Genomic DNA, 72,089 nt, shown 5'->3' with positions numbered 1-72,089 from the left:
AGGGATAAATATCAATAATCAGACCACTAAATTCAAGGAAAATGCTACATGTTTAGGATCTAAGCTGATAGATCATATACATCTTCAATAAGAGTCATAGTAATTGTGATTATCAGAAATCTAGACCTGAGGAATGTCTAATTATTTCAAAATAGAAGTCATCCCCACATGAGTTACCAATGACTACCATTAGGATCTAAGGTATTATTTATCTCATCTATTATTCTTCACGTACTTCCAGTCTTGAAAATTTACATACTAGAATATCGAATCAAATGGAAAACGCATTCTAAAGGTGAACCATATTTCCAAAGAATAAGATAAAGAAGCCTCCTTGAAGGATCCATCAACATGTAGCCCTAGCAATTACTGAGAAAAAAATTCATATGTAACACTATCACACTAGGACCATTCAGCCAATTATAAATGGAAAAGCTTCATCAGTGAACCCAAGCTCATTATTAGTTTTGGAGTTAGGAATGATGTGATAGCAGAGGTCAAAACATTAAACTGGAAGATAATTGAGCCTTGCTCAATACATCTGGAAAAACTGAAATATTCCTCTACCAAGCATCCCCTGCTTTAGTACCATCCCTATTTTTTTCCAAACTCAAACAATTTGTACAAAACTTGAAGATAATTTGTACAATTTTTTTGTACGTCAGCTATCAAAATTCTCTCTATCTGGGAATGTTTATATATTTATCTCCTATAATTGTATACACAAATTACCATTAACAAACACTGTGATAACTGAGTTATTCAAGAAAGACAAGATTTATGTCTATCAAAGAAATCAATCAAGATTCATACTAATCTAAATTCTAAACTGTGTTTAAAAGCCAAATTTCTTATACCCGTGAGCGCGTAACAGGCGACGCTGCTGAGCTGTTCCACATATAGAAAGCAATGACAATAAACTGGCCCTTCTGATCCTCACAGGCTGCCCTTTCCTTAAACCATCCAAAGCGAAATTCACCTCATCCATATGTTCCATCATCTCACCACACTCTTGTGTCTCCATTAATGTCGCTGTGGGGCCCAGCGATGGCAATCCCAGCTCCTTAGATTTCACCTTCTTCTTCTTCTTCTGTAAAATCCCATTTTCCTTACCCTTCAACTTCTTCGGTTCTAGTAAACCCCCATCAAATTTCCCCAAACTACCATTCTGCCCCAATTCGTCGGATTCTTGAGATGAATTCAAACTATAAGGCTCCCAATCAAACACCTTTTTTACCTTCTTGGGATTCCAAAAATCCTCATCCCTATCTTCCTTTCTTGAGGGCAAAATCGTCAATTCCTGAGATGAGCCGGCGGCATCATATGCGTATGGATCTGAATTATTCAAGTGAACCGAGTCTTGAGATGGAAACCCAAAACTGTAAATATCTTGAGAACCTTCTTCTGAAACATCACCGTTTAAGCCTGAATCAGAGTAGTTCCGGGACATGCTTCTACTCCGCCGGCCGTACTTTCTAACGATCATTTTCCGAACAGAGAAATCAATTCAAAAATGCCTATAACTGGATCAACTGAAGAGCAAAAGAATTGAGGTATTTTTGTAATTAAAATCGAAAATTTGGGGTAATTTGGAAGGAGTATTAGGGTTTATAGAAAGTTTTCTTGTGAGCTTCGTTTTGGGTTTGGTATGATTTGAAAAAACGAAGATCAGGACCTCGATGCGTGTGAGAGAGAAATTGGATATTTTTAGACAATTTATTTGTTGATTAAAATAGATGCGTTAATTTTGAAGTAGGTTTATTTACGAAAAGGACCAAGTTGTGGGAGCAGGGTTTACAAAGAAACGAAGGATCTGAGCCGTTGGTTTTGAATTCTGAACGTTAGATTTTATGAACGTTGGTTCGAATATTTTGTGATAGAGGGTAGTTAGGTAATTTGAAGAAACTTGGAAGACGTGTCCCGTGGGGACCGTTGAATTTATTCGTATTACTTCAACTTGCCGTTAATTTCCGTTAACTCATTGAGAAAATTTGAAAGCCCACAGAAGTAGCTGAACGAAGCCCAATATATCTGAATTTTGAAAAAGGCCGAACAAGCTTAGTAAGTTCTTTTTCACCTAAAGTCCATCATTCTTTGTCATGATCATGAACTATGTCACAATCACAAATTAACTTATTAGGGATAAAATTATTACAACTTGAAGTTAAAAAGGTTTATTTGAATAATATTTCAAATGAAATAATAATTTTCAGTTACAACCTAGCTCATGTCATGCTCAATTTAACCGACTAGGCAATAGTATTTTCATTGTACTATTGTTGTAAGGAATGAGATGTAAGTGACTAAATTCTTCTTCTAATCGTATATTAGTATTTTGCATTATCTAAAGCGCCCATTTTAATGGGATTTTGGATGGATTGGTAGGTGGTATTTGACGAGCTCAAACCCGGTGTATAAAACTTAGGCTCGCTAGTTAAATATAGTATAGTATTAAATCGTCTTCACAGTGATTAGTTTAAATAATGTTCGAATAAATCTTCAGCTTAACACTATTCAGAAAAATAAACCGTTGATTTTGAGTTATTACCGAACTAAGAATAAAAACTAAGATTATCGATTGTGAATAATAATAGAAATTGAGTGACTCAGAAGCAACGATTGAATATCAAAGCGAAAAATAATGGTTTTGACAAGATATGTGATCAACTATTATTATGTGCAACTATGTGATATGTCCATTCTTAACTTTTATTGACTCTTTCGATTTCAACAAATGATTAGGCTATCTTAAGGATTCAAATTCTTCTTCCGAATGAATTAGAGTTCACTACATAAATAATTATATATGTTGTGAAAATATGCAATAATACGTTGAATGAATGATCTTACGAAGAACGTCTCTCGACTATTCTTCTAAATTGGGTCAATTGATAACTCTACATGCTCTTTCGACTACCTATGAGAGTCGAGAAATCAAACCCAAACAAGATAACACAATGCGAATTGCAGCAACATTTCTCTTTCGATAAAGTTACCACAATTAACCTTGCAGTTCAAATAGAAACTCGTTCAACGAATTTAGACAACTAACAGAAAAGCAAACCCAAAACAATAGTCAAAACGCAATATCCGTCAATAACCGTAAGAAAGATTACTCTATAGTTGAGAAGTTGTTCATCGGAAGAGTATTAAGAGAACAAGAAAATATTACAATCCCCAAAATCAAACAAACTTTCGTATTGAATGATTCAAATGAAGTATTCAAAGTCTATGTTGTTTCCATGCCTTCTTCTCTCCAAAAGCTGCTCCAAAATCTGAGATACCTCATTTTGGGATGAGCTAGGCTCCATATAGGTCAAAAGGATGCCTCAAAATTTACAAAAATAGGCCTGACTAGAATTTTCGGATACGGACGTGCGGGGCCGCGCACCTGGGAGTATGACCGCGCTCATGGCCGCGAACATCTGGCAGACTTCTGTGGTACTTGCGCATTTGGGGTTGCTCGTGTGCGGCGGCTCATGAGAATTTCCTCATTTCTCAACTTGTTGTCCTCCCACTTCGTGCACTATTCGTCCATTGATCCCCTTTGCACCACTTGTACTGAAAGGCAACATATTATATCAAAATCAGACTAAATCTCTATCAAATCAACCAAATCAAAGATACAAAGCGGGCATAAATATTAAGTAACTTTAAGCTTATCAAACACCCCCACACTTAGCTTTTACTCGTCCCGGGCAAATCTAAAACTAAATTGCTCCTAACACTACAACCACCTTAGTCAAATGGCCAGCCATAATCAACTAGATACCATCATGTCATCACATTCAACCTTAACCCCGGTCATGACATCCCACTAGTGTTGTGGTCAAATTGGCGCCAAATCCTTAATACACCTCACAAGAAAAAGACAATGCACATTCACACACCAATTGCAAATAATAGCCTAGGGCAATACACAACAATCACTCGCCCTCACAAAGAAGTGAATCATGCCTTCAAGAGTACTATAAGTTTGGCTATCATGTAACTCTCCACTAATGTATGAACAATCTCATCTAGATCATGTAGGACTTTGCATTTGGTCGTAACGTAGGCTATGGGACAGGTTAGATATAATCTGTATATGAGTATCTTCACCTCTCTAAGCAACTTTAATACCTACAACTTCATGCGTGACCTACACCTTTTACAATTACAATTTCCCCCAAAGTTCCAATTCAAAATAACACCTAGTTCACATTTCTTTAAGCACAACATACAAGGACTTTACATCAGTAGGGGATTCTTCACTTTTATTTCTTTACTCAATGTGAGCATATCTCTTTTTTTTTGCGCAATTCCCTGCTCTCGTAAGTTCCTTTTCACCTAAAGTCCAGGCAAAGCAATGTTGAACACCCAACATTGCATTTTACAATAAGTCACCATTCTTTGTCATGATCATGAACTATGTCACATTCACAAATTAACTTATCAGGGATAAAATTATTCTTATTTGGTAGACAACTTGAAGTTAAAAAGGTTTATTTGAATAATAATATTTCAAATGAGATAATGATTTTCAATTACAACCTAGCTCATGTCATGCTCAATTTAACTAACAAGGCAATAGTATTTTCATTGTACTATTATTGTAAGGAATGAGATGTAAGTGACTCAATTCTTCTTCTAATCGTATATTAGTATTTTGCGTTATCTAAAGCGCATGTTTTAATGGGATTTTGGATGGATTGGTAGGTGGTACCGTGGTAGCACGCATATACACTATTAGCTTATTTCGTATATGATAATTAATGATATGGTGATTCATATTTTTTATTTTTTATTTTACTTAAAATAGTCAAATGTTGAACTGGCAATCTAATGGAGTCTTTGTTATAACAAGGAATGAGAGTTTTATTTGACTCAATTACTTATTCCAATCTTATATGGGATTATTTTGTATATGAAGCTACATCAATTTCCATAAGATATCAGCTGAATACCGCCAAAGGTTATAAGGTGGTGATAAGTATCTCGTCATTCTTAATTAGAGGTCTCGAGTTCGAACACAAAAATAGATTCGCCTTTGATAGGGAGTGATTTACTGCCTTCTCCCCTAAGCTTGACTTCTCGATGCGAATCTAAATAGTTTCTTTTTTAACTATACAATATGTAAAAAAATAAACCTAATTATCACTATTAGGAGATTCTTATTTAATTACCTAACATATCTATATTTACTACGCAAAGTAAAAACCTAGCTCCAATCTTCTCTATTTTAGACTCACATCTTCCTCATTGTTTCTCACTCTCTCTCTCTCTCTCTCTCTCTCTCTCTCTCTCTCTCTCTCTCTCTCTCTCTCTCTTTCTCATGCCTCTATCTCGCAGCTTGCATTGACATAAAAAAATTATTATACTTCGAGTAAAAACATATCCAAATCCGATAGAGTCAAACGATAACGTTGCAACTACTATTTGACCAATTTATGGGCTATTTGCGAAAATGATATTGTATTCAATTATGCTATATCATTAGTCCCAACGTAAACCTCTACCATGCTAAACTTAGTTATTTTTCATAAGCTTTATACACACGTATATTGATAAAGTCATTGATTCTCTTGGATCAACTAATCTCCAAAAGTTCAAAGTAAACAACAAAATCATCATAAGAAGCGCCAAGAACTCCAGAAAAATATAATAAATAGATGCATTTATACAACAATTAGTAATACTTTGACTTATGCATGATGACTTTGCTAGAGTTTGTGTCGAATTAAAGCCCAATGTATAAATAAGTTGTATGTTGGGTATATGTCAATTGTATAGTCAATGTTCAACGAACATGTAGTAATGTATACACGATATACAAAATACATATAAATGACTTACAAATATATATACAGTAACATAATTGTATGAAGTTGAATATTTTACGAGATTGTACAGAAAAATAATTTTGTATGTGAGTTATATTTTGACCAAATTGTTATTGTTTACCCTCAAAATCGGATAACAATTAAATTTATACGCGATTTTAAGGATACGTGATCTAACTTGATACAAAACGAGAAATTAGATTAAGATTGAAATTAATGATAAGAAAAGTAAATCCAAACCACACAAGTTGAACAATCCTGGCCTTGAAGGTTGATCACCCTCGAGTCGAAAATACTACAATAGATGTCGGAACAGAGTAATGAGATAATAATAACTAGAAATAATAGAATTAAAAGTACAACACCCATCTAAGTCTCCCAAACATGTAGCGTTGTTACACCCTGTGTGTCCCAAGGTGACGTATAATGAATATGAGACTTGTTAACCATGATTTGAATGAGTTTAAAGTCATAATATGACTATATATTATGTTTGGATAAAACATATAAAGTTTGAAAAAATCGGATTAAAGTTGCTTTTGGATTGTCTATTATGCTGCTGATTTATGGAGTTTGGAAGGATAAAAAGGGCGTGGAGACCCGCCACGTGTGGTAGGGTAGTAGGTTGGTCGCTCATCATTGTAGTTACAGGCTAATTGATAACTTGTTGATTGGGTGTATTATGGTATATTTGGGGTTTTGTTGTATTGAAGGTCCCGAATTGTAATTAGGTTGGTTTTGAGTTGCTGATTGTATTATGTTTTTATCTCGCCTATAGTAGGCTGGAAGGAGCAGTAAAATCATGGGAAATGCTGCCCGTTTTATTTTAGAATCGAGTTATCGTTTGAGATACGTAATATACTATCACCATCTAAATTGTACACGCATTTCTTTGTTATAGGGTTGGCGCGCTAGTTGTCATAAGCTTGTTGTTGGGTTGCATTGACGACTTGAGGTATGTTAAGGATATCCCTTCTTTCTTTTTGGCATGACCCAAATGATACAAACGAAACGAGCAAAATACGCAACTTTCATAAATGACTATATTCATAGAAATACTAGGGGTGTTTATATTCTTGATTCCCTATATAAATTATTATATCCTCTATTCATGGGTCTCAGAAAAATACGTATTTGACCCATGACCAGAAGACGTTATATACGTGTATATTATATGTATATGGGATATGGGAAAAGGTTACAGCATTATATACGCACCACCACCTGATCAGCTGGTATATGTTGATGATTTTGCCCACAGTGGCCGGGATGATACGATGGGATGCCCTCAGAGGCTTGATTATGTTATGTAAACCTATACATATGCATGATACGACATTTACATACACGTGCATGACATTATAAATGTTTCAGGATTCACAAAGTTATTTAGACTCACAGGTGGAATTCTTTACCCCATGTTTCATCTATGTCTTTTATGTACTGATTTTTATGCTTTACATACTCAGTACATTATTCGTACTAACGTCCTTTTTTGCCTGGGGATGCTGCGTTTCATGCCCACAGGTGCAGGTAGACAGGCTGACGGTCCCCCTTCTTAGGATCTTTGATCAGCGAGAGTTGGTGTGCTCCATTTGATCCGGAGATGCTTTGAGTTTTGGTACGATGTGTTTGCATATATATATATATATATATATATATATATATATATATATATATATATATATATATATATATATATATATATATGGGTACGATGGGGCCCAGTTCCGTCCTTTATACAGTTGTACACTCTAATAGAGGTCTGTAGACAGTCATGTATATTTATATAGTATGTGGCCTTGTCGGCTCGCCCTACAGTATATATATGTATGTATATATGTCTTTTGGGCATGTTTTCCCACGTTGGTTGTTCATATGAATTAATAGTTTATTTTCAGACGTTATGCATGACCTACACTTATTTCACGTTTATATCTTAGGCGAATGTTTAGGGGTGCTCGATAGGTAGAACTAGGGCACTCGTCACGGGCCATCGGTTTGGGTCGTGACAAAAGTGGTATCAGAGCAGTTCTGTCCTAGGGTTGTCTACAGACCATGTCTAGTAGAGTCTTGTTTATGGGTGTGTTGTGCACCACACTTATAGACAGGAGGCTACAAGATATTTAGGATGGTTACTTTTCTTTCTTATCTTAGATCGTGCGATATAAGAATTCATTTTTCTAACGAGATGTTATGTTTTCAGTGATGCCCAAGAAGGCTGCAGCCGCTCAGAAGGGCAAGTCCGTGGATGATGAGACTACAAGTAGAGCACCACGAGTTACCAGGTCTCGGGGAGAGTCGCATAGTGAGACTTCATCGCAGACTTCACATACCCTGCCCTCTCCATAGGAGATCCGAGGGGCATCAGCTCCGACACCCGCTCCAGTACCCCCAGCTCCTCATCCAGATGTACCGGGTCAGGAGATGAGAGATATTATTCAGCTATTGACTCGATTAGTGGCCGCACAAGCTCGACGCCAAGAGGTTGGTATTGGTCATGCAGATAGGGCCATTAGTGCTAGGGTTCGTGATTTCATTAATTTGGACCCTCCGATATTCACTGGAGTAGATCCAAACAAGGACCCTCAGGTATTTTATCGATAGGATGCAGAGGACTTTGAGGGTAATGAAGGCCACTGCGGCTGAGTCAGTTGAGCTAGCTTCCTATAGACTTCGGGATATTGCAATTACTTAGTAGGAGTCTTGGGAGTTGTCCAGAGGTGAGGATGACCTTCTAGCAGTATGGCAGGATTTTATAGAGGCTTTTCTTCGTCATTATTTTTCACCAAAGCTTAGACGGGCCAGAGTTGATAGGTTCTTGACTCTTCGACAAGGTAATATGAGTGTTAGGGACTATAACCTTCAGTTTGATTCTTTCTCTAGGTATGCTCCCACTATTGCAGCTAAGATGGAGGATTGGGTTCACCGGTTCATGATTGGGTTGGAGCCGCACCTGCTCAATGACTGTATGTCGGTCTCACTTCATCCAGGCATTGATATTTCTCGTATTCAGGCATACGCTCAGGGTGTAGAGGAGCGTAAGCAGGAGTAGAGGGCCGATCGTGAGCATGATAGGGGCCAGAGTAAGAGAGCAAGATCTTTAGGTCCTTATGGTGAGTTTCGAGGTGGTCAAAGACATCAGTATCCGAGGTATCCAGCTCAACCATCAGCTAGTGCACCCCCTCAGTTTTCCGGTAGGAGATTTGATCGTTCCACATATTTAAGGCCCAGTCAAAGTTCCAGGGCCTCTCGTTCTCAGTATAGTGGTGAGTCAAGTCAGATGAGGCCACCCTTGCCACGATGTGCTCAGTGTGGTAAGCAGCATGTCGGGCAGTGCCTCGTGGGGGTTGGGTATTTGTTATACTTGTGGTTATCCAGGCCATGTTATAAGAGATTGTCCGACGAGAGGTGGTGCAAGTATAGTTCAGCCAGCGGGATCTATAGTTGGTTCGTCATCATTAGTACGCCCCCTGGGCAAGGATCACAGCACCAGTCGACCGTGGTAGAGGCAGAAGTAGAGCATCTAGCTCGAGCGGTCCTCAGAACCGCATTTATGCATTAGCGGGTCGACGGGATCAGGAGTCGTCATCTGATGTTGTTACAGGTATATTATCATTCTCCTCATATGATGTATATACATTGATTGATCCAGGTTCCACCTTATCATATGTCACTCCGTTGGTTGCTAGCAAGTTTGGGATAAAACCTGAGTTGATTAAACCTTTTGAGGTGTCTAGACCTGTTGGGGATCCAGTGATAGCTAGACGGGTATATAGAGATTGTATAGTAGTAGTTCTTAGTCGTTCTACAGTAGCAGACCTGATTGAGCTAGATATGGCAGAATTCGATGTTGTAATGGGTATAGATTGGTTGGCTTCTTGTTATGCTAACGTTGATTGTAGATCAAAGATGGTTCGGTTCCAGTTTCCAGGGGAGCCAGTTCTAGAGTGGAAAGGTAATACTGCATCGCCGATAGGTAGGTTTATTTCCTATCTCAAGGCAAGGAAGATGATCATAAAGGGCTATATTTATCACTTAGTTCGGGTACAAGATATGAAAGCAGAGTCACCGACCCTTCAATCTATTCCCGTGGTTAATGAGTTTCCCGATATTTTTTCCCATGAGCTTCCAGGTCTTCCGCCATAGTGGGATATTGAGTTTGCTATTGACACATTAACAGATACTCAGCCGATATTTATTCCTCCTTATAGAATAGTACATGTAGAGCTGAGAGAGTTGAAAGAACAACTGAGGGATTTGCTTGAAAAAGTCAGACCTAGTACATCACCGTGGGGAGCACCTGTGTTATTTGTGAGAAAGAAAGAGGGTTCCTTGCGAATGTGTATTGATTACAGACAGTTGAATAAGGCGACGATCAAGAATAAGTACCCACTCCCGAGGATTGATGATTCATTTGATCAGTTGCAGGGTGCCAGGTGTTTCTCAAAGATAGATTTAAGGCCGGGGTACCATCAGGTAAGGGTTAGAGAGAAGGATATTCCGAAGACATCATTCATGACCAGATATGGGCACTTTGAGTTTCGTGTTATGTCGTTCGATTTGACCAATGCCCCAGCGGTATTTATGGACATGATGAGCCGTGTGTTCAAGCCCTTTCTAGATATGTTCGTGATTGTATTTATAGATAATATTTTGGTTTATTCTCGTTCAGAGGTTGAGCATGCAGATTATTTGCGTACTGCACTCAAAGATCTACAAGAAAGGAAGTTGTATGCAAAATTCTCTAAATGTGAATTCTTATTTAATTCTGTAGCCTTCCTTGGTCATATTATTTTGGGTGAGGGTATCTGGGTCGATACACAGAAGATTGAGGCAGTGAAGACTTGGCCTAGACCCACGACACCGACAGAGGTTCGTAGCTTCCTAGTGTTGGCAGGATATTATATGAGATTTGTAGAGGGGTTTTCTTCCCTTTCAACACCATTGACAAAGTTGACTCAGAAGGCAACCAAGTTTCAGTGGACTAATTCTTGTGAGCGGAGTTTCCAGGCATTGAAGGACAGATTGACTTCAGCACCGATTCTGACACTTCCAGAAGGGACCGATGGTTATGCTATCTATTATGATGCTTCAAGCGTTAGATTGGGTTGTGTATTGATGCAGCATGGTAAGGTTATCGCTTATGCTTCTAGACAACTAAGAAACCACGAGAAATATTACCCGACCCATGATTTAGAGTTAGCTGCGGTAATTCATGCATTAAAGATGTGGAGGCACTATTTGTATGGCATTCATATTGATATCTATATAGACCATAAGAGCCTTCAGTATATATTCAAGCAAAAGGAATTAAATTTACGTCAGAGGCGATGGTTGGAGCTACTAAAAGACTATGATGTTGATATGTTATACCATCCATGAAAATGTAGTAGCTGACTCCCTCAGTCGTAGATATATGGGTAGCTTATCATATTTACAGCTAGAGAAAAGTGAGATAACTTGTGAGATTCATCAGTTAGCTAATCTTGAAGTTCGATTATTAGATTTACATGGTACCAGAGTTACTATTCAGGACACGGCAACATCCTCTCTAGTAACTGAGTGAAGGAATGCCAGTATGAAGATCTTATGCTAGCTCACTACAGAGATACAACCCCTTAAAAGGAGAAGACACCATTCGAGATTACATGAGATGGAGTCCTCAGATATCGAGGTCGATTATGTGTTCCTAATGTAGTAGGATTGCGCCAGTAGGTTATGGGAGAAGCTCACTATTGTCATTATTCAATTCATCCAGGAACGATGAAGATGTATCATGATATCATGGGAATTTACTGGTGGGACGGAATGAAGAAGGATATAGCAGAGTTTGTTGCTCAGTGCCCTAATTGTCAGCAAGTTAAGGTTGAGCATCAGAAACCCAGTGGATTATTGTAGGCTATAGAGATTCCGGCTTGATAATGGGAAGTGATTAACATGGATTTCATAATATGCTTACCTCGTACCCAGCGTAAGTTCGATTCTATATGGGTTATTATTGATAGACTTATAAAATCAGCCCATGTTCTGCCTGTCAGGACTACGTATTCAACAGAGGATTATGCAAGGATTTACATTAAGGAGATAGTACGACTTCATTGTGTCCCTATATCTATTATCTCCGATAGAGGTGCTCAGTTTACAGCTAATTTTTGGAGGTCCTTCCAAATAGGATTGGGGACTCAGGTAAAACATAGTACAATATTTCATCCTCAGACAAACGATCAGGCTGAGTGTACTATTCAGACACTGGAAGATATGCTACGGGCTTGTGTGATGGACTTCAGGGGTAACTGGTATGATCATCTTTCACTTATTGAGTTCACATATAATAATAGTTATCATTCCAGCATACAGATGGCTCCATACGAAGCTCTTTATGGAAGAAAGTGTAGGTCACCTATCGGATGGTTCGAGGTTGGGGAAACAACGTTAGTAGGACCAGAGTTGGTACAATAGGCAGTTGAGAAGATTAAGCTTATACAGGAAAGGCTATTAGTAGCTCAGAGTCGTTAGAAGTCATATGCAGATAATCGACGATAAGACTTAGAGTTTCAGGTAGATGACTAGTATTCATAAAGGTATCACCGATGAAAGGCGTTATGAGATTCGGTAAGAAAGGAAAGATTAGCCCTCGATACATTGGACCTTATAAGATCATACGCACAGTAGGCCAGGTAGCATATGAGTTAGACTTGCCTTCCAACTTGGAGTCAGTATATTCAGTTTTTCACGTGTTTATGCTCTGCAAGTGTATTGGAGATATTTCTAGAGTTGTTCTAGTTGACGATGTTCAGGTCACAAAGCATCTATCATATGAGGAAACTCCCATTGCTATACTAGATAGACAAGTTCGGAGATTGAGAACTAAGGACGTAACTTCAGTTAAAGTACTTTGGAGGAACAATAATGTGGAGGAGATGACTTGGGAAGCTGAAGAAGACATGAAGTCTAGGTATCCTCACTTGTTTCCGCTTCCGGAGGAGGATCGGACTGAGACATCATAGCCTTAGGTACATATATGGTACTTGATTCTTATGTTAGTTAATGTCATTGTTCGTGTGAGACCATTGATGTTATTGTTAATTGTGACCCTGTGTGGCTTTGTATTGTTGGGTTTTCTGTCTGACAGGTTGATAGTGGCACCATTACAGAGGAGACTCTACCAAAAAGTTCTATAAATATCTGGGAGTTTAACATTCGAGGACGAATGTTTCTAGGGGGGAAAATTGTTACACCCTATGCGTCTCAAGGTGACGTATAATGAATATGAGACTTGTTAATAATGATTTGAATGATTTTGAAGTCAAAATATGACTATATATGATGTTTGGATAAAACATATAAAGTTTGGGAAAAATCGGATTAAAGTTGTGGAAAAACCAACTAAGGATTTGCCCTGTAACAGAGCATTTTGAGAAATATATTTCATGTGCTATATGAGGCCTTTTTGGGACATATTATATACTAAATTTAAGGTCTTGGAATGTAGTTTCCAATGCTATTAACCGTTCATTAATACAATACCCGAATAAAATGATATAAGCATTGGAAGATGGGAGAATCAGAGGGTGCCAAGCTAGCACCTTTTGACTTTTCAAAAGTTGTTATATTGCTTTAAATCGTCTCTCTCTTCTTTGTTACACATAATCTGACCATATAACTCCATAAAAACGGTCCTTGAGTTCTCTAATAGTGCTTCAAATAATACTAACATCCCGGGTACGAAATCGAAAAACGATAACATCAAAACGACCCTTGTGACGTAAGTATCGCTATATCGCCTCTCTTTTTCTTTGTAGTTTGTGTTTTTCAATGTATTTAATAGTTAACAAAAATTCCTAATTTCTGTATTTAAGCTTTAAAATATCAAAAAAGTTGATAAATTTATTTTCTACTAGTTAGACCTCACGGGACGGTGATCGGAAGCCGTGAGTTCGAGTTATTTAACTTGTAGTGGACTATTTTGTGGGTTGTTTCGTGTTGCTTTTGGACTGTCTATTGTGCTGTTGATTTATGGAGTTTGGAAGGATAAAAAGAGCGTGGAGAAACGCCACGTGTGGTAGGGTAGTAGGTCGCTCGTCCATGTAGTTACATGCTAATTGATAACTTGTTGATTGAGTGTATTATGGTATAATTGGGGTTTTGCTGTATTGAAGGTCCCGAATTGTAATTAGTTTGGTTTTGAGTTGCTGATTGTATTATGTTTTTATCTCACCTACAGTAGGTTTGATAGAGCAGTAAAATCAGGGGAAATGCTGCCCGTTTTATTTTAGAATCGAGTTATCGTTTGAGATACGTAATATAATATCGCCATCTAAATTGTACACGTATTTCTTTGTTATAGGGTTGGCGCGCTAGTTGTCATAATCTTGTTGTTGAGTTGCATTGACGACTTGAGGTATGTTAAGGCTATCCCTTCTTTCTTTTTGGCATGATCCAAATGATAAAAATGAAACGAGCAAAATACGTAACTTTCATAAATGACTCTATTTATAGAAATACTAGGGGTGACTATATTCTTGATTCCCTGTGTAAATTATTATTATATTCTCTATTCATGGGTCTAAAAAAAATATGTATTTGATAAAGTTTGTCCGAAAGGCATATTAATTTTATGATATTCGAAAAATTTTATTAACGTATTTCTTATGTATTTCATGCATTTATACATGTATATTGAACCATGACCATAAGGCGTTATATATATGTATATTATATGTATATGGGATATGGGAAAAGTTTACGGCGTTATATGCACACCACCACCTGATCAGCTGGTATATGTTGATGATTTTGCCCACAATGGCCGAGATGATACGATGGGATGCCTTTAGAGGCTTGATGATGTTATGTACACCTATACATATGCATGATACGATATTTACATGCACGTGCTTGACATTATAAATGTATCAGGATTCACAAAGTTATTTAGACTCACATGTGGAATTATTTACCCCATGTTTCATCTATGTCTTTTATGTACTGATTTTCATGCTTTACATACTCAGTACATTATTTGTACTGATGTCCCTTTTTGCCTGAGGACGCTGCATTTCATGCCCGCAGGTGCAGGTAGACAGACTGACAGTCCCCTTTCTTAGGATCTTTGATCAGCGACAGTTGGTGTGCTCCATTTGATCTAGAGCTGCTTTAAGTTTTGGTACGATGTGTTTGCATACATATATGGGTACGACTGGGCCCAGTCCCGTCCTTTATACAATTGAACACTCTAATAGAGATCTGTAGACAGTCATGTATAGTTATATAGTATGTGGCCTTGTCGGCTCGCCCTACCGTATTCCGTATATATGTATCTCAACATAGATAAATCGTGATTTAGTCATTTCTTCCTTTAATGTTTAACATTTTAGTCACTGACTCTTATCTGTTCATTTATGATTAATTTGCTCGTTTAGTTTGAAACACAGTTGATAAATATTGAGATTTTGTTAAGGTGCATGTTTGTTTGGGTTCTGATTTTAAACTTTTGAGTAGTTGGTCTAGTAGACAATTGATCCATGGTTTTGCTTCGTTAATTGGATAAGAACGACAAAATTTTTAAATGTTTGAGCTATTAAATTATTTTCTGCCTAGATCTAACATTATTTGGAATTAATAATCTTGCATGATTCCTGAATACTCGCATGGGCCAAATAAATATTTTTTCATTTATATATATGTGTGTGTGTGTGTGTGTGTGTGTGTGTGTGTGTGTGTGTGTGTGTGTGTGTCTTTTGGGCATGTTATCTCACGTAGGTTGTTAATATGGATTAGTAGTTTATTTCCAGATGTTATGCATGACCTACACTTATTTCATATTTATATCTTAGACGAATGCTTAGGGGTGCTCGATAGGTAGAACTAGGGCACTCGTCATGGCCCATCGATTTGGGTCGTGACAAGCGTCTTTCGTGGCCGTCGAGTCCACGCCATCGAAGATACCACGGAAAAGGTCATGCGTTTCATGAGTCCCTTTGGTGGGACATTCTTTAGCAGCTTGCGCCTCATTAAACATTGATTCACTGAATGAGGGCGGCTCGCAACCTCTATTACGTCAAATGCCTCCTTTGAGGCCTTGCCCACAGCTCGCAAGGATCTGGCCCCGACCTCATCGGTTTCTCTAACTTGAAGAGTGACAGCCTCACCCCCCCTCCGGCTCAGAAGCTCCTTGACCTTCGGGCTGAGGCGGCACGCTCTCCATCAAGTAAAAGGCCTATCCTTCCCAATCGGATTCATATCTTAATCGGTAAAGTGAATCCATAGGCGACGCTCGAGCACTGGTGCCTTTCTTGGGTTTTCGCACTAATCACCTCTTTGGTTTATCCTTTTCACGGCCTTGAGAACTTGGAGCCTTTTTTTCTTTTCTTTTTTTCTCTTTATCCTGGGGAAACTACGTTAGTAGGACCAGAGTTGGTACAACAGGCAGTTTAGAAGATTAAGCTTATACAGGAAAGGCTATTAGTAGCTCAGAGTTGTTAGAAGTCATATGTAGATAATCGACGACGAGACTTAGAGTTTCAGGTTGAAGACTGGGTATTCCTAAAGGTATCACCGATGAAAGGCGTTATGAGATTCGGTAAGAAAGGAAAGATTAGCCCTCGATACATTAGACCTTATAAGATCATACGCGGAGTAGGCCAGGTAGCATATGAGTTAGACTTGCCTTCCAACTTGGAGTCAGTACATCCAGTTTTTTACATGTCTATGCTCCGCAAGTGTATTGGAGATATTTCTAGAGTTGTTCCAGTTGAAGATGTTCAGGTCACAGAGCATCTATCATATGAGGAAACTCTCATTGCTATACTAGATAGACAAGTTCGGAGATTGAGAACTAAGGACGTAGCTTCAGTTAAAGTACTTTGGAGGAACAATAATGTGGAGGAGATGACTTGGGAAGCTGAAGAAGACATGAAGTCTAGGTATCCTCACTTGTTTCCGCTTTCGGAGGAGGATCGGACTGAGACATAACAGCCTTAGGTACATATATGGTACTTGATTCTTATGTTAGTTAATGTCATTGGTCGTGTAAGACCATTGATGTTATTGTTGATTGTGGCCCTGTGTGGCTTTGTATTGTTGGATTTTCTGTCTTACATGTTGATAGTAGCACCATTACAGAGGAGACTCTTCCAAAAAGTTCTATAAATATCTGGGAGTTTAACATTCGAGGACGAATGTTTCTAAGGGGGGAAAATTGTTACACCCTATGCGTCTCTAGGTGATGTATAATGAATACGAGACTTGTTAATAATGATTTAAGTGAGTTTAAAGTCATAATATGACTATATATGATGTTTGGATAAAACATATAAAGTTTGGAAAAAATCGGATTAAAGTTGTGGAAACACCAACTAAGGATTTGCCTTGTAACAGAGCTTTTTGAGAAATATATTTCATGTGCTATATGAGGTCTTTTTGGGACATATTATATACCAAATTGAAGGTCTTGGAATGTAGTTTCCAACGCTATTAACCGTTCATTAATACGATACCCGAATAAAATGATATAAGTATTGGAAGATGGGCGAATCAGAGGTTGCCAAGCTAGCACCTTTTGACTTTTCAAAAGTTGTTATATTGATTTAACTCGTCTCTCTCTCTTCTTTGTTACACATAATCTGACCATATAACTCCATAAAAACGGTCCTTGAGTTCTCTAATAGTGCTTCAAATAATACTAACATCCCGGGTACGAAATCGAAAAGCGATAACATCAAAACGATCCCTATGACGTAAGTATCGCTATATCGCCTCTCTTTTTCTTTGTAGTTTGAGTTTTGCAATGTATTTAATAGTTAATAAAAATTCTTAATTTCTGTATTTAAGCTTAAAATATCAAGAAAAGTTGATAAATTCATTTCCTACTAGTTAGACCTCACGGGACGGTGATCGAAAGCCGTCAGTTCAAGTTATTTAACTTGTAGTGGACTATTTTGTGGGTTGTTCCGTGTTGCTTTTGGACTGTCTATTGTGCTGCTGATTTATGGAGTTTGGAAGGATAAAAAGGGCGTGGAGAAACGCCACGTGTGGTAGGGTAGTAGGTCCCTCGTCGATGTAGTTACAGGCTAATTGATAACTTGTTGATTGAGTGTATTATGGTATAATTGGTGTTTTGTTGTATTGAAGGTCCCGAATTGTAATTAGGTTGGTTTTGAGTTGCTGATTGTATTATGTTTTTATCTCACCTACAGTAGGTTTGATAGAGCAGTAAAATCAGGGGAAATGCTGCCCGTTTCATTTTAGAATCGAGTTATCGTTTGAGATACGTAATATAATATCGCCATCTAAATTGTACACGTATTTCTTTGTTATAGGGTTGGCGCGCTAGTTGTCATAATCTTGTTGTTGAGTTGCATTGACGACTTGAGGTATGTTAAGGCTATCCCTTCTTTCTTTTTGACATGATCCAAATGATACAAACGAAACGAGCAAAATACGCAACTTTCATAAATGACTCTATTCATAGAAATACTAGGGGTTTCTATTTTCTTGATACCTTGTGTGAATTATTATTATATCCTCTATTCATGGGTCTAAGAAAATTACGTATTTGATAAAGTTTGTCCGAAAGGCATATTAATTTTATGATATTCGAGAAATCTTATTAACGTATTTCTTATGCATTTCATGCATTTATACATGTATATTGACCCATGACCATAAGGCGTTATATATGTGTATATTATATGTATATGGGATATGAGAAAAGGTTACGACATTATATACGCACCACCACCTGATCAGCCGGTATATGTTGATGATTTTGCCCACAATGGCCGAGATGATACGATGGGATGCCCTCAGAGGCTTGATGATGTTATGTACACCTATACATATGCATGATACGACATTTACATGCACGTGCTTGACATTATAAATATTTCACGATTCACAAAGTTATTTAGACTCACATGTAGAATTATTTACCCCATGTTTCATCTATGTCTTTTATGTACTGATTTTCATGCTTTACATACCTAGTACATTATTTGTACTGACGTCTCTTTTTGCCTTGGAACGCTGCGTTTCATGCCCGCATGTGCAGGTAGACAGGCTGACGGTCCCCCTTCTTAAGATATTTGATCAGCGAAAGTTGGTGTGCTCTATTTTGATCCGGAGCTGCTTTAAGTTTTGGTACGATGTGTTTGCATACATATATGGGTACGACTGGGCCCAGTCCCGTTCTCTATACAATTGTACACTCTAATAAAGGTCTGTAGACAGTCATGTATATTTATATAGTATGTGGCCTTGCTGGCTCGCCCTACCGTATTCCGTATATATATATATATATATATATATATATATATATCAACATAGATAAATCGTGATTTAGTCATTTTTTGCTTTAATGTTTAACATTTTATTCGCTGACTCTTATCTGTTCATTTATGATTAATTTGCTCGTTTAGTTTGAAACACAGTTGATAAATATTGAGATTTTGTTAAGGTGCATGTTTGTTTTGGTTCTGATTTTGAACTTTCGAGTAGATGGTCTAGTAGACAATTGATCCATGGTTTTGCTTCGTTAATTGGATAAGAACGGCAAATTTTTCAAATGTTTGAGCTATTAAATTATTTTCTGCCTAGATCGAACATTGTTTGGAATTAATAATCTTGCATGATTCCTAAATACTCGTATGGGCCAAATAAATATTTTTTCATTTATATACATATGTGTGTCTGTGTCTTTTGGGTATGTTTTCTCACGTAGGTTGTTCATAAGGATTAGTAGTTTATTTCCAGATGTTATGCATGACCTACACTTATTTCATGTTTATATCTTAGACGAATGTTTAGGGGTGCTCGATAGGTATAACTAGGGCACTCGTCACGGCCCATCAGTTTGGGTCGTGACAAGCATCTTCCGTGGCCGTCGAGTCCACGCCATCGAAGATACTGCAGTAAAGGTCATGCGTTTCTTGAGTCCCTTCGGCGGGGCATTCTTTAGCAGCTTGCGCCTCGTTAAACATTGATTCATTGAATGAGGGCGACTCGGCAACCTCTATTATGCCAAGTGCCTCCTTCGAGGCCTTGCCCATGGCTCGCGAGGATCCGGCCCCGACCTCATCGGTTTCTCTAACTTGAAGAGGGACTACCTCCCCCCTCCCCCCCCCCGGGCTCGGAAGCTCCTTGACCTTCGGGGTTAGGCGGCACACTATCCATCAAGTCAAAGGCCCCTCCTTCCAAATCGGACTCATATCTTAATCGGTAAAGTGAATTCGTAGGCGGCGCTCGAGCACTGGTGCCTTCCTTGGGTTTTGCACCAATCGCCTATATGGTTTATCCTTTTCAGGGCTTGGAGAACTTGGAGCCTTTTTTTCTTTTTTTCTCTTTATCCTGCTTTGGGGGAGTGGCTCGGTGAAGATGTCATCATCACCGAATGGGGGCCTCATTTCAACATATTTTGGTAAATATGCAAAAGGAATGTGAAACAACTTAGAAATCAACGATGTGGTGGTAAAGTCGAATATAACTTAACGAAAGAATCTTACCATGGGTAAGGGCCTCCCATCGGCCCTTCGAAAGCTTACGCCACGCACGCTCGGAATCAGATTTTTGTGAAAAAATATCCTCGACCCACTTCTTGAGTCGAGGAACTGCATCCGACATCCGAGAAATTGATGTATCATAAAATATCGATAAGAAGAAGGGCAAAAGAAAATTGATAAACAAAATCTTAAAGGCAAGGTTATACTTACTCTTCATGTTCCATTTCTCAGGAAATGGCATGTTCTCGGACGGGATTAAGTCTGAGGTCTTCACTCGGACAAATCGGCCAACCAGCCTCGGTCCCAATCCTCGTTGATGCTCCAGAACGGGGCCTTACTGTCCCGATGGGCAAGTTTTATTAGCCCCCTTCAATAGAGTCGGGGACTGTACAAACGCATGAGGTGATCGATGGTGAAGGGGCACCCCTCGATCTTGTTTACAAAAAGAGGGGGAGGATGACTATCCTCCAGAAGAAGGGATGAATTTGGCCTAGGGTCACCTTGTACCTCTTATAAAAGGCGATGATGACCGGGTATAAAGGGCCCAACGCGAAGGGATAAGTGTAAACACTTAAAACACCCTCCACGCGGGTGGTGATTATTTCTTCGGGCGTAGGAACCACTACGTGCTTACCGACCCAGTTGCAGTCCTCCTTGACCTTGTCGAGAACACTGTCGGTGATTGAACATATGTATCTCGAGACTGGTTTACACCGGCCCGGTACCGAGGAGGTTTTCTCAACCTTGAAATCGACTTCGGTTGGACACCCCGTAGGGACGAACATCTTCAGAAGGGGTTCCGGTGTTGGTTCCTCAGTGACAACATACAGAACATTCTCAGTCAGTTTTGAGGAAGATGGAGTTTCTTTTTGAGGAACGGATTTTGAAGTATTTGACATTGCTTGTAAATAGAGGAGAAAAGAGGGTGCTGATAAAAGAGGAGGTGTAATTAGCAAATAACTTATGAAAGCTTTGAGAAAACCATAAGGAAAGAAGTTTGAAGATGAGAATGATGAAGTTTTCTTAAAACACAAGTGCAAATGTTTGAATGTAAAAGTTCTAATGAATGGATGAAAAAAGTATTTATAGTTTTCTCAAACGGTGGTTCGTATCCTGAAGCGGCATACCGTTAACTGACTATGACTCCGAATTAGCTCGAGAGAACATCATCGAACCAAAATAACGGAAGGCCAAAATATCCGTAACCGGTCGCACATCATGGCGGGAATCTCGGCACGTATCAATGAAACCAATTAATTAGCAAATCATGAGATTTTTTACCTTATATAGAGTTGTACCTAAAGTAGGAATTTCCTACTATATAAAGGGGTCTAATTATTTATAAATGACATGGTAACTCACATCTCAAAGCAATAAACTATCATTTCTAGTTATAATTATCTCATTACTTTATTCCGGCATCGATTGTAGCATTTTCGACTCGAGGGTGATCAACCTTCAAGGCCAGGATTGTTCAAATTGTGTGATTTGCATTTACTTTTCTTATCATTAATTTCAATCTTAATCTAATTTCTCATTTTGTATCAAGTTAGATCACGTATCCTTAAAACCACGTATAAATTCAATTGTTATCCGATTTTGAGGGTAAACAGTTTGGCGCCTACTGTGGGGCTAAGGATAATAGTGATTATTTGATACAAATCTCCATAACACACGCTGTTTTACACTTGCTCTTTGAAGTGTCTTTGATTTCAAGATAAAATACAAAAAATGTCAAACTCTTAATCAACACCTCTGCATGTTGACAACGAGTCCAATCACCGAGGCGAAAATAACAACATAGCGCATGGTAACGAGATACTGCATGCTGATCACACTGGAATTCCGATCGCAGATCCGACTGATGCTAATTCGCATGTGGCTATCGATGCAAACTTTCCTACCGACTCCGAAAATAGCGTTCGTGGTGGAACTCGATCGGCAACTCGAAACACACAAAACATTGAAGGAGACGGGATCAACCTAGGAGTGATCTTCGAAATGTTACACGCTCAATAGGTGGCGATAGCTCAGTTACAGAACCAAAGTCATGCACCAAGCAAGGTTGAACCCGATCCTCCCCGGGAAGTCACCCGTAGGTATCAACCAGTCGTAGAAAGGTCAAACGAATATGAATCGGGGGCTAACCCCGAGATTATAAAGATATTCGTGGAGCTGACAAAACGAATAAAATCAGGGGAGAAGAAGATTGAGGCTAACAACAAAAAGGTACAAACCTATAATTCCAGGGTAGACCAAATCCAGGAGCACCTCCGTTACTGAAGGGCCTTGATTCCAAAGAGTTCGTGCAAAAACCTTTTCCACCTAGCGCGGCTCCGAAGCCGATCCCTAAGAAATTCCGTATGCCTGAAATACCCAAGTATAATGGAACGACCGACCCAAACGAGCATGTAACCTTATATACATGTGCTATGAAAGGGAACGACCTAGAGGACGATGAGATCGAGTATGTTCTATTGAAAAAATTTGAGAACCTCGAAGGGAGCTATGATATGGTATCACAATTAACCTCCCTAGTTCTATTGACTCATTTGTTATACTTGAAGATTCTTTCATAAAGGCACACGCATGTGCCATTAAGGTCGAGACTAGGAAATCAGACCTTTTCAAAGTCAAACAAAAGGATAACGAGATGCTCACAGAGTTCGTGTCCCGATTTCAAATGGAACAAATGGATCTGTCGCTGGTCGCTGATGATTGGGCTGCTCAAGCTTTCACTCATGGACTTAATATTCGGAGCTCGGTGGCTTCACAGCAGCTAAAGCAGAACTTAATAGAATACCCGGTTGTTACATGGGCCAACGTGCATAACCGGTATCAGTCGAAAATCATAGTCGAAGATGATAACCCCGTGGCCCCTTCGGGGTGTGTCTATCCCGTTAGAACCTTCGACAGATTCAAGAGAGATATCGATCACGAACCGAGGCCAAATATGGATCGGTATCAACCATATAATGGAGATCGAAAAAGTAGTGGGTCCCAGCGACACCCCTTGAGAAATGAAAGGAGAAATGACTGAGGTAAAAAAAGACGGGGACTTATAACCAAAAATGGCTTCGACAGGTCCAATGACGCACCGAGGCTATCCGAATATAACTTTAATGTCGATGTTGCCGCAATTGTATCAGTTATCGGGCGTATCAAAGATACCAAATGGCCTCGACCTCTACAGCCTCATCCAACCCAAAGGGATCCTAACCAGATGTGCAAATATCATGGCACTCACGGTCACAGAACGGAAGATTATCGACAGTTGAGAGAGGAAGTGGCCCGTCTATTCAATAATGGGCACCTTCGGGAGTTCTTGAGCGACTGAGCCAAGAATCATTTCAGGAATAATGATTCTAACAAACAAGCAGAACAAGAAGAAACTCAACATGTCATTAACATGATCATCGGAGGAGTTGATATCAAACTTGGGCCGATGTTGAAACGCACCAAAGTATCCATCACTAGAGAGGAATAAACTCAGGACTACATACCGGAGGGAACTTTATATTTCAACGACGAGGATTTCGGAAAGAATCGTGTAGCCCCATAATGACGCACTGGTAATATTTATACTCGTAAATAAAATTCAGGTTAAACGTGTGTTAATTGATCCAGGTAGCTCGGCCAACATCATTCGATCGAGGGTCATGGAGCAGCTTAGTCTACAAGACCAAATCGTGCCTGCAGTTCGAGTTCTGAACGGATTCAACATGGCATGTGATATGAGACCACCAAGGACGAAATAACGTTACCTGCAAACACCGCCGGAACCGCCCAGAAGACTAAATTTTATGTGATCGAAGGGGATATGAGGTATAACGCTTTATTCGGGAGGCCTGGATCCACAACATGAGGGAGGTGCCCTCGACACTACACCAAGCACTGAAATTCCCAATACCCAACGACGTCAAAACAATCTACGGAGAATAACCGGCTGTGAAGGAAATGTTCACGATCGAGGAGGTGTTACCGACATCTACCGTTTCAACATCGAAGGGCCAAATCATATGGTAAAAAACTGGGCCAAATAGCAATCACTGATACCCTCTTCGGCAGATTCAGATAAATAAAAAGAAGTCGAGGATGATGATTATAGGGTTCCCAGATCTTTTATAGCCCCCGATGATTCCGACGCTACTAAATTAACGGTCGAGGAGTTGGAACAAGTTATATTAAGCTTGCCCAATCGAAAGGTATACCTGGGCACGGGGCTAAGCTACGAGCTCATGGAAAAACTCATTCAATTTCTTATAACTAACGAAAATTGTTTCGCTTGGTCCCACCTTGATATGACAGGAATTCCGCCGAAGATAACCACGCACAAGCTAAGCATGGACCCAAAATTTCACCCGGTTAAACAAAAGAAGAGACCCCAGTCCGAGATCAAACATGCTTCATAAAGGATGAGGTATCTAAACTCCTTAATATAAGGACTTTTCGGGAGGTTAAATACCCGGATTGGTTAGCAAACATAATGGTAGTCCCTAAAAAGGGAATAAACTAAGAATGTATGTAGACTACAAAGATTTGAATAAGGCATGCCCCAAAGACTCTTTTCCTTTGCCCAACATCGACTGTTTTCTCGACGCCTATTCTGGGTACAACCAAATACGGATGGACCCGGGTGATCAGGGAAAACTTCCTTCATCACTAAATATGGCACATATTGTTATAATGTAATGTCGTTTGGATTAAAAAATGTTAGTGTTACTTACCAACGCCTAGTAAATCGGATGTTCGAGGAACAAATAAGAAAATCAAACGAAGTTTACATTGACGACATGTTAGTTAAGTCCCTGCGAGTAGAGGACCATTTAAAACGTTTGCAGGAAACCTCCAGCATACTGAAACTGAACACAGAAAAATATGCGTTTGGAGTTGGGTCGGGTAAGTTTCTCGGATTCATGGGATCCGATCGAGGAATCGAGATCAATCTCGATAAAATCAAAGCCATCAAAGATATCACGGTCGTGGACAACGTAAAGGCCGTAAAAAGGTTAACCGATCGAATAGCCACCCCACGACGATTTATTTCGAGGTCGTCCGATAAGAGTCATCGATTCTTTGCACTATTAAAGAAAAAGAACAACTTCTTGTGGACCCGGGAATACCATCAAGCTTTAGAGGAACTCAAGAGGTATTTATCGAGCCCTCCCCTGCTTCACATACTGAAGACGGACGAACAATTGTACTTGGCAGTCTCAGAGATAGCGATAAGTGGAGTCCTAGTTCAAGAAGAGCAAGGTACGCAATTTCCAATTTACTATGTTAGTAGAATCTTAGGTGAGGCTGAAACTAGGTACCCTCACCTGGAAAAACTGGCGTTCGCTTTGCTAAGCGCCTCTAGTAAGCTAAAACTGCACTTCCAATGTCACCCCATATGTGTCGTAACTACTTACCCATTGAGAAACGTTATGTATAAGCCCGAACTCTCGGGCTGATTGGCTAAATGGACCCTAGAAATAAGTGGGTACGATATTGAGTATCGACCTCAGACCGCCATTAAGTCTTAAATTTTGGCACACTTTATGGCCAACTTTACACCGACCCTAATACCCGATGTCGAAAGAGAATTATTAATTAACTCAGGAACTTCTTAGGGAATCTGGACCCTCTTCACGGATGACGCCTCAAATGCAAAAGGGTCTGGACTTGGCATCGTGCTAAAGCCACCAACATGTAATATAATTAGACAATCTATTAAGACTGTGAAATTGACTAACAACGAGGCCGAATATAAGGCCATGATTATAGGCCTTGAACTAGCCAAGGGCTTAGGGTGTAGAGGTGATCGAAGCCAAGTACGACTCCCTCATTGTGGTAAACTAAGTCAATGGAATATTCGAACATTCGAGACCAGAGAGGAACAAATACAAAGATACTTGAACAAAGTACATGTGACATTACATCAGTTCAAAGAATGGACTTTGCAACACGTACCTCGAGATCAAAACAGCGAGGCTGATTCCCTCGCTAACTTGGGGTCATCGGTCAAAGACGACGAGTTCAACTCGGGAGAAGTTGTACAACTTATGAGATCGGTAGTGGAAGAAGGCCACGCCGAGATCACCTCAACGAGCCTAACTTGGGACTGGAGGAATAAGTACATGGAATATCTCAGATCTGGTAAACTGCCCTCGGATCCAAAAGAGTCGAGGGCCCTGCGTACAAAGGCGGTCCTATCTAGCATGTCTGAAGACGGAACCTTGTTCAGAAGAACATTTGATGGTTCACTTGCAATATGTCTAGGACCGGGTGATATTGAGTAAGTTTTAAGGGAAATCCACGAAGGTACTAGGAGAAATAATATGGGCGCCAAATCGCTTGGTTCGGAAATTTAGTTACCTTCAAAATCGGATAACAATTGAATTTATACGTAGTTTTAAGGATACGTGATCTAACTTGATACAAAATGAGAAATCAAATTAAGATTGAAATTAATGATAAGAAAAGTAAATGCAAACCACACAAGTTGAACAATCCTGGCCTTGAAGGTTGATTACCCTCGAGTCGAAAATGCTACAATTGATGTCGGAATAGAGTAATGAGATAATAATAACTAGAAATGATAGTTTATTGCTCTGAGATGCGAGTTACCATGTCATTTACAAATAATCAGACCCCATTTATATAGTAGAGGAGTCCTAATTCAGGTACAACTCTATATAAGGTAAAAAAATCTCATGATTTGCTAATTAATCAGTTTCATTGATATGTGCCGAGATTTCCGCCGTGATGTGCGACCGGTTACAGATATTTCGGCCTTCCATTATTTTGGTTTGATGATATTCTATCGAGCTATTACAGAGTTAGAGTCAGTTTCGGGGTTACAGACTCGATAATCTTTGAAGGTGCATGTTCTAACCTCGTACCTAGGTTCGATGGAATCCAATATCAATCTTCAATCCATTATATTTCATCCCCGATACATCATGCAATAGACGGGCTTGATTTCTATCGTATACAGATAGCCCCCTCATTTTTCGGAGAGTAAATGACGAGAAACGAAATGAGCCTCAGATTCTCACTATACGAGCTTCCGATTCTCACTTTGATAAATGACGACAAATTCATGACATAAGTGATAAGAATAGCTGAAAAGTCCCGTCGGTCCAGTCTTCGAGGCATTAAATATGTGTCAGTTAATGGTCTGCTGCTTCAGGATACGAACTGCCGTTTGAGTAAACTATAAATACACTTTTCATCCATTCATTAGAACTTTTACATTCAAATATTTGCACTTGTGTTTTAAGAAAACTTCATCACTCTCATCTTCAAACTTCTTTCCTTCTGGTTTTCTGAAAGCTTTCATAAGTTATTTGCTAATTACAACTTCTCTTTTATCAGCACCCTCTTTTCTCCTCTATTTAGAAGCAATGGCAAAGACTTCAAAATCCAAACCTCAAAAAGAAACTCCCTCTTCCTCGAAATCAACTGAGAATGTTTTGTATGTTGTCACTGAGGAACCGACAACGGAACCCCTTCTGAAGATGTTTGTCCCTACGAGGTGTCCATCAGGAGGCGATTTCAAGGTTGAGAAAACCTCCTCGGTACCGGGGCGATGTGAACCGGTCTCGAGATACATATGTTCGGTCACCGACAGTGTTCTCGACAAGGTCAAGGAGGACATCAACTGGGTCAGTAAGCACGTAGTGGTTCATACGCCCGATGAAGCAATCACCACCCACGTGGAGGGTTTTTAAGTGTTTACACTTATCCCTTCACGTTGGGCCCTTTAGACCCCGGTCATCATCGCCTTTTATAAGAGGTACGCGGTGATCCTAGGCCAAATTCATACCTCATTCTTGAGTATTTTTATCCTCATCCGCTTTCTTGTAAACAAGATCGAGTAGTGCCCCTTCACCATCGATCACCTCATGCGTCTGTACATTCCCCGACTCTATCGAGTGGGGCTAATAAAACTTGCCCGTCGGGCCAGTAAGGCCCTGTTCTCGAGCATCGACGAGGATCGGGACCTAGGTTGGTTGGGCCGATTTGTTCGAGCGAATACCTTGGACTTAATCCCGGTCGAGGACATTCCATTTCCTAAGAAGTGGCACATGAAGTATAAGTATAACTTTGCCTTTAAGGTTTTGTTTATCATTTTTCTTTTGCCCTTCTTTTATCGATTCTTTATTATGCAGTTGTTGCTCGGATGCTAGATGTAGTTCCTCGACTGAAGGAGTGGGTCGAGGGCATCGTGTCGCATAAACCTTATTCCGAACGCGCGTGGCGTGAGCTTTCAAAGGGCCGATGGGAGGCCCTTTTTCCCATGGTGAGATTCTTTCTATAAGTTATATTGGACTTTACGTCCACGCCGTTGATTTCTAACTTGTTTCATTTTCCATTTACAGGTTTACCAAAAGATATTGAGATGAGCCCCCCATCCGGTGACAATGACGTCTTCATCGAGCCCCCTCCTCAGAAGCAGGATAAATAGAATAAAAGAAAAAAGGCTCCGAGTTCTCCGGTCCCTGAAAAGGATAAATCGAAGAGGCGATTGGTGCGAATACCCAAGGAAGACACCAGTGCTCGAGCGCCACCTCCGAATTCACTTTACTGATTAAGAGATTAGTCTGATGGGAAAGGAGGGGCCTTTGACCTGATGGATAGTGTGTTGCCTCAGCCAGAAGGTCAGGGAGCTTTCGAGCCGGGGGGGGGAGGGGGAGGCTGTCCCTCATCAAGTTAGAGAAACCGAGGAGGTTGGGGTTGGATCCTCGCGAGCCACGGGCAATGCCATAAAGGAGGCACTTGGCGTAATAGAGGTAGCCTAGTCGCCCTCATTCACAGAATCGATGTTTAACGAGGCGCAAACTGCTAAAGAATGTCCCGCCGAAGGGACTCATGGAACGCATGACCTTTTCTGCGGTATCTTCGATGGCGTGGACTCGACGGCCACGAAAGACGCTACCAGTTTGGGAAACTTAGATATACCGAGGAAAGCTAATCCACAGAAGCAAGAGGGCCCTCTTCGAGCCCGAGATTGGTCAGTAAATTTCCTACTCCGCGTGCGTATCTCGATCGAAAACGTACCATTATTTTTCCCTTCCGGAGGATGCTCAGATTCTTTCTCCCCCAGTAGGGGTGGCCAACTATCTTCGGTGTCTGGTGACCGAAGGTGATCAAGCTAAGATGAACGAGGTGAATGCACCTTGCCTTTTCAATGAAGCGCAACAAGCGTTGAACCGGGTAACTTCATGCTTCCCTAGGTGAATTTTTTACTTACACATATATTTTTTCACATATGACTTAGAATTTATTTTCTTGCTTGTAGGCTTTAGTGCTTCATCACGAGGTTTTTTTTAGGCATCGGGATGACCTGAAACAACTTGAAGCTAAAGTCCGAGAGCTTACTGAGAAGTGAGACGCCTTTAAACTTCTTAGTGAGCAACTCGAAGGGAAGGCTAAGAACCTCCATGCCGAGCTGGAGGTTACTCGGAAGAATTATTCTGACTTGGTTAAGCATGTAAAAGTTTTCGAAGTAAGTGATGATGAGTTTGATTCGGTGATTGATGGTCAAAATCCGCAGGTCTAACAAAAACTCAATCGGATTGATCAGTTTCGAACTGAGATGGATATAGTCAAAGTTGAGAACGATGAATGGAGAGGCAAGATTGATCGTCTGGACTCAGAAAAAGAGGTTGTTCGGGCACATCTAACTTTAGCCAAAATCCAGCTAAGAGCGGCAAAGTAAAGGGCCGAGATCTAGACAAAACGGTTCAATGAGCTTCAATCTCGGCTATGTTCGGCCGTCTCGGATCGAGATAATCTGGCCAAGGAGCTTAAAATGGCCATGCCAGAAGTCGTCGTGGTCAAGGCCGAAGCTGGTGAAATGGTGGCCCAGTACAAGGCTAATGCCAAAATGGCTCAAGACCAATCAAAAAATATAGTCGAGCATATGAAGTGACAATCCCGTAGGCAGGCCCTCGAGGAAGTTCACGCTCGAGGTTTTAACTTATCTGCGGAGATTGAGGATGCCAAGGTATTTGAAGCCGAGGCCAGGAAGTTGGCATATCCCGAGGAAGATGATTCTGAGGGCTCAGTTGGGTCCGAGGAAGGAGAAGACCCCGGAAATCCCGATGACGGGGCTGGCTCCGGCCAAGATTAGGTAGATTTTGTTTGATTTTATTCCTTGTTGTACTTAATAAGGTATGTCAAGGATGCTCGGCCTTTTGTAAAGACAATACTTTGTAAATACAACTTTTCTATTTCTTTTTTGGTGATTCTCGAGTTCTTTCCTTACATTTTCTTTTTATCTTTTGCAAAGATTGAAATGCCTTAGCATTAAGTAGTCATGTATGGAATCCTGAATAGGCTTGGCTTTTGATTTCGTTATCTCTAAAGCATCGTGAGACCCGGTATGTCCAAGAACTTATTATCTGAAATACTTATGCTTTTTAAAATATGACTTTCCGAGAGTGTGTTTTTCGCAAGCTTTGTTTCCTCGGGTTTTGTTAACCCAGAACGACCTTAGCCTTTTATTTTTTGTGTCATCTTTTTGTTGAGGCCATTTTTGGACCTTGTAAAAAGTTTCATCGGGCAATTCGGCCCTTGTAAAAGAAATTTTTGATTATGAATATAAGGCTTTTCCCTTCAACAACTTTCAAATTTTCTCTTTGCCTTGTTTATTTTTACCTGCAAAGATCTACATGCCTTGGCATAAAATAGTTGGTTTTTGTTTAGAGACTCAAGAAACCTTGCCTTCAACTATTTCATTTTAAGGCATCGTGGGGGTTCGGTGTGACCGGAAGTTTTCTTTTACCAAACTACTTAGAATTTTAGTCACAATCTGTCGAGGATAGACTTTGGAACCGGTTAAGAAAATTTTAAGGTCTTGTTGTTTTTATGACAGGCTTCAGACGTCTTCGAGCTGAGTTTATATGGCCATAGCCTTTATAGTTTGTGTGTTGTCCCATGTTAATATCGTTATCCCAAGTTATCCGGGTTTGCCTAAGACGGCAGCCCCCGAGTGGGGGTAGCCTTAGCCTATAAAATTTGGGGGTTGCCTAATAGGTCTTATACCCCCGAGGTCTAATAGCTCGAACCATCCGAGTTTATTTTCGGATGGTAGTCCCCGAATGAGAGAGTGATTATTCGAACTCAGGTTAAGGTGACCCTTCGGCTCTGTAAGGCTCTGAAAAAATTTCGAAGTACTTAAGCGCTATTAAGAAAGTTGATGTGTACTAATTATATTATTTTGTGTACAGACGAGGACTATTAATATGATGGATATCAATTGGATATGATAATAAGTGTACGAGGCATATTATAAGTGATGTGGGGTCTAAAGATAGGCCTAAGTCTAAGTCAAGTTGGAAAATTACATGATAGACCAAAGTTCCAAATGAGTACGCACAAGACCAAATTTTGGACGAGTATATCTATCTATCTATCTATATATATATATATATATATATATATATATATATATATATATATATAAGGCGTTATGTGATAAAAAACCTATCGAATGAAAGATCTTTGAGCCTAATTTCTAACACTTCAAACCGTTCATTATTTGGACACTCCTACAAGATGTTATGACCAAATTACCAAAAACTGACAGAATTTAACACTACCACGCCGCCCCATGCGGCGCGCATGTGTGGATTTTCAGAACACTTCAAAAATTTGTTTCTAGGCACATTTTTCACTACCGCGCCACACCTCATGCGGCGTGGTAGTGCAATTTCGGGGTTTTATGACCCGACCCCCCATTTCATTTAACTCGTTTGGGGTTCATTGTTTTGGGAGTTTCTGGTGTTTTAGAGAGATGGAGCAATTCTAGAGAGAGGAAGAAGCTCAAGTGCTTTGTTCATCAAAATCTTGTCCAACCCTTGAAATCCAACAAGAAATTCCTCAAGTTCTTCATCGAAGATGTAAGTTTCCATACCCTAGTTTTTAATTTCGGATTTGGATTAAAAGTAGGTCATGAGAAGTATGATTCTTAGGTGTGAGAGTATTATGTATATATGTATGGATTTATTATGGAAATATGTGTATGAATCGAGTATTGGAACTCATGGTATGGTGATTGGAAGCCATAAATTCTCAATTTAAATGAATACCCATTGTAGAGATAGAAAAGTGATTATTTGATGGAATTCTGTTGGTTGGATGTGAATGGTTGGTCACACATGTGATGTTGGGAGTATAAGTTGTTAAAGAATGATGATGAAATGAATTGTTGGTAAATGGTGGTAGTTGGAAGAGCCTACAAGGTGTTTGATAATTTGTCTAAATGGCCTAAACTATAGAATTGGTTACTAATGTTGGTCCCATTGGATATTGATATTGTAGATTGAAGTTGCTTAGTATAGTAGATCAATGTAGTACCATTAAGGGTAGAATTTCAGTTTCGGATCGTTGGCGTTGAAATGAGGAGACAAGAAGGCATTCAGAGGTGGATACACACGGAATGGAATTTCTGGAGTATTGATTAGCTTGCTCGACATTGGATTCGTCTTGTTTGAGATAAGTAACATTTCTAAACTTGGAGCTGAGGGTATAAACCCAGAAAATACATGTTATATGATTTGTTTGGAGGTGATGCACATGCCAGGTGACATGCGTGTGGGCGTGCACCATAGAAATTATGACGTAATTGGTTCCATGGAATTGTGTAGTCAAATAATCTTGGCATCGTCCATGTACTTTTATATGTTAAATAAATTGAGTTGAGAATCATATTAAAATAATGTTAAGGCTATATTCCAGTATTATTGAGACCCATAGAGGTCATATTGTTGTTGAATTTATTTCTATTGTAATTTCAAACTTAGTCATGTTCATTCTTATCTCAGTCTCTATTGTTATTTATTGATACATCATATCATCATTTTTGGACTGATTTTTATGATATTTTATATCCGGAGAGACTCGGAGATCGATGGCTAAGTGAGGCCGAGGGCCTGATGGTGAGGATGTTTATGGGATCGGGCTGTACGCCGCAATATGTTTTATTGATTTATGCCATGATTGGCTTGTTATAGCGCTTGGGCTGAAGGAGCCCCTCCAGAGTCTGTACACACCCCTAGTGAGCACATGTATCTATTGCGTGAGAGTGTCGAGTGACTTGGGAGGATTAAGTGACTGTGAGGCATGAGTGACTGTGAGGATTGAGTGATTGGGAGGACTGAGTGACTGAGAGGATTGAGTGACTCGGAGGAAAAATCACAGTTTCCAAACTTACATATATGTTGGTGATTTCAGTGAAAAGAATTGAGTTTTACTATTATACTTGAAAAGAAAATGTTTATTTTTCCGGAATTGTGAACGAGCTGAGCATTTTATTTTTGAGTTGTTCGTTGTGCTGCTTTAATTAGATTGTTATGAGATGTGATTGGATATTGATGTGGACTCTGACCTTGGTACAAGCTCGTCACTAATTTCAACCTAAGGTTAGGTTTGTTACTTATTGAGTACGTGTGGTCGGTTGTACTCATACTACACTTCTGCACCTTGTGTGCAGATTTTGGATGCTAATGTTGTTGTACATGGCGGGAGCTAGCATTGAAGATGTACTTGCGATCCAGTCGCATCTGCCTCTTGTTCTTGGTCGATTTAGAATTATTAATTTGTTCATGTATATTTCAAATAGATGATGTATTTTATTTCACACCAACTTTGTAAATTCTATTCTTAGAAGCTCATGATTTGTACTACCAGTCATTTGGTAGTGTATTAGAGTCAGTTAAATATTAATTGAATCTGATTGTTATTATCTGTCTTACCTAGCGGGTGAGGTTAGGTGCCATCACAGCTAGGCGGATTTTCGATCGTGACAAGCTCGTTTCCTTTAGGGGATTGGAAGTAGGGAATTCCTTAAAAAATGTAAAGGAAATTTTTTTATAAGACAAGATGTTTGCAAGGAAGAGACTTCTCTTTATTCTTGTGCATAATAGTAACGTATGTGTACATGCTTTGTGTCAGAGTTCGAGCAGTCTATGCGGGCACAATTCATTTGACCATTTGGCCCTTACATCGAATCCTATCGATCGAGACCCTTCAATCCCAAAGTCTCTTTCCATGCTAAAGTTGGTATAGGAGGGTAATGCCCCACAGTGTTCGAGATTGATCGAAGAGAGATCTCGAATACTGTGTTGATCACCGTCACCGGTTCGCTGCCAACCTTCGATTCTAAGTTAGCATGATTTATTTGTTGCCTTGTTAAAAACCTTGCCAAAAAGCCATTTGGGACAAAACCGGTTCAAGGGAAAAATAGTGCAACGCATGCTTTCAGACCTAAAATCTCGTACTTTTCCTTGTCGATCACCTGCAAGAGTTAGTCCGAAATACAAGTAAAAGGAAATGGATGGTGTCGTACCTTAGCAGTAATATCGTTTCAGGCGAGCTACATTCCAGTTGTTCGGTAGTTGCTCGTCGTTCATTGTTCCGAGCTTGTAGGATCCTTTTTCGGTGATCTCAATAATTTGGTATGGTCCTTCCCAATTCGGTCCCAATTTTCCTTCATCCGAGTTTCGTGTACTTAGCGTGACCTTTCTTAGTACCAAGTCCCCGATATTGAAGTGTCGAAGGTTGGCCCTTCAATTATAATATCTTTCGATCCGTTATTTTTGGGTGGCCAACCGAACAAGGACGACCTCGCGCCTTTCATCTAATAGCTCCAGGTTCGTACTCATAGCTTCATCATTCAATTCCTTTGTTGCATATCAGAATCTGATACTCGGTTCCCCGACTTTTACCGGTATCAAAGTTTTGGCGCCATAAACCAAAGAAAATGGGGTAGCCCCGATACTGGACTTCGACGTTGTACGGTATACCCACAGGACTTCGGGTAATATTTCTTTCCATCTTCCCATGGCATCGGTTAACCTCTTTTTAAGGTTTTGGATTGTGGTTTTGTTGGTAGATTCAGCTTGTCCATTCCCACTAGGGTTATAGGGTGTCGATAGGATCCTTTTGATCTTGTAAACTTCGAGGAATTTGGTTACTTTGCTTTCGATGAATTGTTTCCCATTATCGCATACGATCTCGTCTGCATTCCGACTCGGTATATGATGTGGTCCCAAATGAAATCGATGACCTCTTTTTCTCCGACCTTCTCATATGCTTGGGCTTCCACCCACTTAGAAAAATAATCAGTCATAAATAATATAAATTGAGTCTCACCTGGTGCCCACGGAAGAGGGCCAACGATGTCTATTCCCCACTTCATGAATGACCATGGCGCTAAAACCGAGTGGAGAAGCTCCCCGGGTTGATGGATCATCAGAGCGTGTCTTTGGCATTCATCACATTTTCGAACGAACTCCTTTGCATCTTTTATCATGTTGATCCAGTAATAACCGGCTCTGATTATTTTTCGAACCAACGATTTGGCGCGCGAATGATTTCCACAGGTACCTTCGTGGATTTCCCTAAAAATATACTCAGTATCCCTCGGCCCTAGACATATTGCAAGTAGGACATCAAATGTTCTTCTGAACAAGGTTCTGTCTTCGGACAGGCTAAATCGGGCCGCCTTTGTACGCAGTCCCAAGTTAGGCTCGTCGAGTTGATCTCGGCGTGGCTTTCTTCTACCACCAATCTCATAAATTCTACGACTTGAACTTGTCATCTTGATCGATGACCCCAAGTTAGCGAGGGCATCAACCTCTCTGTTTTGATCCCGAGGTACGTGTTGCTAAGTCCATTCTTTGAACCGATGTAATGTCACCTGTAATTTGTCCAAGTATCTTTGCATTCGTTCCTCTATGACCTCGAATGTTCCATTGACTTGGTTTACCACAAGGAGGGAGTTGCACTTGGCTTCGATCATCTCTGCCCCAAGCTCTTGGCGAGTTCAAGGCCTGCAATCATGGACTCATATTCGGCCTCGTTGTTAGTCAATTTCACAGTCTTAATAGATTGTCCAATTATATTACCTGTTGGTGGCTTTAGTATGATGCCAAGTCCGGGAAGAGGGTCCATATTCCCGAGAAAGTTCCTGAGTTAATCAATAACTCTCTTTCGACCTCGGGTATTAGGGTCGGTGTAAAGCCGGCCACAAAGTTCGCCAAAATTTGAGACTTAATGGCGGTCCGAGGTCAATACTCAATATCGCACCCACTTATTTCTATGGCCCATTTGGCCAATCGACCCGAGAGTTCGGGCTTATGCATAACGTTCCTCAATGGGTAAGTAGTTACGACACATATGAGGTGACATTGGAAGTATGGTTTTAGCTTCCTAGAGGCGCTTAGCAAAGCGAGCACCAGTTTTTCTAGGTGAGGGTACCTAGTTTCGGCCTCACCTAAGGTTCTACTAATATAGTAAATTGAAAATTGCATACCTTGCTATTCCCGAACTAGGACTCCACTTATCGCTATCTCTGAGACCTCCAAGTACAAGTACAGTTGTTCATCCGTCTTCGGTGTGTGAAGTAGGGGCAGGCTCGATAAATACCTCTTGAGTTCCTCCAAAGCTTGTTGGAATTCCGGGGTCCACGAGAAGTTATTCTTCTTCTTCAATAGTGCGAAGAATCGGTGACTCTTGTCGGACGACCTCGAAATAAATCGCCCCAGGGTGTCTATTCGACCGGTTAACCTTTGCACAACCTTTACGTTGTCCACGACCGTGATATATTCGATGGCTTTATTTTATAGGGATTGATTTCGATTCCTCGATTTGATACCATGAATCCGAGGAACTTACCCGACCCTACTCCAAATGCACATTTTTCTAGGTTCACCTTCATATTGTACTGTTTCAATATGCTGAAGGTTTCTTGCAAACATTTTAAATGGTCTTCTACTCGAAGGGAGTTAACTAACATGTAGTCAATGTAAACTTCCATTGATTTTCCTATTTGTTCCTGGAACATCCGATTTACTAGGCGTTGGTAAGTAGCACCAGCATTTTTTAATCCAAACGGTATTACGTTATAACAGTATGTGCCATATTTAGTGATGAAGGAAGTTTTTTCATGATCACCCGGGTCCATCCGTATTTGGTTGTACTCAGAATATGCGTCGAAAATATTGAGGATCTCGTGGCCGGCCGTGACATCGATCATACGGTCGATGTTGGGCAAAGGAAAGAGTCTTTGGGCATGATTTATTCAAAATCTTTGTAGTCTACACACATTCTTAGTTTATTTCCCTTTTTAGGGACTACCACTATGGTTTCTAACCAATCTAGGTATTTAACCTCTCAAATAGACTTTATTTAAGGAGTTTAGATACCTCATCCTTGATGAAAGCATGTTTGATCTAGGACCGGGGTCTCCTCTTTTGTTTAACCGAGTGAAATTTCGGGTCCAAGATTAGCTTGTAAGTGGTTATCTCCGGCGAGATTCCTGTCATATCGAGGTGGGACCAAGCGAAACTATTTTCGTTAGTTATAAGAAATTGAATGAGTTTTTCCCTGAGCTCGGAGCTTAGCCCCGTGCCCAGGTATACCTTTTGATCGGGCAAGCTTAATATAACATGTTCCAGCTCCTCGATTATCGATTTAGTGGCGTCGGAATCATCGGGGGCTATAAAAGATCTGGGAACCCCATAAACATCAGCCTTTACGAAAGAATTTGCAAGCATAACATACGAGTCAATAGAATTAGGAGGTAAATTCTGAAACCATATCATAGCTCCTTTCGAGAGGGTCTCCCCAAATTGTTTCAACAGAACATACTCGATCTCATCGTCCTCCAGGTCGTTCCCTTTGATAGCACATGTATATGGGGTTACATGCTCGTTTGGGTCGATCGTTCCATTTTACTTGGGTATTTCGGGCATACAAAATTTCTTGGGGATCGGCTTCGGAGCCGGGCTGGGTGGAAAGGGTTTTTGCACGAACTTATTAGAATCCAGGCCCATCAATATCGGAGGTGCTCCTGGGATTTAGTCTACCCTGGAATTGTAGGTTTCCATCTTTTTTGTCGTTAGCCTCGATCTTCTTCTCCCGTGATTCTATCCATTTTGTCAGCTCCTCGAGTATCTTTATAAATCTCAGGGTTTGCCCCGATTCATGTTCGTTTGACCTTTCTATGACCGGTTCATCTCTGCGGGTGACTTCCCGGGGAGGATCGGGCTCAACCCTGCTTGGTGCACGACTTTGGTTCTGTAACTGAGCTATCGCCGCCTGTTGAGCCTCTAATATTTCGAAGATCACTCGTAGGCTGATATCGTCTCCTTCAACATTTTGTTGTTTCGAGTTGCCAATTGAGCTCCACCACGAACGCTATTTTCGGGGTCGGTAGGCAAGTTTATATCGATAGCCACATGCGAATTAGCGTCAATCGGATTTACAATCGGAATTCCAGCGGGATCAGTAGGCAATATCTCGTTACCGGGCGCTATATTGTTATTTTCGCCTTGGTGACCGGACTCGTTGTCAACATGTAGAGGTGTTGATTGAGAGTTTGATATTTTTGTATTTTAGCGTGGAATCAAAGACACTTCAAAGAGCAAGTGTAAAGTAGTGTGTGTTATGGAGATTTGTATTAAATAATCACTATTATCCTTAGCCCACGGTGGGTGCCAAACTGTTTACTCTCAAAATTAGATAACAATTGAATTTATACACGGGTTTAAGGATACGTGATCTAACTTGATACAAAAATGAGAAATCAGATTAAGATTGAAGTTAATGATAAGAAAAGTAAATGCAAAACCACACAAGTTGAACAATCTTGGCCATGAAGGTTGATCACCCTCGAATCGAAAGTGCTACAATCGATGCCGGAATAGAGTAATGAGATAATGATAACTAGAAATGATAGTTTATTGCTTCGAGATGTGAGTTTCCATATCATTTATAAATAATTAGACCCCCTTTATATAGTAGGAGATTCCTACTTTAGGTACAACTCTATATAAGGTAAAAAATCTCATGATTTGCTAATTAATTGGTTTCATTGATACGTGCCGAGATTTCCGCCGTAATGTGCGACCGGTTACGGATATTTCGGCCTTCCGTCATTTTGGTTCGATGATGTTCTCTCGAGCTAATTCAGAGTAAGAGTCAGTTCCGAGGTTACAGACTCGATAATCTTTGAAGGTGCATGTTCTAACATCGTACCTAAAATGAAATATTTCATCCCCGATATATTTCAATCTATTATATTTCATCCCCGATACGTCATGCAATAGGCGAACTCGGTTCCTACTGTATACCATAATAATGCCTCAAAGTTCTGAAAATTTAAGACATTAGGTGGTGAGTTGTGTTACAATTCCTAAAATAAAATAGAAATACAAGTAGTCATATTATTGGTCTAACATACAAAGAGTACTGAATGATATAATATAGAATTCTATTTATACAGTTGACTTTATTAATATCGTTTTACTCTTTTAAGTATTCGAAACTCAAGAATGACATACTTTTGCTGCATTCCATCTACCATCCTTTATCAGTAAGCCAAATATATTATATTTGGCAATAGGCCAGATATTTATCACAAAAAAGTAATATTTTATTGCACTTCTAACTTTAGCTTCATGTATTACTTAGATACATTTCTCTATCATTTATTTTCATGGATAGGATCATGATATTTCATGTTAATGATGAGTAGTAATTTCAGTCCAAATTTAAGTGAAATATTAAATTTATGTTTCATGATAATTTTCTTCTGTAGTTGGAATGAGCAAAAACTATGTTTGAATAACTTGAAAAAAGTGAAATAATTTATTGGTAAAAGTAGTTTTAGAAAAATTTGGCCGGCCAACCAAAAATAGGCAAATTACACATGTGACAAACTATTCAAAAATAATTATATCCGCTAACTAAATTTATAAAAAAATAAATAAATATTATACAATGATATATATATTTTTTTATCGGCTATTATTTTTGGGAGCGATTTACTGTGTAGTTTTCCCAAAAACAATATCCAACCATTTTTTCTAAGAATGTGGATTCAAATGACAAGGAGTTCAATGTTACAAAATATTTGAGAAATGTTACGGTACTTAAAAATTTATTTACATTTAAGAACAACACCTACCAATTAAAGCATGTTAAAACAGATTTGACACTTGGAATATATAAAATACAACAAATACATACCAAACAATCTACGGAAAGATACCTTATTTACTTTTTCCTATAAATGGGTTCAGGTACCAATGGGTGCGTTTTGTTTTAAGTAGTGTACTTCTTTTTCCACCTTATATACGTGACGTAACCGAAGTGCTTATCTTCTATAGTAAAAAAGAATCCCACTTGCTTGTAAATTTAGGGAGTAAGTTTTATTCAACAAAGGATCTTAGGTAATTTTCCTTTTCCCGAATTCAAGAATGGATATCTAATTAACACCGAATTTTGTTTTTCTTCTTTGTTTTATCTATTTATATCGTCAACATAAACATCTACGTGTGGAAGCGGGAGAGAGAGAGAGAAAAAGGAGAGAGGAGAGAGAGCGTGTACAAAATTGACCTTTCACTCTCTGTGGATCTAGGGTTTCACAACAATTGAGAGCCACCGCATCGTCATCTTCATCGCCGTACTACAACTACAACTACTATCAAGAAATCATCTAAACCCTAGCTTTAATCTTCTCTTAATTCTCTATACTGAAAACAACAACAACAAGAAGAAAATCTGGATTTTAATTCTTCTTCATCACCATCGTTATCGTCATCATCTTCTATAAAAACCCTAAAATTCACTTTCTTTGGGTATTCTTTGGGTAAATCTGGGATAATCTGACTGAAACTTGAAAAACGATGACGTTTGATTAGTTGATTTGACATGATTTGACTTTTTTTTTCCTTGGATTTAAAGCATAATTTCAAAGATCTATTGAAGATGATGAGAAACTGAAAGGATACAAATTGATTTTTATTTTTATTTTTTGTGATTCCAGAGAAAAAAAGGAAAAAGAAAAATGTATAATTCGGTGGTGGTATTGTATGAAGGAGAAAGAGTGGTGGGAGAACTGGAATTGTTGTATGGTGGTGAAAACGGTGTCGTATGGGGAGAGAAGGTAATAAGGATCTCTCACTATTCGCCACCAAGTGAGAGGTGTCCACCACTGGCAGTACTACACACAATTACTTCATCATCTACTACTGGAAATGGAATAAGCTTCAAATTGGAACCAACAAAATCAAAGTCGCTGTCCCAAGACTCGCCGCTCTTTCTTTTGCACTCCACTTGTCTCAGAGATAACAAGGTATAAACCCATTGCTGATTGCCAGTGTACCAAATTCAACTTGAAAACTTGAACTTGAGATGGTTAAAAAGGAAAAAAAAAACCCTGATTGAACTTGAATCATTTCCAAGACTGACTAACTATGGTTTAAAAAAAAAAATCCTAGAACAAAATTTTAAAATGAGGAATTAAATTCTTGATCCTTCATATTAAAAAATCAAAATCCTAATTGTAACAACTGGACTATGGATAATTTGGACTATGACCAAAATTGTTGTGAGGGAGATGCTAATTTGGCATGTACCCTTTTGCAGTTTTTCTTGAAATTTGGACTTTTGCAGAACTCCCTTTGCAGCTTTGTATCAAATTTGAGACCTACATGGGGTATTGCAGTCATGCAGTGTGAAGTTGAGAAAAGGGTTGGTTGATGGGATAGGGCTTTATTGTAGGATTTTAATTAAGGCACAATCTGTTCTTATATTACTGGACAAGCTGAAGTTTCATTAAAGAGCTACTGAATCTAAGGGAGATTATTTTTGTTCCTGATTTTATCTTTTTAAAAAATACTAAGCTGGGGCAAGCTAAAGGGGTCTATATTTAAGCGAAAACTGGAAGAGTATGTGAAGTTCTTTTACGAATGGTAATGTTCGGTCTTGCTAAAGGGGTCTATATTTAAGCGAAAACTCGAAGAGTATGTGAAGTTCTTTTACGAATGGTAGTGTTCTGATATACTGAACATAAAAAAGTCTATGTTGAAAGTCTACTGTAAATGTTGCAAATGGATAAACATGCTGCAACCGTTGTCACAAATGCATCTTCCATGTCTTCTGTGAATGTGCCTTTTGTGGCTTAGATTTCCTGAGACATCTTTCCTTTTATATCTGGTATTTATTTGGGCTCTTTCTCTTTCCCATTTAAATATCAACTGCTTGCTTATTAAAATTATTACTGCATACTTTCTGTTTATGCAGACTGCAGTAGTGTCACTTGGAAGAGAGGAGCTTCATTTAGTTGCCATGCAGTCTAAGAATTTTGGCGGACAGTGTCCTTGCTTTTGGGGATTTAAGGTTGCATCAGGGCTTTACAATTCTTGTTTAACAATGCTAAACCTTAGATGTCTTGGCATTGTATTTGACCTTGATGAGACACTCATAGTTGCCAACACAATGCGTTCATTTGAGGATAGAATAGAGGCCTTGCTACGGAAAATAAATTCAGAGTCAGATCCGCAGCGTGCCTCTGCTATGCTATCTGAGGTCAAGCGTTATCAGGAGGATAAGATTTTTTTGAAGCAATATGCCGAAAATGATCAGGTTATTGACAATGGAAAGGTGATCAAATCTCAGTCTGAGGTTTTCCCAGCGTTGTCTGATAATCACCAACCTATCGTCAGACCCCTGATTAGGTTGCAAGATAGAAACATTATTCTTACTCGTATTAATCCAATGGTATGTGTATTTTGCATTCCATCATCTTAGTACCTTCTTATCCCTGTTTTGTTAATTGTGCCATCTATGGTCCGCTGAGACTACTAGATGAGGAATGCGAGTCAGTTGTAAATCCTACCTTCAACACTGAAAGGGGTCTAGGGATGGGACTGTCTATTTCTCTTCGCCATTCTTCTTTTGCATTAAACTGTTTCATTGTGTGAAGCTTTATCTTCCTTTTTTTTTGGGGATGCATAACGAAATCTGTATCATGGCAGATCCGAGATACTAGTGTTCTTGTGAGATTGAGACCTGCTTGGGAGGATCTCCGAAGCTATCTGACTGCAAGGGGTCGGAAGCGCTTTGAAGTTTATGTATGCACAATGGCTGAAAGAGATTATGCTTTAGAAATGTGGAGGCTTCTTGACCCAGATTCAAACTTGATTAACTCAAAAGAGCTCTTGGATCGTATTGTCTGTGTTAAATCTGGCAAGTTTCTAAACTACCTAGATTTCACCAGGGCCATCATTCTTTTTCTTTCTCTTTCTCTAATCACTAATTGCTCATGAATATGCTGTAGGTTTGAGGAAATCTTTGTTCAATGTATTCCAAGATGGAAATTGTCATCCTAAGATGGCATTGGTGATTGATGATCGCTTGAAAGTGTGGGATGAGAAGGATCAACCACGAGTGCACGTTGTTCCTGCATTTGCTCCATATTTTTCCCCTCAAGCTGAAGTATGTACTGCATTCTTCTAGTGTTTTGTTGAGGTGTTGAGCTAAATTATGTTAACATTCTGAAGCACTTGAACAATTTGACTGTAGGGCAACAATTCTGTTCCTGTCCTTTGTGTTGCCAGAAATGTAGCCTGCAATGTCAGAGGTGGATTTTTCAAGTAAGATTTTAAGAGACTCTAGCCCCACTTATGGGATTAAACTGGGTTTGTTGTTGTTGTATTTTATGAGACTCTAGAGATAAGTTGGTGCCAGTCACCTTTCTTGTCCAACTTATTTTATCTGATTGTATTTAGATTTGGTTTTCTCTCTGGGTTATTTTTTTTTTTTAAAAAAAATTCTGATTGCACCTAGATGAGTTTCGCTTGACTCCCCTGACTTTGTGCAGAGATTTTGATGAGGGCCTATTACAACGAATATCTGAAGTTGCTTATGAAGATGACATTAAGCAAGTTCCTTCTGCTCCAGATGTTAGCAACTATTTGCTTTCAGAGGTTTGTGAGAATGAAATCTAAAGATTTCCATTTCTCTCCAATAACAGATCTTAGCTTTTCATGGTTATCTCCAATATGGATGATGAAATTTCGCACCGTCTTTAATTAAATGTTTATGAACTATGTATGAGAGGATCTGTTATTTGCTGGTCAGGATGATCCTTCAGCTGTAAATGGGAATAAAGATTCACTTGGATTTGATGGCATGGCTGATACTGAGGTTGAAAGGAGACTAAAGGTACAACATTGTAATGGTTGAGTGCTTTCATTCAGTTTGAGAATTTGTATTCATACTTTTCATGAGGTTCATAAGCGATGGATGTGCTTTTTCTGTTCCCTATTTTTAATTTTCGCTTCTACAGTTTATCGTTGCCTCTGGCATGTAGTGGAACTCCTGTTTTATTTGTGTCGAATGCTGTAGCGTAATATTTAGTTATCCTGACCTTTTAGGAAGCAATGTTGGCTTCAACCAGTGTTCCTTCTCAAATGACAAATTCGGATCCAAGAATCGCACCAGCTCTCCAGTACCCCGTCCCACCTGCTATTTCACAATCAACAATTCAAGCGCCAGTGGTGCCTTTTCCTGCTCAGCATCTCCCTCAAGTGACTTCTGTTCTTAAATCATCAGTAACTCAATTAAGTCCTCAGGACACAAGCTTGCAAAGTTCTCCTGCTAGGGAAGAGGGCGAGGTACCAGAATCTGAACTAGATCCTGATACAAGGAGGAGACTGCTTATATTGCAACATGGTCAAGACACGAGAGATCAAGTATCAAGTGAACCACAGTTTCCTATGGGGACTCCATTACAAGTGTCTGTACCACCTCGGGTGCAGCCACACGGTTGGTTTCCAGTGGAGGAAGAGATGAGCCCTAGACAACTTAATCGAGCATTGCCTCCCAAGGAATTTCCTTTAAATTCAGAGACTATGCATATTAACAAGAATCGGCCTCCTCATCCACCTTTTCTTCCCAAAATGGAGACCTCTGTCCCATCTGATAGAGTTCTTTTTGAAAGCCAGAGGCTGCCAAAAGAGGTAAATTATCTATTTGTTAACGGCAACAGCTTTGAAAGTTCATTTATGAGGAACTTATGGCCGACCTGTGGTTTGTTTGCGTTCCTTTTCCAGGTAATCCCTAGGGATGACAGGATGAGATTTTCTCAGTCACAACCTACTTTTCATCCAATGCCAGGTATACTCATGAACCATGCTTGAGATCACTCCTGTAAAATCTTTCCTAACCGTTTTGACACTTTAACTTGGACAATTTCTGATTGACCAACATTATTTCTTAGTTGTTAAGTTGCTATCCGAAAGCCTGTCAAGTACCGGAAATTCACAATAATAGATGCTTTAATTCAATAATCCTTCTCAGAACTCAGAAGTGGAAACAGCTAACTGAAAAGTGACTGGCTATTTTACGAGAAATTACAAAGTTTGTGGGGTATGGACCTCCTATAACATCCAGAGACACAAAACTAAGCAGTCCGGGCTCGTGCTTAGTGCTTTGGTTTAACCTCCTCCACCCCCCACCCCCACCCCCACCCAAAAAAAAACTTCTTGTATAAAAGGGAAATGTGATTTGGTTTATAGGAGTGCGTATTTGCATACGTTTTTCTGCCCATGAATAGGTGATGAGATATTATCATCCGTGCTGATCTAAGTAGAAGTGTTTTATGCGTACAGCCTAATTAACTGCACTTTGTTCTAATAAAGTACACACATGAAATTTGGAAGAAAAAACAAGATAACAACACAGGTTTTTGATACTACTACTGTGTGAATGTCATTGGACGAAAGACATGAAATGAGCTAAATCTATATTCAGAACATCATGTTGTGTTCACAAATTCTAGTTTCACAGGTGAGGAAGTCTCCTTGGGTCGGTCATCTTCCAGCAACAGGGATCTTGACCTTGAACCTGGACATTATGATCCATATTTAGAAACACCTGCTGGAGCTTTACAGGATATTGCATTCAAGTGTGGAGCAAAGGTACTCTCCCCCCTATGCCCAGTCATCATGCGGCACTATAATATAGTTTCCTCCCTCCTCTTTGTGAGGTCTCTGAATGCTTATGACAAATACTTGCAGGTGGAATTCAAGTCAGGTTTGCTTTCAAGTCCAGAACTGCAGTTTTCTGTGGAGGTATGTTGTAGCACTTATATCCGCATTCCACTATTCCAATGAGCTTTATGTCTCACTTTTACTTAATGGAGCATGGAGCACTATCTGCAAGTTCCTATGGATCTTGCTTGTGTCTCTGGTGAGCTTTGTAAAGCCATGTTTCAGTAGCATGAACGTCAGCAATTGATGTGCTCGTAATTGCTCGTCATCAGCTTTGTTAAGACGAGCTTCCTCCCTGGTTTTCTGCTTTCTTTTTACTGAGGTCTAGCCATCTTATTGAATCGTGGTTTCTATTGCTTGTGTAGGTGTGGTTTGCTGGAGAAAAAATTGGAGAAGGAATTGGCCGGACGAGAAGGGAAGCACAGCGTCAGGCTGCTGAGGAATCTCTTATGAATCTGGCAGGTAAGTTGTGTTGTTGTCTGTCACAATTGACAGTAGGAAATGATTCGACATTTGCAGAAGTTGGCTTTACTGCAATTAGATCACATCTTCTTGTATTAGCTGACCAAATATGTATTTCCATGGTCATGGAGTGTACTTTGAGCAAACGTGGTGATAGAGTAAAGTTCTGAACTGATGTCATTGTTGCTGGGAAGTATGAGTATTCCTGTGCAGTCTTCAGAGAGGGTTGGGGTTTTTCATTTTGTGCTGACTTTGAAGTTGTCTAAAGGATTCCGCTGTAAATGATGCCTCTTAACAGTGACATTTTGCTTTGTGAATTTTGTTTGGTCTAATGGGAATATTATTTGAACATGGAGAATAAGCTTGAAGAGCCCTGGTGGACCTTATCAAAAAAGAGAGAAAAAAAGAATAAGCTTGAAAAGCCCTGGTGGGAATAAAAATAGTCATGCTAAAAGGATTTCATGCTGCCGCGCCACAGAGTTCGATTTTTCCTACTAATTCACTAAGTTGTTCGTTACTTCAATGCGAGCTCTGACATTTATGCTTTATTTTCAGCTGATGTTGACCTTTATCACTTGTAAATGAGCCTCGCATCGCCTTTCCCTCCTAACCAAAATGACCCAAAAAAAGAAAAAGAAAAAAAAGATAGGAGGTTTTGCAGTGTATATAGATGCTGCTTTTTCCTTCGTTCAAGAAGTCATCCTTCTAGTTACGTGTGACTAATGCTTCGGTAGAATATTCTATGAACGATGTGTGTGATGTCAGTTAACCAGCTCCTTACCCAAAAAAAGGCCAGAGAGAGAAGAAAGTTTCTTTCTTTAGTGGAACAGCTGTGATCATATTACTTCATTTTGCTCAGACTTTTTTATGTTGATATTAGCTGTTGAATCCTTGTGTTAAGGAACTTTTGAGAGATATTATAGGTATCTAATGTGACCTATTTTTGGCTATGTTGCACAGACTCTCCAAAATGATGCCGCACCCGTGTCGGATCCTCCAAAAATACACTATTTTTGGAGGATCCGACACGCACCCGACAACATTTTCGGAGAGTCCGAGCAACATAGATTTTTGGTATAAATATAAATTAGCCATAAGATTTGTGGTTGGGGAAGATTGGGGTTAAGGGGGGATAACGAATTATCTTTGCTCTTGGTGATGATATCCATCTCTACTAGTCTTATACGGGACACTTGGTGCAGAGCGTTTTTTTTTAAAAATTAACTGGCGATATGCAATATCTGGGGATTTTGATGGTCATCGTGGTCAGATGTTAATGTTGCCAAATGTGTATGATCTTTCTTACTTTTTTTCATATTGCATCTGCAGACAAATACTTGTCACGTCTCAAACCTGATCCCAGTTCCACAGCAGGGGATGGATTTAGGTTTCCAAATGCAAGTGATAATGGGTTTGTTGACGACATGAGTCCTTTTGGGTATCAATCATATCTCAAGGAGGATCGTGTGTCACATTCGTTTGCATCAGAGCCTTCCAGAGTGTTGGATCCAAGGCTGGAGGTCTTGAAGAAGTCAGTGGGTTCAGTTGCCTCCCTTAGAGAACTGGTAAGATTTTATAAGTTTGCTATTTTAGTGTACCCTATTTACCTCAGTTTTTCTTTGAGGTCTTGGATTATGCCATTGATTATTTTGATTCTTCAGTGTGCGATTGAAGGACTTGGTTTGGCATTCCAAACTCAGCCTCAACTTTCAGCTAATCCGGGGAAAACTGAAATATACGCCCAGGTTGCTTATTTACTTCTCTTTCTTCTTTGCTATTGCTGTTTGATCGAAACAACATGCACAGTTGTAGTTTTAGGAACTCTTCCTTACATCTTTTTTACTCATGGTTTAGAGGCGATGTACCATTTATGATTTTGCACTAATTGTGACGTTGTGCTACATTGGCAGAGTGGATCTTGGTCATCTTTTATCATTGGCATTTAGTGCGCTGTGTGTGTGTGTGTGTGTGTGTGTGTGTTTTATCTATCTATTTAATAATCAGTTTAGAAAAGATTTTTATTAATTTAGAGATCACTATGAGATTTCTTGAATATGTACAGTTCAAGAGATGATCCCCCGCTAAGCCTGAAGGGAGCTGATGAGATATAGCATTTCTGTTATTCTATTCAAATAACTTCTTGGTTGGTCTTGGCATTGTTCATTTAACCTTGAAGACATTTTTGAAACTGTTGCACTTCAATGTTACTGTTTTTCCTCTATTCTTCTCACATAGATAACATCTGTTGAGGATGAATATTGACTAGCCCACTTTTTTTACTGTGTCAATCAAACATTCATGCGTTGCCAACCAAGAAAAACATTCCACCTTGTGCACTAGTTTTCCAGTATTTCTCCATGGCTAACTGTTCATGTACATTCTCTACTGTAAAATCTCTGACATAGGATCTTACCATAAATTCACCTTTCTTGTCTGGCCTTCGAAAACTGTCCTCATTGTTGTTGCCTTGAAATTCCTGCACCAACAGAAGAATTTTGTGTCCAGTGCTCTCTTTTGTAGGTTAAATAATATTTAACGTTTAATCTGATATCGAGGTTTCTGGAAAGCATTGTTTGCTAATATTAAGGTCGATATTAGAAATGCATAGATGGTGGTCGGTGGAGATATGGTTTGTTATTTTGGTTGCAAAGTAGTGATTCTCATAGTTACAAGAAACAAGTATGCACTTAAGATGGCGGAGTTGCCATGTATGTTAATATTTTTTTTTAGCTTGCTGACATTTTGCTTAGTTACTTGTGTCCCTTGGTGATAACAATACAGGTGGAAATAGATGGACAAGTATTTGGCAAGGGAATTGGTTCAACATGGGATGATGCTAAAGCACAGGTACCTTAGATTGTAGAGCTTACATTTTTAGTTCCTCTTTGATCCCTTTTCTCTTTGGTTTAAAATTTTTGGCTGCACATTTGTCTCCCTAGGCTGCTGAAAGGGCTCTAGTTGCTTTGAAGTCAGAGCTGGGTCAATTTTCTCACAAGCGTCAGGGTTCTCCGAGGCAAGTGATTTCTGCCATTTGACTTTCATCCTAGACTAAACGTATTTTGGAAGGCGATTTACTTATGTCGCCTCCCAGAGCGAACCTAAATGAAACTGTGTCTTGGGGGGGGGGGGGGGGGGGGGTTATATACAGATTCTTCTGCTTATTTGTTTTTTTGCTGCCATCTGATCCTAATTTGTGTTTTCTTTGTTTTGGATTTGTGTTCTCCATGGCTTTGTTTGAGGCAAACTAGTTTTATTGTTTCTTTGGATGCATTTTAATGTTGCTCTTTGATCCAGATCATTGCAGCAGGGATTCTCCAATAAAAGATTGAGACCTGAGTATTCTCGGGGTATGCAGCGACTACCATCTTCTGGTAGATTCCCAAAGAACACTTCTGCTATGCCATGAACTGTATATAAAGAATTCTTGACCTCCGCTTGTACATCAACTGCATGGAGATTGTACACATGGGAATGCATGTCACTGTGATTTGTGAAGCCAATTGGGATCTTTACCACGAATTGCTCTCCTTGCTGTTCCAGCTCAACTATATCCGGATGCACTCCCACAACAGAAGCAAGTCTCTGGATTGACAGAGCAAATTGAATCACCTCTTGGGAGCCCAGCTAGGTGGATTCTTTACCCTTTGCAAGCAGTTCAAATCTGTAAAGTGTGGATGCCCTGTGATTTTCCGTGTGGATTTGTGACCCTGAGACGCAAAACCAACTTAGAGATCGGAATGAGGTTCACTTCATAAGCCACATACTTGGGGAGTTCTTGCATGCTCTGAATTCCCTTTTCATCGTACATTTGGATAGGCAAAATAGATGGGATGTAAAGTTGTAATGGCTATGCCCAATGGGTTTTCTGGAGGACATTTCAAATTTGACGATTCCATAGCTAATTGAGGGTATGATTGACCGTTTCTTTTCTTTTCTTTTTCGAGCGTCCTCTCTCCTGGTTTAGAATACCAAATAGGATAAGCGGAAAATTTTGTGCTTATTGTAGTCTAGTTTTTGCATTGTCTTTAGTACCAACGAGGTACAAATTACTGTCCAATGTAACCTGGATAACTGATTAATACAACTTTTAATTTCTTATACGGAGTCTCGCCAATTTTGATATTTTGACGGGGCAAAGCAAAAGGTGAATCTTGAACAAAAAGCAAAGTCAAATGGAACTGAGAAAATGGATCAAACTTGTTTTAAATATTGTGAGTTTCAACTTCTGGAGATATTCCATATGCAGAGAAGAGGAAAAGAAGGAAATGAATGATGAAAAATGAAGAGGAAATAAATAAAATGGGACTATGGGAGTGGAACTGAAAGAGGTGAAACCGAAGGTTATTTTGGATAAAAGTGTATCTTTTAATCCGATTTTCTTTTTTTGTTTTCTTCCCTTCACTTGGAGTGCAAGGATTAGAAAGATGTGAATAAAGAGGGAAAATTGTGGTTGAATCGACATAAAGGCGAAAAGGAAGGGAGGAGAAAAAAATTGGACACATCATATCATATATTTTGTTTGCTTTCACACACACACACACACACACACACATATATATATATATATATATATATATATATATATATATATATATATATATATATATATATATCTCTTCTATTCACTTATGCATTTTTCTTAGTTAAACTATCGATACAGAGGAGGGGGGCAAAACACCCAGACCTCCCACAAAATAATTTCACTTGTAGTATATTTTTTGTCTTGTCTTCTTATTATTTCTTTCACTTTCGTACATTGATCGCTCTAAGTTCTAATTAATTTGTTTATAAAGTAATTGGGAAAGTCCATTACTTAAATGGTCATTCAACTATTCGAAATTATCTTGTAAAGTCATCTTTCTTTTGTTGGTAACAGAAAAGTCACTTAACTATGCTTATAACACTCAGAATCTCACTCAACCAGATTTCTCAAACTTTTAATTGTCAAATACCTACTTTACCCTCTAGATTATCAACTTTTATCTTGTGTTTTTTTTCCTTTTTAATATTATAATTTTTTCTCTCTTTAATCAACATTATGGACTTACCTATAGAACAAATAAATTTTATTTAAAAATAAAATAAAAAAACTTTTCTAGCATATGTAATGTCGGAATAATAATATAATTGAGCATAATTATCAAGAGTATATAATGTATATTATAAAAATACTTTTATTTTAAATAACTATTTTCTATAGTACGTGCATGGAATATATATTTTTTAAACTTTTATTTCTTTCATTCTACTATGCTCAATATTTTATTATTCCAACATTATATATATGCTTAAATACTAGTTTTACTTGTTTAGTTATAAATAAAATTTATTTATTCTAAGGTAGGTCCATAATATAAATTAAAAAAAGAAAAAGTTATAATATTAAAAACTTAAAAATTATAAAGAAGGTAAAAGTTGATAATTTATAGGGTAAAATAGGTATTTGGTGATCAAAAGTTTGAGAAATCTATTTGAGTCACCTTCTGAGTGTTGAAGGCATAATTAAGTGACGTTGCTGTTACAAACGAAAGAAAGATGACTTTAGCAGATAATTTCAAATGGCTAAGTAACCATCTGAGTAATGAACTCGAAATTTGGGTGATCTAGGGAAGATAAACAAGTAAATGAAAACATGGCACTAACAAATTAAAGAAATAAAAAACGATGTTTCTTTCAAACCATGTTATTAGAAGATATCATCAATATGATGATTGGAACGAAACCAGAAGCACGACTGGGGATCTATACGCAAACAACAGTCTTCTAACGAGTACTGATTGTTTTAGAGAAGAGATGAAATAGTTAGTTAAAAGTTCCGATCTTTTGCATTGAAGAAAATGAGGAGAGGAGAGGATAACTGTTACACCATGTACGTCCGAAGGTGACGTACAATGAATATGATATTTGTTAATCATGATTTAAATGAGTTTAAAGTTATAATATGACTATATATGATGGTTGGAAAAAATACATAAAGTTTGGGGAAAATCGGATTAAAATTGCGGAAAAATCGACTAAGAATTTGCCATATAACAGAGCTTTTTGAGAAATAAATTTCGTATGCTATATGAGGTCTTTTTGGGACATATTATATACCAAATTGAAGGTCTTGGAATGTAGTTTCCAACGCTTTTAACCGTTTGTTCATACGATATCCGAATAAAAAGATATAAGTATTGGAAAATGGGCGAATCAGAGGGTGCCAAGCTAGCACCTTTTGACTTTTCAAAAGTTTGATAAATATGTTTTAACTCGTCTCTCCCTCTTCATTTTACATAGAATCTGACCAGAGACACCATAAAAGAACGGTCTTTGAGCTCTCTAATAGTTTCAAATAATACTAACATCCCGGATACGAAATCGAGAAGCGATAACATCAGAACGATCCCTACGACGTAAGTATCACTATATCATCCCTCTTTTTCTTTGTAGTTTGAGTTTTGAAATGTATTTAATAGTTAATAAAAATTTATAATTTTTGTATTTAAGCTTTAAAATATCAAGAAAAGTTGATAAATTCGTTTCTTAATAGTTAGACCACACGGGACGGTGATCGAAAACTGTGAGTTCGAATTATTTGATTTGTAGTGGACTGTTTTGTGGGCTGTTTTGTGTTGCTTTTGGGCAGTCTATTGTGCTGCTGATTTATGGAGTTTGGAAAGATAAAAATGGCGTGGAGAAACGCCACATGTGGTAGGGTAGTAGGCTGGTCGCTCGTCGTTGTAGTTGCAGGCTAATTGATAATTTGTTGATTGGGTGTATTATGGTTTATTTGAGGGTTTTGTTGTATTGAAGGTCTCGAATTGTAATTAGGTTGGTTTTAAGTTGCTGATTGTATTATGTTTGTATCTCGCCTATAGTAAGCTTGAGGGAGCTGTAAAATCAGGGAAAATGCTGCCCGTTTTATTTTAGAATCGAGTTATCATTTGAGATACGTAATATACTACCGCCATCTAAATCGTACACGTATTTCTTTGCTATAGGATTGGCGCTCTAGTTGTCATAAGCTTGTTTTTGAGTTGCATTGACGACTTGAGGTATGTTAAGGCTATCCCTTCTTTCTTTTGGCATGATCCAAATGATACAAACGAAACGAGCAAAATACGCAACTTTCATAAATGACTCTATTCATAGAAATACTAGGGGTGTCTATATTCTTGATTCCCCATGTGAATTATTATTATATCCTCTGTTCATGAGTCCCAGAAAAATATGTATTTGATAAAGTTTGTCCGAAAGGAATATAAATTTTATGATATTCGAGAAATCTTATTAACGTATTTCTTATGCATTTCATGCATTTAAATATGTACATTGACCCATGACCAGAAGGCGTTATATACGCGTATATTATATGTATATGGGATATGAAAAAAGGTTAAGGCGTTATATACGCACCACCATCTGATCAGCTGGTATATGTTGATGATTTTGCCCACAGTGGCCGAGATGATATGATGGGATGCCCTCAGAGGCTTGATAATGTTATGTACACCTATACCTATGCATGATACGGCATTTACACGCACGTGCATGATATTATAAATGTTTCAGGATTCACAAAGTTATTTAGACTCACAGGTGAAATTCTTTACCCCATGTTTCATCTATGTCTTTTATGTATTGATTTTCATGCTTTACATACTCAGTACATTATTCGTACTGACATCCCTTTTTGCCTGGGGACGCTGCGTTTCATGCCCGCAGGTGCAGGTAGACAGGCTGACGGCCCCCCTTCTTAGGATCCTTGATCAGCGAGAGTTGGTGTGCTCCATTTGATCCGGAGCTGCTTTGAGTTTTGGTACGATGTGTTTACATATATATATATGGGTACGACGGGGCCCAATCTCTTCCTTTATACAGTTGTACACTCTATTAGAGGTCTGTAGACAGTCATGTATATTTATATAGTATGTGGCCTTGTCGGCTCGCCCTACAGTATATATATGTATGTATATATGTCTTTTGGGCATGTTTTCCCACGTAGGTTGTTCATATGAATTAATAGTTTATTTTCAGACGTTATGCATGACCTACACTTATTTCATGTTTATATCTTAGACGAATGCTTATGGGTGTTCAATAGGTAGAACTCGGGCACTCGTCACCGCCTATCGGTTTGGGTCGTGACAATAACTAATAGATAAATTTAAATTCATATTGCTTTTTAGGGTGATAATAAGATTATGGACAAAATTTAAAATGTCAAAGAATATTCGTTGAAGGGTGAACGAAATTAAAATAGGTAAATTGAAAAAGTACATATCTTATAACATGTTAAAAAACATTATCGTAACAACTTTGAAAAATATTCGTCTTATAGTTTTTTAATTAAAGCAAAATAAACTATTATAAAAAATACATAGCATATTCAATTACATTGTGAATGTTAAAGGCATACTTGATTGAAAGAGTGAAATCCATAAACTTCTAGCCAAGTTGTTTCATTAATGCTATTAGTGTTTAATGACAATTAATATTTATTTCTCTTCCATGATTCCTTCTTCTCTTCTTTTCTTCTTACGTAATTTTTTTTTTCTTTTCATTCGAGGTGTTTTACAAAATCGAACAAAATTTATATATTTTTCATGAAATAAATGTTATTATTCATAATTAAGTAAAAAATGTATAACCACAAATAAGATCTTCTTTAGTCAACAAAATCTCCATCCAACTACTTAAAGTTGACTACATATCTTCTTGTAATAAATTTACCCTTGTCTATAGTAAATTCATCTTGTAAATTCCCCATTTTTGACTGCAAACATAAAGTAAAAAAAGTGAATAAACAGTATAAGAACATAATTAACACATATATATACAGAGATTCTCACGTTTATGTGTGTGCTTATATATATGTATTGAGAGAGAAAAATCTCTTAATCCAGGGATTTTGCAGAGCTAGAGAGAGAAAGAAGAGAGAAGGAGAAGAGGAATGGCTTCATTCGATGCGTTCAGTATGGACGGTGAGTCGCCGGCACCGGCACCGGCACCGGCGGCATCAACTCCGTTCGACGACGGAGACTACGGCAGCTACGAAGAATCCTCTTTCACGTCGCCGTACCATGGCTCTGGCGGATTCGGTGGAGAGTATGAGGAGGAAGTGACGGTGGAACACGTTTCTCATACCGTCGATAGTCCCGATCCCTACGGGTTCGTGTCGGATAGCCAAACCGATCCATTCGGAGCTCCGATCCCGAATGGGAATGGTAAGCCCTACGATCTAGGTGATGATTCTGAGGGAATTTTCAGCTCCGATGGACCCGTCCTTCCTCCTCCTAATGAAATGCGAGAGGAAGGTTTTGCACTCCGCGAATGGCGTAGGTTTGTTCTACTTCATTCCTATTTTATTGCGAATTTATTTTAATTCACTATATTGCCAAAATTGGAAAAAATCGAAATTGAGCTGTTTTTTTAGATTTTAACTTATATTGATAGATCTATTGCTTATTGTTAATTACTGTAAATGCCAGTTCATTGATAAGATCAGTTTTATTTTATAGTTCGTAAGCTCTTTAGTGAGCTATATCGAACTGTGATTTTAGTTCCGCAATTTTTTATTTTATGGTTTGATTTGCAGATCTGGTGATGATATTAATAGATCTGTTAGTTTTCGGTTTGTTCTCATTTTAAATAGATTTAGTTGTGTAAACGGCTCATCCTTATGATTTCTTAGCGGAGAAAAGAGACTGAAAATAGAAAAATTGGATTCTTTAGATCTTATCTTTTCGAGTATTTTGTTGCTAGTCATCTTTTGCCGGAGGTGATGCATAACGATCAAAAATTTGTGAGAACTTTATTGGTGCTGATTTTCTACTGCATTGAGTGGTGTAAAGATTACTTCTTTGTGCCATGGGACAGAATAATTTTTAGTGTGGTATATCCCCAATAAGTTAGTTATTCTTTAGTGGTAAAATTAAGTAAAGTTTGTGGCAATAGCTAGTTAGTTATATTTAAAGCTAAAAAAAGATATTGTTAGAGCTAGATTAATTTCTGGAATTGGTTCATAGATCGTCGCGTATGGAGAAAGAACTTAGACAGATGATACAAAGTTCTACATTAGTGGTTGCATCTCATTGTTAATTGAGATCTAAAGTTGATTTGACTTTGTTCTACTGGTAGTAGTGTGCTAAAAAAGCATATTCTGGAAAGTTAGCTTAGGAAAATATCGGCCAAGTTTCGCTTGGCTAATTCTTTATTGAGAATGATTGGTTCTGTACAATTCCTTTTCCATTTGGTAATCATCATTTTGTTTGAATTGGGGGTTGTGGCTTTTTCCAAAAAGGGAAAAAAAGAAATGGGGGAGGTATGGCGTGGGGGTGATACAAATGGAGTAGCATTCTATTGGTGGCGTGGGGGTGATACATATGGAGTAGCACTCTATTGGTGCTATTGGCTGGATTAGGACCAGATGTTGCTCCTATTCCATAGCAGTTGATCTTTATCGCAATAGAGAGGGTTAAAGGGACATTCTAGAAAATATCCCTCTTGCACTTTAATAATTACAAATATAACCTTCAACTATTCTTATGTGCATTTTAAGTCTAAAAAAAGACGCATGTAGTTCATGTGAGCGAGACAAAGGGATACTTTTGCCTTTTTTAAAAAAAGAAGAAGACAAACTCAGTCATAATAGTAGTAACAACAAATGAGCTGGGGTGCAATGGCTCAACAGGACCTTTTTATCCTCCTGATCCATCAAGATCCCATCCTTTTACCTATAAAATTGTAGTAGTAGTAGATTTTTTTTTTTTGGGGGGGGGGGGGGGGCATGAAGACGTTTACATCAACAAAAACAAGAAGAAAAGATTAAAATAAACGAGAACCAGTAAAGGGATAGGATTGTTGTCGATCACATTAGAACGGGGAGTAGTGATGTTATAACTTGAGGCATGCCTTCAGCCTTGAAACTAGGTGCATAGGGAACTACTTGTTGAACTCTTTATCGTGTTTAGACAACAGATCATTGAAGGCACTACGTTGAACGCCATGACACTTTGTAATAAATAAAGTCGCAAAGTCACATATTAATTGTTAATGTGAATGAGTTTTTAGTTATTAGAATTAAGAAATTAGAAATTTAGTGCAATAAAATTAGCCTTAAGATCGTGATTAGAAACTTAAAACTGCATTGCACCTCATTAAAAAAATGTATACAGCTCTTGAATTTGGTTGACGTGATTTTACTGTCTTTCACTTAATTATAGCTCTCTCAATCTTTTCCCAATATGATTATTAATTGTGTTTATAATTATTTTTCCTTGCATTAAATAATAAATATATGCATTTTTATTTTTTTACTTTTATCCTCTCCACCACCCCCCCCCCCCCCCCCCCAATTTGTTTCTTCCTTCTCTAGAGCACATGCTTTATTGAGTTTTGTAATTTACAGTCCCATTAGACTTGGCTTTATACCAGTCGCCTTTGATAACAATGAAGGGCAGTTGCAAACGTAACAATTGTGTGTGGGGGCAGGGATTGGGTTATGGCTTTGTATTAGGAGGTGAGGTGTTGAACAGCAACGAACGACTGTTGCTGGAGAAGAGAATTTTAGCCATCTAGGCGATGTTTCTTTTTGCTTTTCTCCCATAAATAAAAAAGAATCCCATGACAGTAGCACATGCTTCTTATTGGCCACAGATTTTTCTAACTCCCCGTAGTTGAAAGGAGGAATAGCGAGCAATTCATATGCATGTAGAATGTCAAATGAGTGACAAATTTTGGAGGTTTAATTAGCATATACTAGATCAAATTATGGATATGTGCGCAATTCTCTGTTGGGAATTTTGAAGGTGCTCGTATATATGTGCCTTGCTATAATCCATTTTTCACTTGTTTTTTGGTGAATGCAGGCAAAATGCTATCCGTCTTGAGGAGAAGGAGAAGAGGGAAAAGGAAATCAGAAACCAAATTATTGAGGAAGGTGAAGAATATAAGAAAGCATTCTATGAGAAAAGAAAGCTCACTGTTGAGACCAACCAGTCAACAAACCGTGAGAAAGAGAAGGTGAAGCTTTAGAGAGTATAGTTACTCTTACTAACTGGAGTTACATTTGATCCTTCATACTCTTGCTTAAAACTTTTTTATCTATAACTTTGACAAGTTATTTCGCCTTGACAGTTGTACTTGAGTAATCAAGAAAAGTTCCATAAAGAAGCTGACAAACAATATTGGAAAGCCATAGCTGAGCTCATTCCTAAGGAGGTGGCCACCATTGAGAAGAAGGGAAGGAAGAAGGATCAAGAGAAGAAGCCATCCGTCACAGTTCTCCAAGGGCCTAAACCTGGGAAACCTACTGAACTTTCAAGGATGCGCCACATACTGCTGAAGCTTAAGCACAGCCCACCACCTCACATGATACCACCCCCTCCCCCTCCTGCCAAGGACGCCAAAGCTGCGAAGGATGGAAAAGACACCAAGGATGGAAAAGACGCCAAGGGGAAAGATTCCAAGAATGCTAAAGATGAAGCACCAAATGGAACTTCAGATGCACCTCCCAGTGATGCCAAAGTTACTCAGACATCAGAAGAACCTACTGCTGCAGAATGATTGCCATTGTGCCTAATTTCATTAATCTTTAATGTGTAATGTGTTGTCCTCTACAAAATAACTCTTTTCTTTATGAATTTTGTATCACTTACTACCTTCTGTGCCATTCTACTACTATTTTATTGGTTCGAGACGGACAATAGCTGCTGCGTTTTGTTGCACTGAACGTCTGAGATCTGTTATTGTACTATTTAGGTCTTTCTTTATTGTAGGTGAATTCACTATTTTCTTGTTCACAGAAACCTTATATTCCTTGAAAGTTGATTTTGTGGTGCAAGTACGATCCCTTTGTCGTTATAGGATTTTTTGCATGATTACGTATTTCATTTTTGCATTATACCCCCACACTGCCCAACCACATCCATCACACACCCCCACCCCAACCCTCTTGCCAACCACCCCACCGCCACTCACGACCCCTCACCACCACCCATCCCTGCACCACCTAATTATTTTTTAAAGTTTCTATTTTATCTTTTACCTTAATTTACTATATATAATTGTAATTAAGAGTTAAGGGTGTTTTAATAAACTTACATATTATATAGTACCGCATTCAACCAAATAATAAAAATATTATTAAATTATAACAAACGGCGGTCTATCCAAACATTGTATAAAAGAAATAGTATAAATGTGAAAATTCTCCAACACGTAGAATTATTTGTATCAAGATTATGGTCCGTCCGGCATAACTTGTAAACACAAAATTTTTCGTTCTTCTGCTCAGCATAACTTTGTGAAAGTTATGAACCGTCCGACATAATTTGAGAACACGTAATTTTTCATTTTTCTGGCCATCATAACTTTGTGAAACTTGTAAAAATAACCGCGAGGTTAGTTTCACATAAATTCACTACACAAAAATAAAATGTAGATGTAGAAATGACATCATGTAGCCACTCTAAAAGACCGCTATTTAGAAATTAGCCAGTGTGTCTTGAATTTCAGTTTTTCAGTTTAATTTTTTGGGACAAAAGTGTTCTGAATTGTCCTGAAGTAAAGATTTTTAGTTTAAAATTTCAGGATAAAATATGTACTGGCTAATCTCTAAATAACATCCCAAAAATGGCTATCTGTGCACTTGCCCCAATTTAAATTGTGGCCTAAATAATTCTATTTGTAAAAATTATAGATTGACTTAGGACCTTAATGGTATTACAAGGGTATATAATATACATACATGACGTGTATTTTGTATTTTTCGCTAAATATGTGTGAAGTGTAATAAGTCTTCTTTAAAATAGAAATATTTTCTTACTGCTTAACCGTATCTCGTGGCCTGTTACAGCTCAGCTCCCCATATAACTAACTTTTCCCCCTAGTTTTTTTTAAACAGCCTCAGCAACTTCCAAAGAAAATTTTGCATCAAACTAACAGGGCAAAAGATTTCACACGAAATGGAAGAAGAAAAAGTTGCAATACTCCAAATTGACATGCATTGTTCTTGTGAAGATTGCACAAAAAAAGTTCTCAAATGTGTTCACGATTTGCATGGTAACAATCCGATAATTTTAGAATTTAAGAATTTTGCATTGTTATTACTTGTTTTTCCTAATTTCTGTTGAATAGGGCTTAATTCATGGTTGAAGATAGAGCAAATTGCAACTGTGTACAAGATTACAATGGCTGGAAAATTGGATCCGTCGGAACTCCGACAGAAACTAGAGAACAAACTGAAGATGACTGTAAAGCTCTTATTGTAAGAAAAATAGTAGATAATATTGACCAAGAACAAGAATGAAACAAGAACAATTTATCGAAAATACTGTGTCGTGGCAAGCCACTGCCTTGAAAGCGGTTTCGACCCGACTGGTTACAAATCGTTATGACCGGTTGCTCCCCAAGGTTCCACATCACCTCCAAACACGTGCACTCGTGGCTGTAATCGTTATGAACAAGAATGTGTTTTCTGTGTTAGATAATTCACAAAGAAGACTGCTTTTTGTAGGCAAAGTAGTTGGACAGTTACAGATGAAGAAATTAATCTATAGTTGTTACAGAAATTAAAGATGAAGTTGTTACAAAAGATTAACTACAATTGTTACAAAAGTTAAACATAGCTGTTACAAAAATTAAAGCATGGCAGTTACAAAGAAATAAATGGGACGTTATAAAATTCAATTCAAAGAGAATGAATTTGGACATATTCTGGTAAGCTAAAAAAATAAAAAAATAATTTTAGCAAAACTAGACTTTGATTAGAAGAAAAAGACTTTCCACAATTGTCTTCACAAAAGACAAAGAAGTAAAGAAGAAAAAATGACCACAAAGAAATCTTTAACTTTGCGTTACCAAGTATAAATAATACTAACAATCCCACACTAATGCAAAGACAAAGTTAGAATATTCTGGGCAAAAAAAGGAACATGTACTTAAGTGTCAATATCTTTCGATTTGAATTGACACGTATAAATGAGGCAACAACTAACATCCATAAAGTGAAGTACTCTTGAACTGAATGAACATTAGTTGAGACCCACACAACACATACTATATCCTTAATTTTCTGCAAACTCCGCGATACTAACAAAGTTCTTTTATGGTCATGCACATACCCTGGGTCTCATGAGTGCTCTAGTAAGATATCCCAAGTCTTTCATATAAGGCGACCGCACCTTTACACTCACGTAGGTGATTCTATCAAGTCTATCTACATATAGACCACCTTAAGGCTATGGAATCATTAAGACCAAAATAAGCTCAACCTTATAAAGCACTACCATACGTCATAGAGATAGAAAATATAGTGCATATTGAGGTCTCATATGGCTTCGTTTGACCACAAACAGGTATCCACCATACTTCCTCAATCCATGGGCTTTAGCCCCATCCCTCTCGACATTTTAAGGATAACTCTCCTTGCCAAACCCTTGGTTAAAGGACCCGCTAAATTTTTTTCGGATCTTATATATTCCAAGAAAATAACACCATGTTTCAACAATTATTTTACTGCAACCATGCCTAATGCGAATATGTCTTCTTTTTCTATTGTACACACTATTTTTGGCAATTTTAATTGCCGCTTGTGAGTCACAATGTAGAGAAACTGGTGAATCGTGTCTTCCCCACAAAGGCACATATGCCAATAAGTTTCTCAACTACTCGGCTTCTTGCCCTGCCAACTCAAGAGCAATGAATTCAGACTCCATAGTAGATCGTGCTATACAAGTGTGTTTTGAAGACTTCACGAAATATCACCTACACCCAAAGTAAACACATAGCCACTAGTGGAGCTAACTTCATCATTGTCAATAACCCAGTTTGCATCACAAAATCCTTCTAAAACAGCAGAAAATTTATTAAAATACAAACACCAATCCATATTACCTCTCAAATACCTTAACAAATAATGAAGAGCATTCCGGTGTTCACTACTGGGGTTGTGAGTATATCTACTCAATCTACTAACAACATAAGCAATATCAAGTCGTGTATAATTCATGAAAAATATTACACTACCAATTATCTTAACATATTCAGTTTGAGAAATAGAGGATTCCTTATTCTTTCTCAAGTGTATGCTAGGATCATAAGGAGTTCTCACATGAGCTACATCAAAATAATTAAAACTTTTCAATATTTTCTTAATATAATGAGACCGAGATAATGAAAAAGCATTAGAAGTTCTTTTGATTTTAATACCTTAAATCACATCTGCTTCTCCAAGATCTTTCATTTCAAATTTAGAAGACAAAAAATTCTTAGTCTCGTTAACAACATTCACATTAGGGCCAAAGATTAACATGTCATCCATATACAGACATATAATCACACAATCTCATCCTATCGTCTTGAAATAAACGCAAGTATTAGATGCATAAATAACAAAATTATTACCCACTAATGTGCTATTAAATTTTTCATACTATTGCTTAGGTACCTGCTTTAGACCATATAGAGACTTTCTTAATTTGCATACTTTATTCTCCTGCCCTTGGATCACAAATCCCTCAGATTGAGATATATAGATCTGTTCCTCTAAATCACCATTTAGGAAAGGCATTTTAACATCCATTTGATGTATCACTAAATTATGAATAGTGGCTAAAGCAACAAGAGTTTTAATAGTCGCTATCTTAGTCACGGGAGGATAAGTGTCAAAGTAATCAATGCTTTTATTTTGGTTTAAACCCCTAATAACAAGTCTAGCCTTATATTTTTCAATTGTACCATCAGGTCTCAATTTCTTCTTAAATATCCACTTGCTACTTATGGGTTTACAACCTTTAGGCAAATCAGACAAGTCCCAAGTGTGATTAGAAACTATAGAGTCTAATTCACTTCTAATGGCCTCTTTCTAAAAATTAGCATCTATTGACATCATTGCTTCATTATAAGTCTTAGGGTATTTTTCTATTAAATAGATAGATACTAATTCATCATTCAAAATATCAAGATCAATATTTTCAGTCAAGAAAGTAGTGATAAAGTCAGGACCAAAGCTAGCTTCAATTCTACGTTTCTTACTCCTTCTAAGTTCATTTTCATGCTCATTAGCAGTAACACTAGAAGAAGGCAAAATATGAGAATTAACATACATAGATGTATAAGCATTATTAAGCATATCACTAGGCACATTATTTTTCAATGGAAAAACATGCTCAAAAAATTCTGCATCTCTAGATTCACAAATAGAACTATTATTCAAAGACATAAATCTATACGCAACACTATTTTGAGCATAACCAATGAAAGTAGCATCAAAAGTCTTGGGTCCAACAGTTGTTTAAAATAAGGTAGACTAACCTTAGCCAAAGCCCCACACACTTTCAGAATTTTCAAGTTAAGGGCAAACCCTTTCCATAACTCATACGCAGTTTTATCTAACTTCTTATGAGTGAATGTATTAACAATATCACATGGAAATAAAACAGTTTCCCCCCCCCACATATTATCAGATAAACCCGAACTCAAAAACATAAAATTCATCATTTCCTGAAGGGTTCTATTTTTTCGTTCGGCTACACCATTTTGTTGGGGAGTATAGGGAGCACTAACCTCATGTATAATATCATTTTTGTCACAAAAGGTTTCTAGAGTATTCGTACTATATTCACCACCCATGTCAGATCTAAATCTCTTGATTTTTCTGTCTAATTGATTTTCTACTTCTGTCTTGTATTTCAAAAATATGCTTTCAACCCCATCCTTTGACTTAAAAAGATATACCTTAGTGTATCTAGAAAATTTATCTATAAAAGTGATGTAGTATTTTTTTCCACCCTTACTAACAATGTTCTTGAAATATGCTAAGTCTAGATGCACTAGTTCAAGCAATTCTGTCTTTCAACTAGTTACATTCTTAAAAGGCTTTTTGGTATGTTTTGCTTCTACACAAACATGACATTTGGAAAAATTATTAATAGTAACTGCAGGAATTAATTCTATTTTTAAGTCTTTTAATAGAAGCAATATTAACATGACTTAGTCTATCATGCCATAAATCAATAGACTCAACAATAAAACCAGAATTGAAAGTAATAGCATTATTCGTAATCTCTTGAGCGATGTTCAGTACAAATAAACCCCCGCTGAGGTAACCCTTCCCAAAAAAGTCTCCCCCACGAGAAATAACAACTTTATCAGCTTCAAAAATAAGTTTAAGACCTGCTTTGTTGAGAAGCGCACCAGAAACTAAGTTTCTACGAAGGGAGGGTACGTACAGAACATTATTCAAGGCTAAGGTTTTTTCACAAGTTAACTTAAGGAGAATTTTTCCTTTACCCATAACTATAGATGTAGTGGAGTTACCCATGTAGAAGCACTCGCCATCATCAGATTCCTCAAAGTCGTGAAACCGATCCTTGTTAGGTGCCTTGACGTGCCTATGTCCAGTATCCAGTCAGTCTTGTTAGCCACCATGTTTGCCTCAATGACCACAACTACAATGACATCATCACCCTTAGTAAGGTTAGCTTGGACTGAAGCTTTCCCTCCATGCTTTGAGCTTTGTCCTTGTCTCTGATTGCAGTGTAAAGCCTTCTGACCAATTTTTCCGCATCTATAGCAAGATCCTTTCATCTTTTGAATATGGCCCTCCAGCTTATTGAAGTAATTCTGCTTCTTCACATGTCCTTTCTTCTGTTTTCCTTTAAACTTGTCTTTCACAAAAGTACTAGAAGATTCCACAAGGTTAGCTTTAGAAGAATTAAGAGAGAGAGATTTCATATTATTCTTAAACCGTTCAGCTTCCTCATCTATGACACGGGTTGCTTCCTCAGTCCTCATGTGACTGATCAGTTCTTGAAGAGTTAAATTTTTTTTCTTGTGTTTCAGTTGATTCCTGTAATCACTCTAGGAAGGTGAAAACTTTTCAAGAAGAACATTATCCTGAAGAATCTCACACATCTCTATGCCTTTGTTCAAAATATCAACAATCAAGTTCTCATACTCGTGAACCTGCTCTATGATCGGCTTATCATCAACCATCTAAAACTTGATCCACTTTCCAACCATATACTTCTTCTTATGACTTTAACAGATGTATAATTTATAAACAAATCAAAGAGAGGGTTAGTCATATGGTTAAGCAAATACCCTCAAACAATTTTATTATCCTTTTCAAATTTTTTCTTAGCATCATCATCAACAACAACAGTAGTAGTAGCAGTATTAGAACTATCAGCAACAACATCAGCAGGTGGTTTGTTAAGCAAAACGTAATCAACTTTTAATTGTTCAAAAAAAATTAAAAGTTTTTGGGACCAACGCTTATAATAGTTTTCATCTAAAGGCTCAAGTTTTGACAGATCAGGAAGTATTTTGTTCAAAGTGATAGCCATTAATCAATATTATATGTAAAAATTGCTATCAAATTATAAGAAAAATAGTAGATAATATTGACCAAGAACAAGAATAAAACAAGAACAACTTATCGAAAATACTGTATCGTGGCAAGCCACTGTCTTGAAAGCGATTTCGGCCCGACTAGGTGCAAATCATTAAGACCGGTCGCTCCCTAAGATTCCACATCACCTCCAAACACGTGCACTCGTGGCTGAAAATTTAGAATTCGCATAAAATAATTGCCGAGAAAGAAGAGAAGATATAAAGGTGTTTTCTGTATTAGATAATTCACAAAGAAGACTGCGTTTTGTAGGCAAAGCTGTTGGACAATTACAGATGAAGAAATTAATCTGTAGTTGTTATAGAAATTAAAGATGGAGTTGTTACAAAAGATTAACTACAGTTGTTACAAAAATTAAAGCATGGCAGTTACAAAGAAATAAATGAGACATTACAAAATTCAATTCAAAGAGAATGAATTTAGACATATTTTGTTAACCTCAAAAAATAAAAAAATAATTTTAGCAAAACCAGATTTGGATTAGACCTCACGTATATCTCGCGCGTAGGGGGGAGTGGGTAAATCAACCCGTTTTACCTTCAGGAACAATTTCTCATGTGCCTCTCCCTTTTACTAGCGCTTTACGAGTCCAACAAAGAGCAATTCAATATAAAGAGAAGAAAAAGACTTTCCACAACTAATGAGGGACACTTTGTCTTTCACAAAAGACAAAGAAGTAAAAAAGAAAAAGGGACCAAAAAGAAATTTTTGACTTTGCATTATCAAGTATAAATAATACCTACACTTATCACCAAATCTTGACAAAAAGGAAGTTCAGATTGAACATGCATTGCCAGAAGGTATGCTACACACAAATGAACTGAAATTTTTTCTCTGTTTCACTGCGCATTTTAGTATCTCCCTGTTAACTGAATCGATTTGGAATTAGATTTTCCATAGTTTGTTGTTAGTAATATTATCGATAGATTCGAAATTAGTTAAAGTTTACGCTACAACATTGAAATTTCTAGTATGTTCTGTTCCCGCATTTTAGTCAAATGCGGAAAACATTTTATCTGTTTCTCTTTTTGAATTGAAACGCTTATGATAATTGCATAACGTACATCTGTAGTTTATCTTAACTATTATTATTGTTTCTGATATTCTTTATATCTGCGTATTTTAGTCAAATGTGGAATGCATTATATCTGTTTTTCTCGTTAACTGAATGATTCAAAGCTTGTTTATTTTGCTCATTTACTGAATTTCCAAACAACTTCCACTATCTACTGCATTAACCCGAACCGGAGGCAATAAGAAGATACACAAAACTATCACCCGAACCGGAGGTAAGATTATTAACAAAATTCAACTCGCTAAACGCGTTTATCATGTATGTAATCCTGAAATTTTAGATTCAAATTAGAGATTTAATCAATGAATCTAATATTTTTGTTGATAAATGGACAAAATAATCCTACTCTAGGGACTAGCTATATACATAGTATCCTCATTTTATATGTAAAATTGATTTGATGAACTTCCCCTAAGGATTAAAAGTTGAATCAACGAAGTTTATTTAACATGGTGGGTTATTTATGTAGTGATCTCTCATGGAATCAATGCTGGGACAAGAAGAAGTTCAAATGCAAAGGCTTGATGGCGCACACGAAGAAGGTGAAAGGAAAAAAACAACTCGTGTTATTATCCATAAAGGGCTACTCTAAGTTTGATTGACATTGTTTTGTTTTCGGAGCTTCTGCTGCTGTCTAATGTTGTGTTTCTTCTTTTACAGCAAGCTACAAAAGAGTACCTACAGACTGTTGTGCCATGTATTCGATTATACACTGTTGATATCCAATGTTACCCTCATATTTTTCAAATAGTATATATACTTTCAAAATATCATTTTTTGCATCACTACTTAATCTACAAGAGTTATACAAGTATTTTCTATAATTATTAAGGTTTTAAAATGGATTTTCTTGCATTTAAATTATTTGAATATTCATTAATTACCCCTTAAATTATTTTATGATGATTTAATCATCCAAATTTATTATTTATACCCACATGCATATTTTATAACATTTTATTTCATTTCATATAATTACATTTTTTATCTTTGAGCTATTTACACATTTTTGCAATAATAGCTTATGCTTTACAATTAATTATATTTTGTCATTTTTTCAAAGTCAAAATATTTTTTTATTTATTTACAACTTTCATCTTTTAACATATTGAGTTGCATAAATAGTTTTTTATATTTATTTAGCTATTTTATTAAATTATTTTTTCCTTAATTTCTTGTACTTAAAATCTAGCCCAATACAAGGCTAATTCCAGACCGAATCAGGCCCAAAACCTTTGGCCCACTCTACTTCGCTCTTCAGCAGCCCAACCAAATGACCCCTTTAAAATCCTGTCGTGACCTGTTGCACTTAACCCGTCCCATTTCTTATTCAATCTTGGCCATTGATCTTCAATGATCAACGACCCATAATAAATTCCCATCCCCATACATAACCGTAACAATAGCTTACCTAAGTGTTGCATTAAAGAATATGGTAACGGTTATAAACCGTTGCATGCACACTATAGTAACAGTTGTAAACCGTTCCAGTTGGAAAGAATAATTGTTCCAACAGAGGGAGCGAAAACCGTTGCGATAGACGCCTCTATAGCAACATCGACACAAACCGTTGCAAGAACCGTTCTTATAGCTCTATTGGCACGCGGGCTGATGGAACGGGCTCTAAACCGTTCCGATATCTCTATGGCAACTGTTTGACTGTCTATTGGAACGGTTTTCCATGCGTTACCATAGATCAATTTTCCAATAGTGCCATTTCCCCACCCAGCCACCTCTGTATTCTCTCATCTCTCCACTCTCATACTAACCCTAGCCGACCATGGAGATTCTCTCTTATTCCTTCCTTGTACGTGTTCATACGCGGATTCTACTTACCTTTTCTGCTACTATCACTCATTTATGGTAACTTTCGTTACCATTATACTTATGGCAAGTTTGGTACTCGCAGATCTGGCTTTGATTCTATGGTTCTGGGTAAGATTGTGGTTCTATATACTTAAGAAGAGAAAATTTCTCTTGTATATGATATGTCCCCGGTGATTCTGTCGTGATTGGGGCTTGTGAACAATTTGCCCTAAATCCGATTCCAACTAGGGTTCGGAGTTTCTTACTTTCTCTGTTATTTTGAGCATACATGGAAGATATTCTTTCTTTTTTTATGTTGATTGATTATATTTCCTTGTTTGTTCGTCCAAGCTTGCTACTATATAAACCCCCCTTTCCAGTTCCCCTTAGAGGGAACAATTATTACTTAATTATTGTTACCACTGTTATTCTCTCATACTCTCACTCACTCGATACTATTATGAATCTATTGCTCTTGGTCGGCTAAAAGGCAAGGCCATTGGAACCCTCTCTAATGACCTCCCTAGTGCGAGCACTACTCGGGGCTCATTTGAGGCTCATGTGAACTCTGACGTACTAGGATTTGAGTCTTTTGGTTGTTCTCTTTGCTGGTGATATTTGAGTTGTTTCTGACACTCCTCTTCCATTTTGTTTGTTGATTTTGCAAACTGGTGAGTGTCTTGACTTTTGCAATTCTATCCTCTTTTGCTTGTTTCCAGTGCTTCGCATATCCATGTTGTTCGAACCAATATGACTCCAATATTGTGTTGTAATCATTGGAAGTTTTAATTGCATTGTAGCCATTCTGCAATTCTAAATCTCTTAGTGTCACAACCTGCCTAATTCTTTAAACTCCTATATGTTCAGCTTGAATGACTTGGTATCTTTAAGTTTGTTTTGTTGTTCTATTATTTATTGTGAGTTTTCTCATGCCTTATTTTGGATTCTCGCACTGAAATTCCTAAAGATTCATATCTTACCCAGAATTTGCCTTGATGAACTTCTGCTGATGATTCCTTTATGTGAATTCTGTTCTCTTTACCTGCTTATATGAACCATATTCGTTGTCATAATGTTGCTTTGTTCTATGCTTGGCCAATCTTGCATTCTTTGGTATTGCTTATGCTTCTAGTTGAATCCTAATACATTTAGATACCATGATCATGTATAGTTGACTGGCATAAGTTCTGAGTCTGCCTGTTCTATTAACCTTAAGATAATATGTCCTCTTGTCATGATACCTTTTGACTGTGAGATCTTTGTGTTATACTCAGCATGATTAGGCTTCTCATCGATTGCCTGCTTGCCTGTTTGTCATGTACAATTGTCATTTCTTGACTATGATCTTGCTTGACCCCTTATGACTTAGACCTCCCTAAGTTGTAAAATCCTTTATGACTAATGCTCTATTCTGAATTCATTCTGAAAAGCCTAGCGTGTTCACTTCATATGTGTTTAATATGTTTACCCTGTTGATCCAAAGTGGCATGTCTCCTAGTGTTATGACTATCCTTATCATGCTCTCCCCTGCTCAATGACTTAACTTATATTGTATTTACCATGTTGCAAATTGAGTCTATTGACTCTCCTAATTTTGTGTTCTTTATTTAACCAATACTGTCACTCTTGCTTCTAAAATACCAATGTATTTGCGAATCTTGTTAATGTCATACAACCTCGTCTCTATGAGGTGTTGCTTTAGAACTGTCTGGTTGGTTTCCATGTATGGGTCTATATATGAGTTTGAAGCTTGTAATTGGTATACTCTAATGCCCGAGTCGAGTTTGGGTCCGGGTTTGCTGCTGGTGCGAAGAAAGCTTGCTGAAGACCCAGGTAGTACTGGGTTATCTCCTTTTGGGCCTGCTATTGTTCCTTGTGTAATATTTTTACTTATATTTATTATATGGGCCTGTAATAATTTGTAAATAAACAATTGGGGTGCTAATGAAGTTGGGAAGACGGGTATATTCTAATGCTTGCACAAAAGAGCAGAAAACATGCCTATAGGGTCTGTGTGTTCTATTTGCTATTTTGTTCAACATGCCTTATATGTTTAGTTTGTTGTACACTAATAGAAAAAATGCCTATAGGAATCACGCACACACTTCACTTAACTTGTCAAAAAATGTTGGCTCAAGTAATTGCTATATTTGTTTCCATGTGTACTACTAAACGATTCTATATAGCATGCCTATAGGATACAATAACACATGTTTTGCTAATGTCCCCCTAGATACCATGTCTATAGGGTTTCAATTAATCCACTGACTGCTCTCAGCACGCTGCTCATTTAGACATCATGACTATAGGATCTTGATCAATTGATCGACACTTCTGTTATTTTTATTACACTGCCCCGCCTAGATGACATGCCTATAGGGATGATGCATTATAAAATCAAATTCAATTGTCAATCCTGCCTATAGGATATTATCACTCATCTGGAAAGTGTTTATGAAATCAAACGTCGTTAATTCGGGGTGTTCAAATAGTTTTACTGCCTCATTACATAAGCGATTTAGAGATCATGTCTATAGGGGCTTTTTAACACCTTAATCTGCGGATTCATTAGTCAGAAATAACAATGATGTGTGTATGATACTGGAAATCAGAATCGCCTAAAAATTATGCCTATAAGATTTGACAACTCTAATGCATCTTAATCCCCCTAAAATTTGTACTGCCTAAACTGCCCGCGTACATTTGTTGTTTATGTGTGTAGGTTAACTTGTTCCTTTACTTGTATTTATGTGTAGTCCTGCATGTTTTTGAATGTGCGCTAATTTTATCATTTTGAGCATCCTAAGAAGAGTCTAGAACCATCTAAATAGAAGTCCAAAGCCTCCTGGATCATAGGCATGGGACGAGTAATGCACGCGTAGGGTACGACCTAGAAATGAATTAGAGCGCCTTTAGGTAAATAACTTAAATATAGTAATTGGGTAGTAGGAGATGATAGTTCGTTCCCGCTGAATAATATGAACAACCCCCACCTTAAGGTAGTTGCGATGTATTATTTATGTTGCACGGGGTTAGGCTAAAAAATTTAGGACCCCCCTCCCCATTTTCTTACATATTTATTACGTAGTTGTATCCTTGTAGTCATTAAGATTTGTGCCGATTCTCACGTGTTCTAATAAGACTCTTCGGCTTCTAAATTTCCCTTTATTTATTTGATCACCTAGTCTA

The 72,089-nt window shown here is 38.1% G+C and overlaps 3 protein-coding genes and 1 long non-coding RNA gene across 4 annotated transcripts in view; 3 read left to right on the top strand and 1 right to left on the bottom strand.

Moving 5' to 3' along the window:
* LOC104114322 (wings apart-like protein 2) overlaps nucleotides 1-1,699 on the bottom strand; it is an 11,214-nt gene extending 9,515 nt beyond the window's left edge. The window contains exon 1 of the mRNA XM_009624739.4: nucleotides 858-1,699. Within this exon, the coding sequence (XP_009623034.1) occupies nucleotides 858-1,486 (629 nt within the window). The 5' untranslated portion in view covers nucleotides 1,487-1,699. The remainder of the gene's footprint in view (nucleotides 1-857) is intronic.
* Nucleotides 1,700-40,644: 38,945 nt separating this feature from the next.
* Nucleotides 40,645-50,718, top strand: LOC104114320 (RNA polymerase II C-terminal domain phosphatase-like 1). Its single transcript, XM_009624737.4, has 17 exons — nucleotides 40,645-41,456; nucleotides 42,407-42,883; nucleotides 43,141-43,351; nucleotides 43,443-43,600; nucleotides 43,688-43,758; nucleotides 43,986-44,091; nucleotides 44,246-44,329; nucleotides 44,542-45,126; nucleotides 45,220-45,283; nucleotides 45,956-46,086; nucleotides 46,186-46,239; nucleotides 46,524-46,620; nucleotides 47,950-48,185; nucleotides 48,282-48,365; nucleotides 49,402-49,467; nucleotides 49,560-49,633; nucleotides 49,915-50,718. Exons 1-17 carry the CDS (start codon nucleotides 41,169-41,171, stop codon nucleotides 50,024-50,026), a joined length of 2,898 nt encoding a protein of 965 aa, XP_009623032.1. The 5' UTR covers nucleotides 40,645-41,168; the 3' UTR covers nucleotides 50,027-50,718.
* A 2,199-nt stretch (nucleotides 50,719-52,917) lies between these two features.
* Nucleotides 52,918-54,596, top strand: LOC138904862 (uncharacterized). Its single transcript, XR_011413483.1, has 3 exons — nucleotides 52,918-53,015; nucleotides 53,604-53,657; nucleotides 54,328-54,596. It is a non-coding gene; the product is annotated as an uncharacterized lncRNA (long non-coding RNA).
* Nucleotides 54,597-55,246: 650 nt separating this feature from the next.
* LOC104110859 (clathrin light chain 1-like) lies at nucleotides 55,247-59,446 on the top strand. Its single transcript, XM_009620416.4, has 3 exons — nucleotides 55,247-55,944; nucleotides 58,473-58,626; nucleotides 58,741-59,446. Exons 1-3 carry the CDS (start codon nucleotides 55,556-55,558, stop codon nucleotides 59,167-59,169), a joined length of 972 nt encoding a protein of 323 aa, XP_009618711.1. The 5' UTR covers nucleotides 55,247-55,555; the 3' UTR covers nucleotides 59,170-59,446.
* Nucleotides 59,447-72,089: the final 12,643 nt, after the last annotated feature.

Source organism: Nicotiana tomentosiformis, chromosome 2, assembly GCF_000390325.3.
Source record: "Nicotiana tomentosiformis chromosome 2, ASM39032v3, whole genome shotgun sequence".
Taxonomy (NCBI): Eukaryota; Viridiplantae; Streptophyta; class Magnoliopsida; order Solanales; family Solanaceae; genus Nicotiana; species Nicotiana tomentosiformis.
The sequence above is the reverse complement of the archived record's forward strand: the minus strand, read 5'-3'. Positions and strand labels throughout refer to the sequence as shown.

Coding starts and splice junctions, on each gene's coding strand:
- LOC104114320 (XM_009624737.4), top strand. CDS start 41,169: ATGTATAATTCGGTGGTGGTATTGTATGAAGGAGAAAGAGTGGTGGGA. Junction 44,330..44,541: donor AGGTTGAAAGGAGACTAAAG/GTACAACATTGT, acceptor CTGACCTTTTAG/GAAGCAATGTTGGCTTCAAC. Junction 49,634..49,914: donor AAGCGTCAGGGTTCTCCGAG/GCAAGTGATTTC, acceptor TCTTTGATCCAG/ATCATTGCAGCAGGGATTCT.
- LOC104110859 (XM_009620416.4), top strand. CDS start 55,556: ATGGCTTCATTCGATGCGTTCAGTATGGACGGTGAGTCGCCGGCACCG. Junction 55,945..58,472: donor GCACTCCGCGAATGGCGTAG/GTTTGTTCTACT, acceptor TGGTGAATGCAG/GCAAAATGCTATCCGTCTTG. Junction 58,627..58,740: donor CAAACCGTGAGAAAGAGAAG/GTGAAGCTTTAG, acceptor TCGCCTTGACAG/TTGTACTTGAGTAATCAAGA.